Source organism: Asterias rubens, chromosome 10 (assembly GCF_902459465.1).
Source record: "Asterias rubens chromosome 10, eAstRub1.3, whole genome shotgun sequence".
Taxonomy (NCBI): domain Eukaryota; kingdom Metazoa; phylum Echinodermata; class Asteroidea; order Forcipulatida; family Asteriidae; genus Asterias; species Asterias rubens.
Genome location: NC_047071.1, coordinates 7,866,996 through 7,925,707, shown reverse-complemented (window position 1 = coordinate 7,925,707; position 58,712 = coordinate 7,866,996). Strand labels below are relative to the sequence as shown.

Sequence of the window (58,712 nt, the reverse complement as noted above, 5' to 3'; positions counted from 1 at the left end):
AATTATCACTCGCCCTCTCGGGGTGACCCACTCCACAAGCAGGGCACTTGGGGCTGACCCGGGTGAGCCCCTGGAATGACGTCAAAGCTATTTGAACATACCGGGGGCAGACCGGGGTCCACCCAGGGAAGCTAATTGAACGCACCTTTAATATACAACAGAAATGTTGCTGCATTATTGTATTTAGCTTCTTTTCATCATAGGGAATATCTAGTATAATGGGATTTCAAATCAGAATGGGTTTTTTCCCGCGTTATTGTTGGAAATCATAGAATTCAATTTATCAGCTTAATACTTGCAATGTATTCAAATGACTTATAGTTACAGTGTTGAAGAAAGAAAATTGTGTTTATTTATTATAGGTTTTTGGGGCCACTTAAACAAATATCAAACCGTTTTGTAAAAGCAAGCAGCAAGAGCTGGTCAACCATTCAATTTGATCAAGTGTAAATAGGTAGTAGAAATTCAACTTAAGAATGGTCTTAGTGTTCTCTTGAATGAAACGAAACTATATAAACCGTGGAAATAAAAATCATGTGCGCATGGAAACGAAATTGAACTTATTAATACATGTAGCTAACAAATTGAGTGAAAATGCGAGAATTTAAGCGCAGTTGATGAAATTAAATGAATATTTCAAAAAATATTCAAAATCTTTTTAAAACCAAGTTTAATTCAGATCATTCTGAATAGGCATGAAATTTAAAAAAAAACCTGAAATTGTACTTGGTTCACTTCGACCCACTCATTTACGTTGTTAGTTTGCTGGTTACTAGAAATGTGCATTACACAGTGTTTCTGGCAAGAAGACTGAAGCGCAAGAGTATTATATGAAATTGGGCTCACATATTGTGGTCTGACTGTAAATAGTTTCAAACTTAAGCCTAGTATTATAGTAGCCCATGGCTTTTTGTTTGGCAATAGAGAAAAGATGCGAGATGGTGATGACATTGGGTTGAATTTTACATCATGAATTTGTTGCGCTTTCTCCTGGTTTAAAGGATTTGGGGACTTTTTTTAACACAAAACATAATGTCCACAGATTATTATTAAACTTACTGAGTGTGAAGATAATGACAGTAGAAAGCTCCCCTTAATATTATACTTGCTGAGGTGCTGTAGTTTAAAAAAAAAAAAAAATCACCAAAATAATTTGCGTCTCACTCTCAGTGAGATGAAAAGTATTTTGCATGTAAAACTGATGTTATGTTAAAATATCGTAACTGGTTAATGTGTTTTTGCATGCTAAAACTGAGATGAAAATAATTGTTGTGACATTGTTTTACTCTCGAAAACTACAGCACCTCAGCAAGTAATATTTTAAGGAAAGCTTTCTACTATCATTATCTTCTAACTGTTTCAGCTTAATGTAAATCTGTGGACATTGTGTAAAAAGTACCCAGACACTTTAATTTACTTAAATTTATTGATATATGAAAAATCAAAGAGAGCAATAATATGAAACAGAGTGATTTATTTATTAGTATAAATATTGATATGGGGTTATGTGATTTAAAGGAACACGTTGCCTAGGATCGGATGAGTTGGTCTTTAAAAAAGCGTTTGTAAACCATTTGTTATGAAATGCATATGGATAGAAAGATGTTTTAAAAGTATAATATATTGATCCACACAAAGTATGAGTCGAAATTACAGGGTTTTCCTTTTACGTCATGAACTAACACGGGCGGTCATTTTATGGAGTCAAAATTTTGACTCCACAAAATGGCCGAAGTGACGTAAAAGGATAACCGTGCAATTTCGAGGCATGTTTGTGTGGATCATTATATTCTACTTTTAAATTATCTATCTAACCATTTGTATTTCATAACAAACGGCTTCAAACGCTTTTCAAAGACCAACTCGTACGATCCAAGGCAAAGTGTTCCTTTAATACATGCAGTTGTAGAAAGTGTTCCCGGTCATGACACTTGTATCCACGAGCAAGACGCTTTACTATAACTACTTCTCATTACCAGGAGTACATAAGTACATGCAATTGCAGGCATGGTAGTGAGGGTGATATAGTGGTTGAAAAAGCCTTCGAAGGGCCATAGTGGTTGAAAAAGCCTTCGAAGGGCAAAGCCACTAACGTAAAGCGCATTGATACATACATTATTGTAAAATGCACTTATATATTAAGAACTAATAAATTATTATTATTTTTTCACTGGTAGTAAATCTTCTAACTGCATTTTCTCTTATAGTTTCAGTTTTGTAGGACAGTGAAATAGAATATTTATCTGGCTATTCAGTTCGAATTATGCTTTAAGACTTGATTGAAAGCTACACTGTATGCAATGGACCAGCATTTGTAATATAGGTTTTCTCGGTCAAAGTTGGCAAATGAGCAATCAATTTCATTTTCATGCTGTGTGAATTAAAGCTGTTTTGCCTCTACGGTTGTTACTGCGTTTCAAATTCAGAATTCGGCCATTCAATTTCATTTTGAGTCGAGTCAAATTCCTTTAGCACTCTGTTCAATTTAGCGTATCGTCATTCTTTTTCGTGACACATACGCCTCAAAATTTGAATGCTGCTTTGATGAATCATTAAATTTAATGATTATTTTGTTAAATCGAATGATGCAACATTACATTTGACTAGTCTTAAAACGAAATCGAATGACCCTTTTTAGTAGCATTCGATTTCGCGCGAGTAGAATAGCTTGGTGGTTAAAGATGTCAGATTTTTTGCCGATTTGACCCAAAAATTTTGATTTAAAATTCAATAGGTATATTGATGGGGGGTCGAGAAAGTTACAAGCTTTCATTTGAGCCATTGCTTGAAAAAGTCCGCCAATTATTAGTAGCAGTGAAATAAAGTGCTCAAAATTAGTTTTGTCGGGATCCCGACAATATATCACATGACCAATTCTTATGTGTTTTATAAGAAACGTTTTAAATTTTTGTCATGGTTCCTGACCATTAAAACTAAAAGTTATTTTTTTTCTGTTAGAGTGGGTGATACTCTTTGAAATACCATTCACTCGAAAAAAATCTATTTTTTAATGTTTAGGGCCAAAAATCTGACATAACATCTTTAAATTTGCTGCTCATTTTCCGAAACTGACCTAGCGAGAAAACCTATACTATTCTTGGCTAGGTTGTATTTGTCATTTCCCCAAGATCCTACACAAATTTGATTTTCAAGCAAGTGTATTCTTTCCTTCACTGGACCGTATTTCAATAGACCGTTTTGCATAGAACACCATCGATTACATCAAATGGAGACATGCACAAATGCATACTGTATGTGCTATTCACAATTTCTGGCTAACAGGTCTTCCTTTGTCCTCAGTGAGGGCGCTGTTTGCACATGTGAACTCATGTCCAAAGGGTCTACTGACATTGGTGCAGGTAAAATATATTTCTGCAATAGAATATGGAAGTCAAATACAATCTAACAAGACTTGCAACGTTGATGGGGATCATTGTTGATGGTTAAAGACTAGGTACAATGTAGTTCTCCTTAAACTAAAAAAGTGTTATATTTTATTAACTTGTGTTTAGTGCATCAGGGGTATGCATAGCTTTCCGGACTTGACTAAACCTAGGCCTGGGAAACTTAAGGATTGTTGACAGAGACCTCACCTGGGGTTAATGCCAGGCTAAGCCAGAGTAAAGCCCGGTTCATACTTCCTGCGAATTGAATGTTGTGACGTCACAAATTCGCAACAAATAATTTGCAGCAGTTCAAGTCTGCTCTACTCACTTGCGAATATCGCTGCGAAAGGAGGGTTGTGACGTCAAATTCGCTTCGCATTCGCAGGAAGTATGAACCGGGCTTAATGAAAAAATGATTATGTTCAAGCAATTCTAGATTTGTAATTTGCAAATCTTTATTTTATTAACAATCGATGTTCACTTCTTTACAGCCCATTCTTTTCATATTGAATCACCGATAGAATTTTCTTTTGCTATAATGGTGTGTGCTCATTTATACCTACAATGACGTAATGTACTTTGGTTTATATTTGTACCTGAATAAATTGCACAATAGATAAATATATTGAAACCTTAAATGACCAACTGGCCTTTTATTTTTTCATCCTATCACAGTTTGTATCACCAATGTAGGGATTGATGGGTGGTAACTAAATTTCCTTATCAATTCATTGTTCTTTTGAAATGTACATGATTGGAACTGTGTAAGCAATGGACGAGTCAGGGATGAGAAATTTCAGACTTTTATCTAAAGTCAGACTTTTTTATTAAAGACACTATTGGTAATTGTCAAAGACCAGTCTTCTCACTTGGTGTATCTCAATATAAGCATAAAATAACAAACCTGTGGAAATTTGAGCTCGATTGGTCGTCTGAGTTGCGAGATAATAATGAAAGAAAAAAACACCCTTGTCACACGAAGTTGTGCTTTCAGATGCTTGACCCTCAAGTTCTAAACTTGAGGTCCCGAAATCAAATTAGTGGAAAATTACTTCTTTCTCGAAAACTACATCACTTCAGAGGGAGCCGTTTCTTACATTGTTTTATACCATCAACCTCTCCCCATTACTCGTTACCAAGTGACGTTTTATGCCGATAATTATTTTGAGTAATTACCAATAGTGTCCACTGCCTTTAAAGCCATTATACACTTTCGGAACAGAAAAAATAAAATAAAAGTTCACAGATTTATCAAAAACCTTACATGGTTTACAGAAGGTAATGGTGAAAGAGACTCTTGTAATATTATTCCATGAAATGCTTTACTTTTTGAGAAAATATTAAAACAATTATCAATTCTTGATATCGAGAATTACGGATTTATTTAAACACATGTCATGACACGGCGAAACGTGCGGAAACAAGGGTGGGTTTTCCTGTTATTTTCTCCCGACTCTGATGACCAATTGAGCCTAAATTTTCACATGTTTGTTATTTTATATACAAGTTGTGATACACGAAGTATGGGTCTTTGGACAATACTGTTTTCCGAAAGTGTCCAATGGCTTTAAGTCAGACTTGTGAAAAAAAAAATCAGCATTTTTGTCTTCCTCATATAAAGAAATCCTGCTATGTGATCTACTTCACTAGTGCTGAGGACACTAGGGTTACCAAAAGGTTGAAATGCAGTCATTTCATAACACAGACTCTTCCATTAGCAATGACCCTCACCCCAGACAAGTTGCAGGAACACGCTGCCTTGGATCGGTCGAGTTGGTCTTTGAAAAGCGTTTGTAACAGTTTGTTATAAAATGCATTTGGGTAGAAGGATGTTGTAAAAGTAGAATACAATGATCCACACAAACATGCCTCGAAATTAAACGGTTTTCCTTTTGCCTCTTCGGCTAACACAGTCGGCCATTTATGGGAGTCCTGTCCTTTTAAAGATGTTTAAAAACATCTTTCCAACCATTTGCATTTTATAAAAACAGTTACAAACGGTTTTATAGACCAACCGGTCCATTCCAAGGCAAAGTTTTCCTTTAACTGGAAAGTTTGCTGCCAATTTGCCTATCAAAGTCGCATTATACAATAGTATGGCATTGTTTGAGTGGAAATATATGACAACCCAGGGTTTCTGAATCTTTCCCATGCTCAATTGCAGAGTTAAATTTCAGAATTTCTGGAATAATATTACTGTTGACAATATCATTGTCACAATGAAACAAAGAGTAAACCAAGTAAACCAAGCAGTGAATCATGGAGTATAAACAACAGTAAGGTCTTGAAACAAGACTAGAATGAGTGGGCTTTAACCCAAGTGACCTTTAACACGGTCAATACTCCATTCCAACTCATGACCAAGAGGGTGACACCGTGATAAAGGTCTATTGACTGTGAACATGTTAAAGGGACATGTTGCCTTGGATCGGGTGAGTTGGTCTAGAAAAAGGGTGAACTAACACTGCACACCATTTTGTGGAGTAAAGTTTTTGACTCCACAAAATGGCCAATTGTGTTAGTTGGCAAAGCAAAAGAAAAACCATGCATTTTTGAGGCATATTTGTGTGGATCGTTATATTTTACTTTTTAAACGTCTTTCTATTCCCATATGCATTTCATACCAAACGGTTTCGAACGCTTTTCGTGGACCCATTTGACCCATCCGAGGCAACGTGTCCCTTTAAGCATTTGAACATTGGGACCTGTTAAAGTGCAGGTGTTTGTGGTCTTCACTTGTTAAAGCATTATATGTGGGACCGGTCTACATGTAGTATCAGGAATGTTCACATCCCTGTGTTCAAACCAGGTTCATCAGGCATCTGTTTTCTGGTTGGCTGGGAGGGTTGGCTGTACTAGTAATTAAAGCCATTGGACCCTTTCGGTACAGAAAAAAAAAAAAAAAGTTCACAGATTTACAAATAACTTACAGGGTTTACAGAAGGTAGTGGTGAAATACTTCTCTTGAAATATTATTCCATGAAATGCTTTACTTTTTGAGAAAACAGTAAAACAATATCAATTCTTGTTAACGAGAATTACGGATTTATTTTAAACACATGTCATGACACGGCGAAACGCGCGGATAGAAGGGTGGGTTTTCCCGTTATTTTCTCCCGACTCCGATGACCGATTAAGCCCAAATTTTCACAGGTTTGTTATTTGATATAGAAGTTGTGATACACGAAGTGTGGGCCTTTGACAATACTGTTTACCGAAAGGGTCCAATGGCTTTAACCCAGGGTTGCCTGTACCAGTTGACCAAAAGTTGGGTGTGCGAGTAGTTAACCCAGGGTTAGCTGTCATAGCTAACACAGGGTTGGATGTAATACTAGCTTATACCCGACACTTGATTGTGTAACCGTACTTTGCTTGTTTCAGCATTTAAATGGTATTTTTCAATACAAATAAAAGGAAACAGACATGGTCAGATACATCTGTTGTCAATTATTCACATACACGCTTCTTGCAGGTATCCATTTTATCGATGGGATGGAATTTTGTTCTGGTCTTATTCATAAGTCAAATGTGATTCACAACTCTTGTCTGATGACTTGACCACATTGGGTGTGCAAGACCACTTGCCCTAGTCATGTCATAAAGTCCATCAATTGTTTCAAACGGTCAATTCAGAGGCAAGATGTAACACAACTTTATCTAGTGCAGTGATATCATCGGCTTTTGAAAAATAACAACCTGAATATCCTTGCCTTTATACATATGTATTTAAGTAACATGTACATAAATAAAAGATAAATATTTCCTATGTGCAGCTCCAAGAGCAGGTCGAGTGCGAACATTTAGTCGACTAATGACCAGCAATGTTCATGCGCAGTGACACACTCATTTGAACGCCTCCTTTGGAAGTCCTTCCACCTTTTCACTATAGTGTCACTGGTTCCCCTCTGCAGATACATGTTAGCATGGAACAGGCTATCGAAACCATGGCTTTGAGGCTGGTTCCAAATGGTTGAACCGTAGTAGTCAAGCAATGGTCGACCAGTCTGGGTTTGAGTCAAAAAAGTAAACCTTTAGTTCACCACAGTGTGAACTCGAAGTTGCTCTGGGTTGTTGAGGTTTGCTTTCTTGTTGTTGCTATGGTAACCTTTCTCAATCACTATCACTCTCCTCTTCAGCTTCCTCCAGCCATTTGATGAATGGTTTAACCTGCCATAAAAGTACAACATGTAGAATAAGACCAGTATTGTTTTAGTGCGCTTCAATAAGCCATTTGAGAGTTAGATTTAAATAATGTCTTGTACAATGACTCGCCAAGTTACAATGCACCCTTTACATTTGAATTCCTCAGACTTTAGAGACAGTTGCTAAGCCACGTGATACGCCTAAGGGGCAAGCTTTTGTATAGTTACGTAAGAGACGGTGAATTATATAAAAGCTTGCCCCTAATCATGTGGCATAACAACTGTCTCCGTAGTCTGAGGAATTGAAGGTGTCATGTTAAGTTTACCTGAGTTCTAATTTGTTGCCTGTTTGATGTGATGATTTCACTGTCTGTTGAACACACTGAGGAAATATTGTACCAGTGCAGTATCATGTCCTCTCCCAGAATGTCTGCTTCATAAAACAGCAGTAGGATTTTAGGAAGCACCATAGCAGTAGAATTGCTTGTCAGGCAGTACTCCTGTACATGTCAATGAACCAAATGTCAATGTTAGAAATACTTCTAGGAAATCATAACTTTTCACTTCATAATTTTACGCTTGGGACTTGTTACAATTTTCAGGAGGCAACCAACAGCACTGCAAACACATGGAACATTTCAGAAAAGAACAATATATTTTTTTTAAAGATGTTAAATTTGCATCGGGGATAAAGAATAATATTCATTTTGGTTTTTACCCATACACCGATGTGTGTTAGCACTGTATACTCAGATTTGTTTTCACAGAACTTGTGTAAGTACTGAGTATACAGTGCTAACACACATCGGTGTATGGGTAAAAACCAAAATGAATATTATTCTTTATCCCCGATGCAAATTTAACATCTTTAAATCGTTTGCGATACCCGCTGCCAAAACATAGGATTGGAACTGCCTCTAGCTACCGGGAAACCTCGGTAGTCTAGTTGGTAAGACACTGCTCTAGAATTGCAAGGGTCATGGGTTCGAATCCCACCCGAGTAACATGCCTGTGATATTTGTTCACAGGACTCAGGAAAGTACTGAGTATACAGTGCTGACACACATCGGTGTATGGGTAAAAACCAAAACTAACATAGTTCTTCACTTGGTCTTCCCAGTAAATTACTTCATTTTACGCTTCGGACTTGTTACAGTTTTCAAGAGGCAACCAACAGCACTGCAAACACATGGAACATTTCAGAAAAAAACAAAATATTTTTAGCTCCCCCAAAAATGTATGTGGAGTTTCAAATGTGAATGGGTTTCCTTCTTTTTGAAGATTGCCTGGAACTAACTAGTTTATTGTTTATAGGATTTGAGGCATTACATGGTGGGGACAGGATATCAGTCTAGTGTTTACCCACCTCCAAAGCACCAAGGCAATCCAGCTGGGACTCAGCACTCTTGATGTAATTCTCAAACAGTGGAAGCATTTTATTCAGCAGCTAGTGAAGGAAAAACAAAACTTGTCAGTCAGCAACTCAAAACTGAAAACATCTTCAGATGATACACAAGAAATACAAACATTTCCTCCTTAAGCCCCTTTCACAAAAGAGCAATTTAGCAAGGGTCCCTCGCTCAAATGTAGCATGGATGTAAAATTTCACAAAACTTACCCCATGTAAGGGCTAACTATTTTTTCTACTGTCCAAGTTCTCTTGCAAAATCTTGTCAATCATTGCTACATTTTACAACCATGCTAAAATTAAGCAAGGGACCCCAGTTAAAGGATTTGGGTACCTTTTCAAAATGTCCATAGATTTACATTAATCTTACAGGGTTTGAAGATAATGATAGTGGAAAGCTTCCATTCAAAATTTACTTACTGAGGTGCTGTAGTTTTTGAGAAATGAGTAAAACAATGTCATGAAAATACGTTTGTAAATGATTAAAATAATTTTCCTCTCATGAGACGAAAATTAGTTTCATGACATTGTTTTACTCATTTCCCCAAAACTGCAGCACCTCAGCACATAATATTTTCAGGGAAGCTTTCTACTATAACTATCTTCAAACTGTGTAAGTTAAGTGTAAATCTGTGAACATTGTGTTTTTTTGTCCTACAAAAGTTACATAGACCTTTTAAATTGATGTCAAGTGAATAGCACTTTAAAGAATTATGAAGTGTTTTTTCCAACAGTCATTTCAAGAATGACAACTGAAGCTTAGTTACTTTGTTTAGTTTATGTGAGCTGTGGGAGAAAATTTCACTTTGCCGCACACATTTATTAATTCAATAGAAAGAATTTGCCCAGGATTCTGACTGGCACCCCTGAACAAACATATTGACTAACGTGGGGAGCTCAGTTGGTTGAGCACCAGTACATGAATCCAGAGGTGGTTGGTTCAAGTCCTGCTCCAGTCAATGTTTCTAGAGTTGTTCAAACTCAAATTAATTACAAGTTTCCCTTGTCATGCTTGTGGTACAGGAATTTAAATGAAGCTAAGTTTAAAGGAACACGTTGCCTTTGATCGGTCAAGTTGGTCTTTGAAAAGCGTTTGTAACCGTTTGTTATAAAATGCATATGATTAAAAAGATGTTTTAAAAGTACAACATAATGATCCACACAAGTATCACTCGAAATTGCGTTGTTTTCCTTTGACCTCGTCGACAAACACAGTCGGCCATTTATAGTGTCAAAATTTTGACTCCCATAAATGGCCGACCGTGTTAGTTCGCAAAGTAAAAGGAAAACCACACAATTTCGAGGCAAATGTGTGTAGATCATTATATTTTACTTTTAAAACATCTTTCCAATCATATGCATGTCATAACAAACGGTTACAAACGCTTTTCAAAGACCAACTCGACCAATCCAAGGCAACGCGTTCCTTTAAAGGCACTGGACACTTTTGGTGATTGCCAAAGACAATAAAAGACCAGTATTCTCACTTGGTGTATCCCTTAACGGATGCATACAAAACAAATCTGTGAACATTTGGACTCAATTGTTTATCAAAGTTGCAAGAGATTAATGAAAGAGAAAAAAAAACACCCTTGCTGCACAAATTTGTGTACTTTCAAATGCCTTTTCATATTTCAGTGAGAAATTACGTCTTTCTCAAAAAATACGTTACTATAGAGGGAGCCCTTTCTCACAACGTTGTGTACTATCAATAGCTCCCCATTGCTGGTTACCAAGAAAGTTTTATGCTAAACATTCTTTTGAGTAACAACCAATAGTGTCTGGTGCCTTTAATAACTGGGATGTTTATGCATTTGCCTACCTTTTTGAGTGCTGGTAGTAACTGAGCGGCTGTTAGAGGTTCAACTGCTCTGAGGTGGGGCATCTCCATTATTGCTTTGACTACTAGTTGGTTAAGCTCCTTCATGGATACATTATAGGCATACTTTGAAGAGTTGACTTCCAGTATTAAGTTTTCTACCTTCACATTCTCGTCTACAGTGCGTTGTAAGCTGTCTACAACTTCATTGTAGAATACTGTGGGATAGAGAGATTGTGTGTAAAAGGCAAAGTATAAAGGTATACCTTTGATTTTTTGAACTTTCCGATTGTTTAAATCCTATAACCGGTAGAAATCTCATTAAACAAAATTTTGAGCAAATCTGTCAATGCAGGGAGAGTTATCCCAAATACACAATCTGAGAAACGTTACTGACACTAACGCTTCTTGGATTCAAGGTTTGGGGCATAAAAACTGAAATCTTTTTCCATAACCACATTATTTCAAGTGAAATGGATCTCAAAACCATTTATACATGTACAATCGAAAGCCGCTTTAGGCTTGTAACCAAAAATTGTTATTGCCATTAATTTCAAGAACGATTACCCATATATACCTTCCCTTTAAAACGCATCAGTTGACATATAAATATGTAAATGATGATATATTTAATGAATAGGGTAGGTGGCCTTAGCTTTCAATCCAAACCGGACCTTCTTCAGAGGCATAAAACAAGTACAAACAAATACATATCCATTTATAGAAAAAGAGAGGGGGAAAGGGATTAAGGAAAGGATCCAGAAGGAAGCGGGAAAATACCAGCCAATCAAATTTTCTATTTCAGAAAAATGATGATGTATTTATATATTCTTTTTATAGTTACACATCCAACAGCACAATTAGCGCCAATTACAGGAGTAGGAAAAAAGAAATATAAATAGATGTACATGTACACACATCGGTGTAAATGGGTCAAAAAAAAAGAGGAAAACTCCAATGGGGGAACACCCACGCAATCAGGTAGGGACTGAAAACACAGACCACATGCAAGGCTCTGCGTCTGAGGTGGGATTCAAACTAGTGTCCACAGGTGTGTGAAAGGCAGGGAAAGAAAGCACTGAGCCAACCTGATGTAACAAACATGTATGAGTTAACCTACATTTAGTATCGTCTGGTGGGGGTGAGATTGAGGTCAGTCTGTCATCATCTTCATCTTCAGAGTCTTCCAAGCTACTTGCTCCCTCTTCCTCAACGGAGATATTTAAACCTGGCCGAGATAGAAGGCAAATAACAACACGTTATCAAAAGTGATTATGGTACCTACATGTACTGTGAAATATCAATAGGATTTGAACTTCATCTAGCAATCAGGCACCCTTGGTGGTCTAGTCGTAAGACTACTGAACCAGAATGGCAAAGGTCAGGGGTTCAAATCCAACCTACGCATTCATCAGTGGCGTAATTAGACATTTTCATTTGCAGGGGGGTGGCAAGAAGGGGCAAAGACATCATTTATTTAGGGGGCTACCTAATGGCATGTCTTTGCCGAGCGGATAAGAGCACTGAACTCAAGCTCTTGTGTTTCTGGTCAACACAGTGTGGAATCGAGTCTCGGTCGTGACACGTGGGTCCTTAAGCAAGACACTTAATCAATGCTTCATCCTTTGGATATGATGTAAAGTCGTTGTTCCCATGTGTTGTGTAACACACGTAAAAGCTAGTGCACTTATCATAAAGAAACGGGGTTTGCCCCATTACTCCAGGTTTCACTGACTGCATAGCCACAGCATCTTGTAAACCATTAGATTGGGTCTTACACTTCAAACGTAGCCCAACATACCATGCAGAAAAATACAGAATGTGCATGGAGCGTCACTTAGTGGCGGATATGAGAACTTGTGTGAAAGGCAGAGAAAGAGGTAATTTCTCAATCAAATAATAAAAGTATTCAGGTCTGACCAATTGTTATTGTATGCATATGTTGGGATACACCATGTGAGAAGACTGGTCTATGACAATTACCAAAGGAGTGCAGTACCTCTAAGAAGCAAATAGGAGGTCACTGTAATAAGATATTTTTACCTAGTAGTTGTTGTCTGAGGACTTCTTCCTCCTCATCTTCATCTTGTGTTGCATTCCATACATAGCCTTCACCCCCTTCCCCAATAACCTCTGTATCCACTGGAACATCCCCTATCGGTTGCATGGTATGGTCCATGTCACTGTGGTCCTGGTCAAATACACTGTGGCCAGGGGGGTATCTTGTTAGGAGTGTGCCTGGAGGGAGGGTGACACTAGGCCCCACTTTGACCTGGAAAAAGTAATTGAAATATTTGAATTGTTTTCACTTTTGTCATTGAATGGTTTACATGTACATTCATAAAAAGTGAGATAGACACCAACTTGTTGAGAAATAACAGAGGCAGTTACAGAACTAGACGTTTCCATTTGCGAGTCGGGGGTGGGGGCAGGCAAGGGTAACAAAATTAGTAGGATTTGAAACTTTGCATGGTGGAAATACGATATGGAAAGGTTAGCGGTAACACCATGTAATGACTATCTCTATCTCTACAATCAGAGCATACTGATCGAAACGGCGAGTTGAGAACCACCCTAACTCATTGAGAGATAGTCATTACATGGTGTTACAGCAAACCTTTCCATATGGCAACCAAATCGTTTGCAAGCAAGAAGTGCAAGACACAGTGCAACTTGTGTATAGTTTTGTTTTTACCCATATACACCGATGTGTGTTTTATAGCACTGTATAATCAGTACTCACCCTAGTTCTGGGAAAAACAATCACAGGCATATTATTAGGGTATATGGGTAACAATTAGTTATTAATAACAATAATAATAATAAAGGAAACTTGTAATGCGCCATGTCAGTCACAGGTGACACTCCTGGTGCAGGAACCCTAACAAAGCTAACAACTGAAGGAACTAATTAAACAAAATAAACAGAAGGAGAAGCAGCTGGTGTGAAGAGGTGGGTCTTGAGTTGGTTCTTGGACGTGTTGAAGAACGTTTCCTTTTTGAGTTTGATGGGGAGTGAGTTCCATAGGGAAGGACCAGACCGAGAGAAAGAGCGGTTTCCCAAGGAGTGATGAGAGAGGGGTACTCAGAAAAGGTTTGTGTCTTTATTACTGTGAACTTTATTATTTGAACTGCCTCTAGCTACCGGACATTCTCAGTGGTTTAGTTGGTAAGACACTGCTCTAGAATTGCAGTGCTCTAGAATTGCAAAGGTCATGGGTAAAATGCATGTTTGTTTTTTTCACAGAGCTCAAGAAAGTACTGAGTATACCGTTCTAACATACATCAGTATAAGCCTTATTATTAAGGGTATGGAAACCACATTGGTGTTTATGGGTAAAACCACAAATAATGTTCTTTAATTAAACTTGTATGTATTGAGCTGTCTTTGAAAACCTACCCCGAATGAGATAATACATCCAGAGTTTACAATGACGCTATCTTTGATGTGAACCCTGTCGCATAGAACAGCCATGTTAAGCTTGCAGTCAGATTCTATCGTTACGTTGTCCCATACGTATGTATTCTCAAGTTTGACATTCTCACCTAGTGGAAATGCAAAGTGGTTCTGTTAGAAAAATCATTGATTTATACAAAGGATTTGAAAGGGGAATTTATTTAGCTTATAAAGACCAAGACCATGGCCAAATTTCAAAAGGCTGATGACTGGTAAGCAAGGTTTTGCGTCTTTTCTAGCAGAAATTTCATATTAACACACAGAGTGTGTTTTATAAACATCAATGGATATTGCATTGTGCATCAAATCTGTTTTTAAGAACCACCGGCATGTCAGCTTGCGTTGTTTGTGGTGACATATGGGTGAGCGGCAGTCAGCTATGAAATGAATATTATGTTACAGGTTGCATCATACCCTAAAGGCTTTATGGATCATTGCTCCATTTCATAGTGCTGCCTAGTGGCAGACTGTTTGCTTACGGCGCAAATTTCCATTTCATAGCGCTGCTCAGCGTATCACACAAAGCAATGCTTACCTTCCAATGCTTCCAGCTGTTTGAAAATGAATGGCGTAACAATGCACATCCAGGTGGATGAGCAAGCTGGCAATTAATTTTCTTGCTAACCTGTGAAATATGCTTACGCTTATACTAAAGCAAAATTTTCTGCTAAAGCAAGCACAAAAATTTGCTTACCGTTAAGCAGTGAAATAAAATTAGCCCCTGATCCTCAGACGAAAAATCAAATCATGAAAAAAATCAAAAATAAAAAGAAGTACAAAATAATACTATCACGAGAAATTAAATAATATATTTCAGAGGCACATTGATTTACATAGTTTAAGTAGAATCAATTTGTTCCATTAAATGGCTTAGAAATACACTGAAGCCAAAGATGACCAAAGAAAACACCATGTTATCCAGAATCAAAATCCCTTAAAAGCTCTTGATACATAAAACCTACCTTGGGAAATATTACCAAATTTGTATACTCACCTATTTGACAGTTTTTACCAATAACTGAATGTGTGATAAAGGTGTTAGTGCCGATAGTAGTTCCCTGACCCACAACGACGTCTTCCTGTAGAATACTACCCCTGAAAGCAGATTCAGCATAGAATGGCAGCATGTTAACACTTTTTACTGCCAAAGTAGTACAAGTACAGCAACTCAGCATGTTATATTTCGAGGGAAGATTTCTACTATCATTACTATGCACATGTGTAAGTTTAATGTAAATCTGTGGACATTTTGAAAAAGTACTCAAACCTTTTAAGTGGGCGTGAAGAGTGGATCGGCCATGGCCCCAAGTAAAACTAAATTACAAGCGAGCAAGGCATGCACGGGGAGATGGATACCCCCCCCCCCCCCGAGAACAAGGTTCCCTGTACACACTCCTCTTCCTTTCTTCCTTCTTATCTTACCTAACACATATTACTTTAATATCACTCTAATGACCAATCACCAGAATCAAATTTTGAATCATTATTTTGAACAAAGACAAGTTTACTAGGGTGGGACTTGAACCAGTGACAATAGGTTTTAACTCGCCTATTTCGGCAATATTTTTGTTAGGGCTAAATATGTCAGTTTGTAGATAAATCAGGTTGCAGGTGTAAAGACTGGTTCATACTTCCTGCTACTGCGAATGTGATATGAATTTTGACGTCACAAATTCACAATGAATAATCCGCAGCAGTAGAACTGTGCTCAACTTTTGCGAATATTTGCAGCAAAAAGAGTTGTGACGTCAAATTCGCTTCACATTTGATTCGCAGGAAGTATGAACCAGGCCTTAGTCTTGCTCTTGTTTTTGTTCGTTCAACCCCAAATAAAATAGAACAACAATTAACATGAATGCAAATAAGTTCACTAACCTTTCTAATGTGACATTACTGGCTAAATATACATTGTGCCTGCCAAGCTTGTAACCTTCTCCTTCAGCCGTTAAGTTGTCTGGCACCATTGGGTGAGACCACCTCCTAATCACATCCTTGCTACAAGGAAAGACATGCATCTCATTAATTAAAATGTTTAATTAAGTTCAAGACATGAAATGTTCACAGGGAAAGTATAGGCCCTACCTTTGGTTTTCCAAATTGTAGATTATAAAATAAATCTGATTTCATTGCAAAAATGTGGTAGCATTTTTGAGAGGGTCCCCATACCAGATGGTTTTGTCTGTGCAATAAAAATAATCCCTCATTGGAATACTCAATCTGAGAAATGTTCACATGTTAGTTTTATTGTATACATCTACATTTATATAGGATTAAAACAATTAAACGGTTCCAAAAACCATGACTTAGATGACTTAGCTCTCACACATGTCACAACGTCAGTCTAGTGTACTAAACTGCTTGGCTGCGACTTTATTAATAATAATAATAATAATAATAATAATAATAATAATAATAATAATAATAATAATAGTGGTTTCTTATATAGCGCGCATATCCGACACTCAGTAACGCTCAAGGCGCTTTAACATTCAGTATTTTCCTGCATGGTATGTGGAGTACATGTATGTTTGAATTATGAGGTTTACTCCTTTACATAAGTAGCACCATACAATGCTTTTAAAAAGTGCTGTGGCACAATATGCTGTTGATCAAACCAGGAACAAACCTCTTCTTTTTTCAATAAGTGCACTGGGTTCTTTTACATGCATTACACAACACATGGGACCAACGGCTTTATGTCCCATCCAAAGGACGAAGCAATGGTTAAAGTGTCATGCATAATAACACAAGTGTCACGACTGGGACTCTAACCCACACTCTGCTGATCAGAAACACCAGAGTTTAAATTCCGTCCTCTTAACCGCTCTGCCTGGACACTTCCTTACTCTTTGGAAATGAATTAAACACATACCTTATAGAATCATACATTGGTAGATTCGTAACTCTAGCTGCGTATTCCTCTTCTATGACATGAACATAAAGCTTGTTGCCTTCAATCTATATTGATGAATATAAAGTTATAAATAAATGGTGAACTCAGTAAGGGTGCCAACATCAATTTCATAAACAAACCGTCCATTTTAGGTCTGACAGCATGGTGTGTGCACGGAGAACTGATTTGTATTGTATTGGCCCCATTTTGCAGTATTTATGACTATGCAAGGGCATGTGTAAACTGAATTAGCGTAATGCAAATCAAGTAAAATTAATTTTGTTTTTCCTTGTTTGATATTATTTTATTTGGCAATTATTACAAGAAAAGAATATTCAGGCCCAATAGTTGTACATTTTGGTCCAATGACCAGTTTGAGTTCCTGGGATTTTACCGAAAGTTCACGCCCTGATACCCTGCCTTTAACACACCCTTTCTTGTGTGAAATCCCTTAACCCTCAGAATCCCCCAATCTTGAGACGTTTACCTCTTCATTAAGAAGTACCCCACGGATGAAATCTGACATAGTCTGGTAGTCAAAGTTGTCGACAAACAGCTCAGTGACCCGAGGTGAGCATATACTGATGTGGCTGTGCATCAGGTCATAGCGTAGACTCATCTGACAATTCTCCTCAAATAAACTCTGCAAGGAAACCCAAAGTAATCTACATATTAACTCAATCTTCTGAATACAATCTGAGCATTAACATCAAAACAATGAGTTGGTAAACTAAAAACACATGTTAGACCTTAACTGTCAGAGCCCCCTTTTTTTTCTAGCATTTTGAACCTTAAATGCCTAGCTTTTGGAGGTTGTTCTTAAAGGGAAGGTACACGCTTGGTAATTACTCCAAACAAATATTAACTCAAAAACTTACTTGGTAACAAGCATTGGAGAGCTGTTGATTGTAGTATAAAACATTGTGGGAAACGACTCCCTCTGAAGTAACGTAATTTTTGAGAAAGAGGTTATTTCCCACTAAAATAATAAAAGACATCTAGCTAGAAGTATTTTATTCCTATCTGAAAGCACACAAATTCGTCCAACAAGGGTGTTTTTTCTTGCATAATTTTCTCGCAACTCCGATGACCAGTTGAACCCAAATTTTCGCAGGTTTGTTATTTTATGCATACAATGGGATACACCTAGTGATAATACTGGTCTTTGATAATAACCACACGTGTCTAGTGCCTTTAAACCATTTGAGATAGCTCACCAAGGGAAACCTAGCTTTTGTCTTGCCGTGCATTTTCTGGTAGTTGAGTATTCTTTGTGTGCTGTCTGTGGCAATCACAATCTCATCTTCTAAACTCCTTGTTCTGTGACCAGGGAATGCCTTCTTGAAGACTAAAGTCATCGCGGAGGATTTATCAGCCCTAAATCGCTCTCTGTAAAACAAAGGAAAATTAGTCTTTTACATATTTTCTACATAGATAGTCTTAAAGCGAAGTCGATCAGCCGGTAGGGGACACCAGCACAACTCGGCTTTGGAGCTTCGTCTGCTGGCCGCCCCCGACGATTGGCTAACCAGGTAGCCAGGGAAGGGTCTCCTACATTAAGCGCACCATTGCCTGTTTCTGCATTTGGTGATTTTTGTAAAGCAGTGTCAAAATTAATGGCCAAAAGAACTTATGTTTAGTCTATGGTAAAGTTTGAAGTTTTATCACGCAAATAAAATCTCACTATAGCACCCAGAAAACACAAGGAAAACTCTCCTTGTCTCCATAAAAACTGTGTGAACTGGGAAAGCTAAGTCTGCGCTACAATATGTACAGTAATACAACACATAACATGCTAATGTAATATGTGATCCGGACCAGATTTAAAGGTAGGATCGTACTCCAAAAATGTATGACCATAAAGACTGAAAGCGTTTCTCAGATTTCTGAGGGTTCATGACCTGTTTGCGAATGGTGCGGCCATGGATGGTTGGTAACTACTGTCACCTTGCTAAATAAGATGAATTTGACCTTCATGTGAAAGTACTGTTGACAGTTTGTTGCTGTTTTCTCAGCAAGTAGCGCTGAACTCAACCGAAACTTTCACATGTGACTTTTATGGTATCTTTCTTTATAATTTTGCCTGTAAATCTGCATTACGTTGACAACAACCAATCTTTAAAATGCATGACCCCATTTTTTTTAATGCTGGCACCATGCAAATCTAGTTAAATTTTGAACCTTGTGGGAAAAATCTAGTAGCGTTTCAACCCTTGTGGGAAAATCTAGTTAAATTTTGACCCTTGTGGGAAAATCTAGTTAAATTTCGACCCTTGTGGGGAAACTCTTGGTCCTAGGACTACTCACTTATGCTGATCAATTAGCTCTTTTAGCGGCATGTTAGACACGAGATCACCACTCACTAGAACAAAGTGAGACCTGATCCTAGATTTACGTTCAATCTCTCGTAGAGCATCCCCGATGGAGCCGCAGCCTTCCGATACTATGGTCGTGACCGTACAGTGAGAGCTCTCATGGTTCCACTTGGAAGCCCTGTATGGAGGAGGGGTGGACAAAAATTAGTTTAAGAATCACAAATGCCACATCAAAAACCTTCTCCTGGTTGGCGCCTCTTGTCTGATAATAGCACTGCACATTTAGTCAGACAAGTAACCCCACTTGTAAAAACTTTGAAAAACACTCAGAACAAGGAAACAGAGAGGCATCATAGTTACATCATGTTTTAGAACAGAATAGACCGTGAACTTCTGAGACTAAAGTTGTCATAAAATTTTTTGAATACGGGAAAATTTGCATGGTAGACTCTTCTCATTTACATTGCATTTGGTAGCACATATTATTCGTGCAGCTAGTACTTAGTAACGTAGTTCAGGCATTAAGCCTGGGCGAATAGTGAGACTACTAGTGTTGTAGTCGCAACTATTGATTGCTCAGCCGAGTTGTGACTTACTGTTTTTCAACTACTCGCTTAATCGTGCCGCCACAAAAATGTATTTTAAAAGTATAACATTATGAAAAATCACACAAATTACTGACAACCAAAAATCATATAGTGCCCCGTAGCGGCAACAGTGCACAAATCGGATCATAACCTTTTGCACAGGTGCTCCTTAATTTGTTTTAGCAGCGGCGCGGCGGCGCTGTACTGCTCAAAAACATTGGGAACAAGGATGATCCTAACTGTTGATTCCCCGTGGGCGAATAGGTCTTTTTGATCGCCGTTGCGGATGGGAGTAATAGTGAATGTCATGTGAAGTACGTTCCACCAATCAAATGACAAGGATCTGTATGTCAGTTATATAATCGCAGCTACATGACCCTGTGTTGTGAACCAATTGTGTCGCTCAAGACTATTCATGACAACATAATTTACTTAGAAACACAATCAGACATCTTTACATACTAGCTATTAGGCCTAATACAGAAAATTATACTTTGATATTTCACAATGGAGACAAACTTACCGGATGTGTTGTTTGAGTTGATCTGCATGAGCACAGCAAAAGACAAACACTTCCTGCATCCCTGCACTTGCAAGGAACTCCAAAGTGTAATCTATCAGTGGACAGTTTACCAGCGGTAACAAGGCCTGAAATAATGAAATATTGAATAACACTAATACATGTAGCAATAAACACGTGGAAAGTTTTTTTTTTTTGTACGACCATAGCTGTGTGGTGATTATGCAATAAACCAGCCAGGCGTGACGGCATGAGTGGCCAGGTCCGTTATTGTATAGATTACAGGGACCTCAATAATGTAACCATCAAGGATGCGTTTCCGCTTCCAAATATTGAAGAATGCCTAGATGTGTTAGAAGGGAAGGCATTTTTCAATACACTAGATATGAGTAGCGGGTATTATCAAATTGAAATGCCCGAAAAAGATATGCACAAAACTGCCTTTATCACCAGGTACGGGTTATGCATTGCCCCGGTTAATTTCCAGCTGGCTATAACACTAATTGTATACTAAGGGGTCTCACTTGGGAACGTGTTGTGGCATATTATTTGTCGACATTGTAATTCTAGGAAAGAGTTTTCAGGACTCAATGGAACTGGTAGAACTAGTTTATGAAATGAAAAGTAATAGTGTGGAGAAAGACCAGCCTCATGAATAATGTGCAAAAAATCTGATGAAGAGAATGCTTAGAGTTCATGCCCTGGCTAGAAAGAACATCGGGGCTGCACAAACTTAAGAAGAATTAGGATTTAAAACATATACATGTAACTACCATGACTACTGTGCATTTGAGGAGGGTGACATTGTGCACAAGCTAAACAAAGCCTCTAAGTTTAGATGTTACCTAGCAAGTCCCGCAAACTACAGCCCATACACTGCCATATGGCTGGGGCCACTGTTGGTTAAACTAACCTCTCTTCCCGGTACTTTTTAAGATTCCCGGTAGAAAGAAAAAGCAGGTCGCAGTACATCATGTACATCACCATCTGCTCAAGAAGTGTGAAGACCATGAGATCCCAATTTGGCTGAGGCGAATGCCTAATAAACTGCTTGGAACCGACAGGTCAGAGGAAGGTTGGCACTGTTGAGTGATGAGACATCAAAAATCGGTAAGAAGTACGAAGGTTTTCACCTAGCAGATGAGAAGGGAACGATGTACACCATGTACTGTAGGACTTTGCAATATTGCTTCGAAGTCTGGCCAGGACGTCCTGAATACTTTCCAACAAATTTTACGAGACATAGATGACCAAGCTCAAACCAGTGAAAGGAACACCGCGAAGAAAATACTAACCAAGATTACAAGTACCATGTCCGATAGGGCAGCAACACAAATAAAATTCAACACATTGCTGGTACAGCGCATTGGGACTCTGTGTGTAATGCGCTTTATAAGAACGGTTTATTATTATTATTATTATTAAAATATAATGTAAGAAGACAGTGTTGCCTGAGGTGCTGGATAGTTATGAGGCATTGACCATTGACAAATGATGAGCGGAAATCATTAGGGCAGCTGTGTAACTTCTTTTGTGGCCTGCATGCCTTGGTCCATATGGCAGATACTGTTTCAGCATGCCTGGTGGAGGCAGATAAGATACTGTAGTGTTTGAAGACAATCCACCCATTCTGGATCCAAGTTTCCTGAAAAAGTCAGAGCCAGGAACCACAAGATTGGTGAGAACTACATGTAAGGCCATTGCAGAAGAGGGGAGATGAAATAAGTGGTTGCCATGGGTCCTTCTTGGAATTCGTCCGGCCGACTTTGAGAGAGAAAGGTTTTCGCCACTTACCACTTGAGCGCTTTCGGGGGAACCGATTCAACATATAGGCCTACCGTATCATTTCTGAATGCAACCAGTGGATTGTTACAATAAAGTACAGATGATTCTAAAAATCATTCTACCATCGCATCGCTGGCTAGACTGCTACAACAAATTTTTGCAGATCATCTTCAAGGAGGAAAGTGGGCAGATGCTCCTGCAGGTGAGAGAGAATACCTGACTGGACTCCCTAAACACAATAAGTATTCGGAGAGTGTTTTTACAAATCTGGACAGAATTGTCAGGGGAAAACCAAGCATCACAACATTTACACCAGAAGCGTGTATCATGTTTGCGCAAAATAAGACCATGAAATAGCTAGCTGCTAAGACTCCATCAGAAAAAGCTACAATATTCAATTCTGCCCGGATGTCTATCAAAGATGTGAAGAAACGCTACCAGGAATGCCAACAAGAAATTCAAGTGACAATGCGTTCTGCTGTTCATGCCAAGTTGGCTCATGCTGAACATGCTGAAGAACTTGAATGCAAGAGAGTACGCAAGAATGACGACCATACACTGAACATAATGTACTGGGGCCTGTGGCAATCTTCAAACCAAGTTGACGATTACTTGGCATCATTGTCCAAGAAAGGTGAAAAGCTGGAGGCTGTTCTTAAAGGAGCGCCTTGTCTTGGATCGGACGAGTTGGTCTATACAAAGCATCTGTAACCGTTTGTTATAAAATGCATTATGGTTAGAAAGAGGTTTTAAAAGTAGAATACAATGATCCACACAAATATGCCTCGAAAATGTGTGGTTTTCCTTTTACCTCGTCGACAAACACGGTCGGCCATTATGGGAGTCAAATTTTTGCAGCCAAATGCATCTTCGAGGAATACAGCAAAAACGAAAATCTTTCGATAAAGCTAAAACAACTGGCTCAGTCTCTGACTGGATCCATTTTAAGGCTCTGAGAAGATCGTCAGATAGATCCATTAGGAAAGCCCGGCGTAATTACATCCATAACATTGGAGAAAACCTCACTTCTAATAACCCAAAACCCTTCTGGAGATACATCAAATCAATTAGACAGCCAGCCATGGGAATCAATACTCTCTCTACCCCAACTGGATTAGTTACAGAACCTAAACAGAAAGCCACAGTGCTGAATCAGCAATTCAACTCTGGCTTCACCAAGGAGGATCTCAGCAACATCCCAAACCACGATTTATCTGCAGCCCCTCCTGTTGAGAAAATTCAAATTAATGTAGAAGGCGTTGAGAAATTACTGAAAAAATCTTAACAGTCAGAAAGCCTCCGGCCCGGATGGTATTCAAGCAAGAGTACTGAAGGAATACTCAAACAGTATAGCACCAATTCTCCAAAAACTTTACCAGAAATCCTTGGATGATGGAACACTCCCTACCGACTGGAGAGGAGCAAACGTCCCCGAATTCAAAAAGGGTGACCGTTCAAACCCGGCAAATTACCGGTACGGCCCATATCACTAACATCTATTTGTTGTAAAACTCTTGAGCATATTATTCACTCTCATATAATGTTGCATCTTGAAGTCATCATATCCTATCAGATGAGCAACATGGTTTTCGTAAAGAAAGATCATGTGAAACCCAACTTGTTAATGTTATAGATGATATCACAAGATGCCTAGACTCCAAAAGTCAGAAGGATCTCATAATAATGGACTTCTCCTAAGCTTTCAACAAAGTACCCCACCAGCGACTCCTAATAAGAAAACTTCAGCAAGTGGGTATCCAAGGTTCCCTACTGAAATGGATTGAATGCTTCCTCACCACTCGCACACAACAAGTTGTGTTATATCCGGAGTACCACAAGGTACAGTCACGGGTCCTCTCTTATTCATTTTATACGTAAATGATCTTCCTAAGTCTTTAACTTCCCGGGTTAGAATGCTCGCAGATGACTGCGTCGTCTACCGAGAGATGACTTCACTAACTGAGAGTACAGAGCTACAGAAAGACATACACTGGGCATCTAAATGGCAAATGGAATTTAATGTCTCCAAATGCTACTGTATGCATAAAAAGACACCACTCACAACCAGCTACTCTCTCAACGGGCATGACTTGGACAACGTTATTAACTTAAATATCCCATACCAATTTAGGGGTACATAAACAGTAGTCTGACTTGGGCAAAGCACATCTGCAAGGTAGCTACAAAGGGAAACCAAATTTTAGGCCTCACACGTAGAAATCTCCACAGTTGTTCCCCACGAGTAAAGGAAGCAGCGTACAAGACCTTAGTCCTCCCACGCCTGGAGTATTGTGCTTGTATCTGGGATCCATTTCACAAAAACATAATCCAACTTGAGGCAGTCCAACGCAGAGCTGCAAGATTCGTTTCAAACAGATACACTAAGACCAATAGTGTCTCTGCAATCATCTCAACTCTGGGCTGGAAACGTCTCGAGGAGCGCAGAATGGCTGCACGCCTATCCTTACTTTACAACCATACACCATAGAGCTGCAATAAATTCTGACCATCTAAATCAAAACCCAAACAAAATGACTGGAGTACAAACTAATTCAACAAAATCAATATCTTTCATCAGAGTACCTGCAAGCAAGGATTGCTACAAACACTCGTTCCTGCCGAAAACTACAGCAGAATGGAACCTCCTCCCAGTGCCCAGCTGCTGTGAGAGAAGCTCCCTCACCTGATTGATAGTGATACATTCAAAAAAAGCCTACACAACTTAAACCTGTTAAATATCAAAAGTAGAGCGCATTATAATAATTAGAGTCCCCAGCACCACACACCTGCAACCTATACATCCCTACATTGGGAGATTGATTGCAGTATAGATCCGGTACCAGATCCACAACATCTGGATTGATGGTGGAATAACTTGGATTGAATAAGTTTGTTGAGCAAAATATTTTGTTAGTTAATTAAACAATAAAATCAGCAAAAGATCATTTGTTAGATTAAAACCAAGTGATCATCCTCACCCGTGGCCTCTCCAACGTGATTGGTGCAAACTTCACATTAAAACTATCAGCTAAGACCACAGCTTGCAGAACATCTTCTTGCTGCAAAACGTTGTCTCCTTTTCCTTTACTTTTCTTCGTATTCGCCGCCATGATGTGCGTGGTGATGCAAGTTCATGAGTTCGCGACGACTGCTGCATGTGTGTGTTGACTTTGATTGCGAATGACGGTCGTTTACGGTAAGTAATCCAAACTCGACACACACGCGTCCAACTGAGATACGCGTGTGTATCGAGTTTGGATTACTTACCGTAAACGACCGTCATTCGCAATCAAAGTCCAACTCTGCACGTTATGCCACTGTTCTGGCACTAAGGTCAAATACCGTCTATGATAGTCAGAGTGTAGCACTATGGCTCAATGCGCCCAGTGGCCTATTTTGGGAAAGTTACCTTTGGTTATTATAATCAGTTGGTTATTTCAAAAAGAACGCCCGAAGTCTGTGTTCACATCCTTTACAAACAAAATCGTACTAATTTGTTCAGATGTTATACCGATATAAAATTTTGTTTTCAAGTTTGAAACAACAGGTCTATTTATAGGACCTTTCAGACATTAGAAAACACTCAAACGGTTTGGCTTCTGGGATAGCTATGTCACAGCTATTATGCTAAATGAAATCCAGCTTCCTCACGTCAAGACAGCTGCTTCAACCAGAGACTTGTCACATTGCACAAAATCATCCACAACCATAAACAACTTGATCTGGAAGAACATCTCAACCTAAATAGACCCCACAGCTGTCGAAACTAGAAATCACAGCCCGCTCACGCTTAGAATTCCATCCTCCAAGAACCAACACCTATCATAAGTTGGAATTCACTTCCCTACACAACTAGCATCACTAGATAGCCCCACTAAGTTTTGGCATACACTCATAGATGAGCATAAATGTAACTAGGAAGTCCACCCTCCTGACCTGACCTTGAGTGTTGTTCCTAGTAAGGAGCCGTTCAACTATTCCATCAAGATCAAGATTATTTTCAAAATGCCAAGTACTAGACAGACTAGACAGTGTTTCAAATATAACAATGGGTCTGCTGATCAAAGGAATCAATAAGGGGGGGGGGGGGGGGACTCACTATGGTAAATATATCCGCTTTCCTTAGGTGATCACATTAACTGAAGACACACTAGCAATCTAGAAAGACTTTTTATATAGTTTTGTTTGTTATTTTTGTTTTATTTAATCTCAAATAATTTTCTTACTCTCTCCCTCTGCCTTTTTGCCTGCAGGTGACTTCAATTCTCCAGAATCCACTTCTCCTATGCCATTTCGCACCAAACTGTTATATCGGCCCAATTTCATGAAGCTGTTAAGCAGCAAACACTGCTTAGCAAATTTCATTGCTAAATACACAAACAAAATTAGTAAGAAACAAAAAAATTCACAGACAAAAGGTCCAAGCTCTGACTTAGCTCATCTTTAATAGTTTTTAGATTGTGGCATAGCAACTGAGCCAGCATTTCACAACAAAGTGCCTCTTGCACCAATTTGATTCCTTTTCTTAATCTAAACAATCTTGAGCCAAATGGCACAGGTGAATTAGACTTGAAACGAGCCTATCGCTTCTATTATTCTACTATTCTTACAGCTATGGCACAATATTAAAAACAACTGTGTTGACCTTGATTCTGTTGGTCGAGTCGGTCTTCGAAAAGCATTTGTAACCGTTGTTTATAAAAATGCACATGGTTGGAAAGACGTTTAAAAAGTAGAATACAATGATCCACACAAATTTGCCTCAAAATTGTGTGGTTTTCCTTTTACTGTGCAAACTAACATGGTCGACCATTTATGCGAGTCAAAAATTTGACTCCCATAAATGGCCGACCGTGTTAGTCGACGAGGTAAAGGGAAAACCGCGTAATTTCGAGGCATGTTTGTGTGGATCATTGTATTCTACTTTTACAACATCTTTCTACCCATGCATTTTATTATAACAAAGTTACAAACATTTTGCAAAGACCAACTCGACAGATCCAAGATAACGTGTTCCTTTAATCATGATTCATCATTGACTCTTCAAAGTGTTATTTTTTAAACTAAAGAAGAGTCCATAAATTTATCAAGCTCCAGGATTTAACTCAAGTTTAATCCAGAAATAATAAATGGTTTATACTTTCTTTATACTATTATAAGCCTTAGACCAATATAGAGACTGAGCCAAAAGCAAGATTTGGCAGAAAAAGGCAGCGGTATTTATACAGAATAATTTACATTTTTACAGTACTAGAGAATGACCTGTACAAACAGAAAGACTATCTAGGGAGCTTTCTAATGGACAAGTCCAAACATTGAGCTTTAAAAGTCACTGGACACTGTTGGAAATTAATCAAAAAACTTGCTTAAAAACTTACTTGAACATTAACGATCAATGGAGAGCTGTTGATAACATAAAACATTTTGAGTTGAATCTGAGAAGTGACTCAAGCATGAATCATTTCTCAAATATTTGTGGTGTGCATTCGCCAAAGCCAGAGATGCCCTTGGTTAAACCTGCCGTCACCTCACTAAACATGGATGGATCCAACGTTCTTGTTGGAAAACAGAGACAAGTTTATTGCTGTTTTCTCAGCAAGCAGGCATTGTATTCAGCGGGAACTTTCACAAGTGACTTTTATGTATTTTAATTAGTAATTTGGCTTTTCAACTCTAATTAGGTTGGCCAAACCCAATCTGTGACCCTGTTTTTTATGCTGCAATGCTGTAATAAAGAATATTCAGCTAGGAACCTTCTAATAAGCAAGGCATCAATGCTGCATCCAATTAATATGAGCTCTGATTTACATAGTGTAAGTTTATGCTTAGCTGATTTGGCTAATTATATTGTAGAACGTCAAGAAGGAAAACAGCCTTTGACTGATTTCATTTTAAGAAAACAAATCTTCAAAGTACTTATGGCAACCAACAAATTATCCCTATTCTTTGAATAACAAAATACATTACAACTATTGGTTGGTTCAAAGGCTATGGTTAAACCACAACTCCCAAGATGATCCTCAGTGCATTCTATTTTCCCAGAGGCAAAGACGAGGAAAAAAAAGAATGCCCCAGGATTACCTCATATTGTACTCATAAAAATAAAATTCTTTCTAGATACCAGGTAGTTGCTGTTGCTATGGATATAGTTCGCTGTTGCTATGGGTATAGTAAAGTGTTTAGTGCATGTGAAGCACATTGCTATAAGCCTTTTTGAGGTATGGCGGACTTGATAGGAGTGTACTGTTTGGTTTGGGTGTGTACACACAAATTTACCCAAACCTTATAGTGTTGTAGCATTGTGTCAGTCATTATCTCAAAAAGGGTTATAGCATGGCTTTCTAGTAAAACTGAGATATATCATGTGGCAGGCTCTAAACCAATCAAAAGCAAGAATCCTTGCAAGTGGAGTTATAATATACATTTATTATTTGACACTGCTTACCAATGTAGATGGTTGCTAAGTAGGAATTCAAACTAAGGTGCATGTGAAATTCATTCCTACTATTGAGCGACGGTGTAGGGTAAAACCAAATATCACATGCATTTCAATAAAACTGTTGAATTCATTTGCAATTCAGATCACGACTGGATTGCTAACCTATCAGGTGGCCCCGTTAATGTTGGCATTCTCTCAACGGCACACTTTTTCAAGTTCATATCAGTGAATTTAATTTTCCATGTGTTCTGTTTCAAAGGATCTCTGATGAGCCCAAACTGTTGTTCAAATACTCCGAGACACGTATCATGTCGATGAATAGTCCCACAAACCCTCACGACGACCAGCCCATGGGGGTCGTCCGATCCACTGGTACCACTTGGGCTGATGTTAGGATTGAACATCAGCCCTTCATCACTCACAAAACTTTTCAAGCGGTTTGCAACTAGTTCAGCCCCTTCGAGGACTTCTGTTCGTCTTTCTGATGAGGTGACGATGAGCCGAAGTCTGGAGCCCTCCCAGAAGTGTTGAGGTCCCCATTCAGAGGGTGGCATGCTCCCTTGAGCACTGGAGTTCAACTGACGGTAGAACCATGTTGTAAATTGTTGAGCGAGTTCTTGTGTGATACTTGGAACCTGTGCGGTTGAGCCTGATACATGAATGTGCTGTTGAACAAACGTGTAACTGACGCTTGAAGCTGCTGGTGGTACATTACGGCGAGGTTCTCTAGCAACCTGAAATCAATCATTGGGAAATTCTTGTTATTATTATGCTGTATTCGTCATATTATAGTATGAAAACAACCTGCTTTTGTCCGATAAGTAATAATAATAATAATGGTTTTTTTTATATAGCGCTTTATACACCATGTCTCAAAGCGCTTCCAACATTATTACCCCTGATCACTGGGCCTTTTCATTCCTAAAACCATCTCAGCTCCCTGGGGTGTATACAGCCTGTGCTGCCAAATATATAGCACACTAAGCAACCAATCACAACATCTCTGCCCTCACAGGTGCCCATATACCCCTGGGTGGAGAGAAGCAATTAAAGTTAAGTGGACAAGTGTGGACATGCTACTCAGTATTTTCATTTGGGCTAACAAGAGGGTTTTGTTCTTTTTTTTTAAAGCCTACTTGTCACTTCACTTGAGAAGCAAAAAACCACAAACAACTTTATATTATACTTTTTTTCTTTTGATGAAAGAAATTTTTGAATGATGTCTGATGGAAACCTTTGCCCGGCTTCACTTATGGTTACAACTGCCTACCTCTTCAGCTTCGTCAAATGCAGGTGCTTCCGTTCCACAATGCCAGAAAAACTGCCTCATGAGTGCTGCTTTGTCAGAAGTTAATGACACGGCTACTTTCTCTGATAATAAAAACCGGAAGATGTACTCTCTTTTGACCTTTCTTCTGCGCAGAAGCTCAAGAGCATTTTGTGAGTGAGCAATGATTGCTCTGATGGCCTCTGCAGAAAGAATGAAAATATGACTTGATTTAAAGACACTGCTGGACACCTGTGGTAATTGTCAAAGACAGTCTTCTCACCCAGTGTATCTCAACATCATGCATAAAATAACAAACCTGAGAAAATTTGAACTAAATTGGTCATCGAAGTTGCGAGATAATATTAATAAATGTAAGAAAAAACACCTTGTCACACAAAGTTGTGTGCTTTCAGATGCTTGATTTCGAGACCTCAAAATCAAATTCAAATGTTTTATAGGTGGAAAATTACTTCTTTTTCAAAAACCAAGTTACTTCAGAGAGGGAGCCGTTTCTCACAGTTTCGTCCTCCACCCCACACAAAATGCTAAAATAACTGCTTTAATTAAGTACCTGCACTACTACACTACAATTTACAAAATAATACACATGTTTATTTATGCATCGCCCTTATTTTTAGGTTTTTGTTGTGTTTGTCTGCACTGTCTGCTATTAGTAGGCCTACTGCTAGCCCTGGACCGAACGGAAGCTAGCACAGTATTGGGCCCGAAATAGCCAGCCGCGTATTCCCGGAAAAACCAGCCGCGTATTCGGGAAATAGAACACATACAGTACAGGGAGGTGACAAGATTTCGCATTTTGCTCGATTCAAAACTGTAATCCGTTAGTTTAATCGAACGAATTTTACAGTACAAGCAATACAACACAATTTTTTAATAGTTAATATTTTTATTTATTAACTATAAATTATTTTTAAGCCAAACATTATATTTAACTAATTGAAAAATAAATGAAAAAATGGGCCGCCAAAAATCGAGCCAAATCCGAGTCAGTTTGTTTGCATTATGTCTGTTTTGTACAAAATCATAGATTGAAAAGAATTTGTACCCTTCGTTATGATATAAAATTAATTTTTTAGACCAGAATCTTAAAGACTGATACCATAGGCACTCAAAATAACGAAGCGTGAAAAATTGGTCCACTAATTAGTTGTTAATTAACCACAGTAATGTATGCTATTTTCAATGAAAATGCGCACAACGGTTGACTTAAAAACTATTTGAAAAGAATTTGTACCCTTCGTTAAAATATAAAATTAATTTTTAAGACCAGAATCTTGAAGACTGATTCCAAAGGCACTCAAAATAACGAAGCGTGAAAAATTGGTTCACTAATTAGTTGTTAATTAACCACAGTAATGTATGCTATTTTCAATGAAAATGCGCACAACGGTTGACTTAAAAACTATTTGAAAAGAATTTGTACCCTTCGTTAAGATATAAAATTAATTTTTAAGACCAGAATCTTAAAGACTGATACCATAGGCACTTAAAATAACGAAGCGTCAAAAATTGGTCCACTAATTAGTTGTTAATTAACCACAGGAATATAAGCTATTTTCAATGAAAATGCGCACAATATAATGCAAAGCGGTTGACTTTAAAACTATTTGAAAAGAATTTGTACCCTTCGTTAAGATATAAAATTAATTTTTAAGACCAGAATCTTGAAGACTGATACCATAGGCACTCAAAATAACGAAGCGTGAAAAATTGGTTCACTAATTAGTTGTTAATTAACCACAGTAATAATATGCTATTTTCAATGAAAATGCGCACAATATAATGCATAGTGGTTGACTTTAAAACTATTTGAAAAGAATTTGTACCCTTCGTTAAGATATAAAATTAATTTTTAAGACCAGAATCTTAAAGACTGATACCATAGGCACTCAAAATAACGAAGCGTGAAAAATTGGTTCACTAATTAGTTGTTAATTAACCACAGTAATAATATGCTATTTTCAATGAAAATGCGCACAATATAAATGCATAGTGGTTGACTTTAAAACTATTTGAAAAGAATTTGTACCCTTCGTTAAGATATAAAATTAATTTTTAAGACCAGAATCTTAAAGACTGATACCATAGGCACTCAAAATAACGAAGCGTCAAAAATTGGTCCACTAATTAGTTGTTAATTAACCACAGGAATATATGCTATTTTCAATGAAAATGCGCACAATATAATGCAATCGGTTGACTTTAAAACTATTTGAAAAGAATTTGTACCCTTCGTTAAGATATAAAATTAATTTTTAAGACCAGAATCTTAAAGACTAATACCATAGGCACTCAAAATAACGAAGCGTCAAAAATTGGTTCACTAATTAGTTGTTAATTAACCACAGTATTATAATGTATGCTATTTTCAATGAAAATGCGCACAATATAATGCATAGCGGTTGACTTTAAAACTATTTGAAAAGAATTTGTACCCTTCGTTAAGATATAAAATTAATTTTTAAGACCAGAATCTTAAAGACTGATACCATAGGCACTCAAAATAACGAAGCGTCAAAAATTGGTCCACTAATTAGTTGTTAATTAACCACAGGAATATACGCTATTTTCAATGAAAATGCGCACAACGGTTGACTTAAAAACTATTTGAAAAGAATTTGTACCCTTCGTTATGATATAAAATTAATTTTTAAGACCAGAATCTTGAAGACGGATACCATAGGCACTCAAAATAACGAAGCGTCAAAAATTGGTGCACTAATTAGTTGTTAATTAACCACAGGAATAGACGCTATTTTCAATGAAAACACAACGGTTGACTTAAAAACTATTTGAAAAGAATTTGTACCCTTCGTTATGATATAAAATTAATTTTTAAGACCAGAATCTTAAAGACTGATACCAAAGGCACTCAAAATAACGAAGCGTCAAAAATTGGTGCACTAATTAGTTGTTAATTAACCACAGTAATGTATGCTATTTTCAATGAAAACACAACGGTTGACTTAAAAACTATTTGAAAAGAATTTGTACCCTTCGTTATGATATAAAATTAATTTTTTTAACCAGAATCTTTAAGACGGATACCAAAGGCACTCAAAATAACGAAGCGTGAAAAATTGGTCCACTAATTAGTTGTTAATTAACCACAGGAATATACGCTATTTTCAATGAAAATGCGCACAACGGTTGACTTTAAAACTATTTGAAAAGAATTTGTACCCTTCGTTATGATATAAAATTAATTTTTTAAGACCAGAATCTTAAAGACTGATACCATAGGCACTCAAAATAACGAAGCGTCAAAAATTGGTCCACTAATTAGTTGTTAATTAACCACAGTAATGTATGCTATTTTCAATGAAAACACAACGGTTGGGTTGACTTAAAAACTATTTGAAAAGAATTTGTACCCTTCGTTATGATATAAATTTAATTTTTTTAACCAGAATCTTTAAGACGGATACCAAAGGCACTCAAAATAACGAAGCGTCAAAAATTGGTCCACCAATTAGTTGTTAATTAACCACAGTAATATATTATGCTATTTTCAATGAAAATGCGCACAAATAATGCATAGCGGTTGACTTTAAAACTATTTGAAAAGAATTTGTACCCTTCGTTAAGATATAAAATTAATTTTTAAGACCAGAATCTTAAAGACTGATACCATAGGCACTCAAAATAACGAAGCGTCAAAAATTGGTCCACTAATTAGTTGTTAATTAACCACAGTAATATATGCTATTTTCAATGAAAATGCGCACAATATAATGCAATCGGTTGACTTTAAAACTATTTGAAAAGAATTTGTACCCTTCGTTAAGATATAAAATTAATTTTTAAGACCAGAATCTTAAAGACTGATACCATAGGCACTCAAAATAACGAAGCGTGAAAAATTGGTCCACTAATTAGTTGTTAATTAACCACAGTAATATATGCTATTTTCAATGAAAATGCGCACAATATAATGCATAGCGGTTGACTTAAAAACTATTTGAAAAGAATTTGTACCCTTCGTTAAGATATAAAATTAATTTTTAAGACCAGAATCTTAAAGACTGATACCATAGGCACTCAAAATAACGAAGCGTCAAAAATTGGTCCACTAATTAGTTGTTAATTAACCACAGTAATATATGCTATTTTCAATGAAAATGCGCACAATATAAATGCATAGTGGTTGACTTTAAAACTATTTGAAAATAATTTGTACCCTTCGTTAAGATCCAAAATTAATTTTTAAGACCAGAATCTTAAAGACTGATACCATAGGCACTCAAAATAACGAAGCGTCAAAAATTGGTCCACTAATTAGTTGTTAATTAACCACAGGAATATATGCTATTTTCAATGAAAATGCGCACAATATAATGCAATCGGTTGACTTTAAAACTATTTGAAAAGAATTTGTACCCTTCGTTAAGATATAAAATTAATTTTTAAGACCAGAATCTTAAAGACTAATACCATAGGCACTCAAAATAACGAAGCGTCAAAAATTGGTTCACTAATTAGTTGTTAATTAACCACAGTATTATAATGTATGCTATTTTCAATGAAAATGCGCACAATATAATGCATAGCGGTTGACTTTAAAACTATTTGAAAAGAATTTGTACCCTTCGTTAAGATATAAAATTAATTTTTAAGACCAGAATCTTAAAGACTGATACCATAGGCACTCAAAATAACGAAGCGTCAAAATTGGTCCACTAATTAGTTGTTAATTAACCACAGTAATATATGCTATTTTCAATGAAAATGCGCACAATATAAATGCATAGTGGTTGACTTTAAAACTATTTGAAAAGAATTTGTACCCTTCGTTAAGATATAAAATTAATTTTTAAGACCAGAATCTTAAAGACTGATACCAAAGGCACTCAAAATAACGAAGCGTGAAAAATTGGTCCACTAATTAGTTGTTAATTAACCACAGTAATGTATGCTTTTTTCAATGAAAATGCGCACAATATAATGCATAGCGGTTAACTTTAAAACTATTTGAAAAGAATTTGTACCCTTCGTTTAGGTATAAAATTAATTTTTAAGACCAGAATCTTGAAGACTGATACCATAGGCACTCAAAATAACGAAGCGTGAAAAATTGGTCCACTAATTGATTGTTAATTAACCACACTAGCATATGCTATTTTCAATGAAAATGTGCACAATATAATGCATAGCGATTGACTTTAAAACTATTTGAAAAGAATTTGTACCCTTCGTTATGATATAAAGTTATTTTTTAAGACCAGAATCTTAAAGACTGATACCATAGGCACTCAAAATAACGAAGCGTGAAAAATTAGTCCACTAATTAGTTGTTAATTAACCACAGTAACGCTATTTTCAGTGAAAATGCGCACAAGTGATTAGTGTTCCATAGAGGACAGCCTCCGTCGGAGTTGTGAGTTCGGGCCATCGGAGTTGTGGGTTGTCCGTCGGAGTTGTGAGTTGGGCCGTCGGAGTTGTGGGTTGTCCGTCGGAGTTGTGAGTTGGGCCGTCGGAGTTGTGGGCGTCGTGTGCCCGGCAAAAGGGCGTAAGGCCTTACGCCCTTTTGCCGGGAACATAAAGTAGTTCGTCCCAGTAACAAAAGGACGTAAGCAACAAAATGGCTCCTGACATGAAAATTTGTCATTTTTGTTTGTTCTTTTGCTAGAATTACCCTGAAGACATGTTTCCCCATTCCCCATGCAGAATTTAACCTTTCTAGAATGACTTTTGCATGGCAACAAATTTACCAAACTTTCCCGCTCATAATTCTTGAAACACAAATTTTAACATAAATTGCTTACGTCCTTCTGCCGGGAACTTTCCCTTACGTCCTTTTGCCGGGCACACGACGGGTTGTCCGTCGGAGTTGTGAGTTGGGCCGTCGGAGTTTTGGGTTGTCCGTCGGAGTTTTGGGTTGTCCGTCGGAGTTGTGAGTTGGGCCATTTGAGTCATGGATTGTCTGTCGGAGTTGTGAGTTGGGCCGTCGGAGTTGTGAGTTGGGCCGTCGGAGTTGCGGGTTTTCTGTCGGAGTTGTGAGTTGTCCGTCGTAGTAATGTGAGTTGTCTGTCGGAGTTGTGGTAAAGTTTAAGTGTAAGGGGTCCCGAAAAACCTACGCACACGCGTGCCTTCGTCTCAAATTGTCACAATACACATAGCCTGGATGATGGTTTGCCCGTATTCCTCAACAAAATGAATTTTTACATATTTTTAACACCAGGAACTTTAGGTACAACGATTTTTATTCAGACCGTTTCATTCCGATTGGTTAAACTGCGGTCAATCAGGAGAGAATGTGCAACTTAATGAGTGTTAATTTCGTGCACACACTACGAAAGTGTTAGCTGTCACTTTGTGTACAGAAGTACATAAAATTCAAGCACCAGACTGCTGTGACATTCAAATTATTGAAATTTACGTCATACAACATGAAAATGAAAAGGCTGATCCAGCCAATCACTATATATTTTTTTAACTTTTAATCGTTGAAATATTTTTTGATAAAGTAAAAGCCAACAACTCTCTATAATCCTTGGAAAATTGCAATGTTACATATTTTGGCCTTCAGATGGTCTTAAAATCTGGCAATGCATCTGTAAATTGCTGTATTATTAGGTTTCCGGGTGATACATAAGGAGTAGTTTTTGTTTTTGTTTGACAAACAACCCATCAAGGATTAATATCAATAAAACTAACTCAAGGCATCGTCAGATTTATGATAATAATTTTATTAGTTGGAAGCACAGCTTTCATACACACAGATCACAGCTCGGGTATCAGGAAAACTTGCACAGTTCCGTTGGCTTAATTCATTCATGCGTTCGTATTGTCGTTTACAACAAACATAATATAGGTTTTCTCGGTCAATTTTCATGCGTTCGAATTAAAGCTAAAAAGAAACCCTAGTTTGAGAGGATTAGGAGGAAATGCGTGAATTTGAACGCATGTTAATGAATTTGAATGATTTTTTGCTGAAATTGGCCGGGAAAACCTATATTTAAACATGAGAGTATAATTATGTTTCTGAACAATAAAATAATGTTTTTTAGTAATTGTTTTTAACGATTTTTTTATGTAAAAAAAAAACTTTGCTTTGATCGAACGTCGAACACACGTTCGTCGTGAGTTTGTACGTTTCGAAAAAGTGTTTTTCTTGCATTTTTTTCCGGCAATGTCGACCAGGTGTATTGCTGCTGGATGCAGCAAAACAACTAAAGATGGGGTCAGTTTGCAAAGTGGTCCGGTCCGACGACCTTTCCAGCGCTGTGCAGCAAACACTTCGAGCCGTCCGCTCCGAGAATCCGGAATACACTACACATTTTGACATGAAGAGAAAAGTTCTTTTCTAAAACATGACGCCATCCCAACAATTTGTCCAGCTAGTGGAGAAGTCGAAGAAGTTGGCACTGCATGCGATTCATCGCGCCTCGATTGACGTCACGAACAGCGCCCTCTCGTGTCGGGCTTATTTTCAAATTTGTAAATAACATGGAAACTAGTTTTAAAACCTTAGTTAATTTTGTATTCATATTCCACTCATCAAAACACATAATTTATTTTAGTGACAAAAGCTTTATTTTGACAATATTAATACCACTTCCAGGTGACTTTTGTGCCTACCCTTATACAAAGGTACAAATCAGAGACATTAATCGAGCAGGTAAGGATATTTTTTGATATCCTTCCATTGTCTTTAGCTATGTCATTATTGAGCACATCACAACTTCTGGAAGGTGGTAGCAGCAATCACATTTCATCATTGTTCGAGAGGTCTTCACACACGCTTGACGATGTCGTGCTGACCTGCCCTGTATGTTCAAATTCTACACTTTGCTGTTCGTGGTTTTCCCGGTCAATTTCGGGAAATGAGCAGCCAATTTAACCACCAGCCTATTCTTTTTCGCACAAAATCGAATGCTTCTGAAAAGGGTCATTCGATTTCATTTTAAGACTAGTCAAAATAATGTACTTTTACGTCATTCAATTTAACAAAATAATCATTCCATTTAACAATTTATCGAAGCTGCATTCAAATTCGCATGATTTTTTGGGGCAGTCAATTTTGGAATTTGTGCATTCTTAAAAACGCTTGGTTAACTTGTGTTTCCTTACTTATGTTAAAAGGCATGCTGTTCATTATTTTTGCACTCTTGAACATAGTTATGCCAAGATGTCTGGCACGCCAACAGATTGATGGTTGGCGAAAATTTACACCCCAAAAACATAAAAAATAAATGTAGGTTTTCTCGGTCAAATTCGGCAAATAATGAGCAGCCAATTTAATTTTCATGCGTTCGAATTAAAGCTATTTTGCCTCTCCGGTTTTTACTGCGATTCAGAATTCGGTCATTCAATTTCGTTTTGAGGCATTCAAGTTCCTAGCACATTCATTCTTTTTCATGACACACAATCATCATTCAATTTAGCAAAGCTGGTTCGACTAGAGATTTTGCTGATTTGATCATTTTCAATTTCGTAAAGAGGCAATCAATTTCGCTCACCGATAATTCAAATAAGTACGACTAAAGAAATACGAATAAACAGAAAAACTGTATAAGGCAAACCGTTTCGTACCTTCACTTTTAAATCAAGCGAACCTTATTTTCGTTGTTTTATGTTTCCAGTAGACTTTACCTTGGGCGCCATAAGGGTTGTTTTCTTCTTTATTTTTTTCGGGTGACCTTCAATGGTTAACTGTTTAATTTTTTTTTTTTTTTTTTTTTTTTTTTTTTTAAATTCCAGTTGTTGGTTTTTATAAATATTGACCAACCATCTGTTGGCGGGCCAGACATCTTGGCATAATTATGTTCAAGAGTGGCAAAAAATTAACCGCATGCCTTTAACATTCGTATAAGGAGCAACAAGTTAACCAAGCGTTTTTAAGACTGCACAAATATCAGAATTGACTGCCTCAAAATTAAATTGAATGACTAAACACATGCCTCAAAAACACTCCTGCGAATTTGAATGCAGCTTTGATGAATTGTTAAATTGAATGATTATTTTGTTAAATCGAATGACGTAAAAGTAGATTTGACTAGTCTTAAAACGAAATCGAATGACCCTTTTTTAGTAGCATTCGATTTCGTGCGAAATAGAATAGGCTGGTGGTTAAATTGGCTGTTCATTTTCCGAAATTGACCAAGAAAACCTATATTAAAAAAATCGGGTCTTGCTCAGTTAACCAATAAATCTCTCCGGAAAAAAAAATAAAGAAAGAAAAAAAAATCTTAAGGGGCCCCAGGTAAAGTCTACTGGAAACATAAAAACAAAAAATTAAGGTTCGCTTGCTTTAAAAGGGAAGTCACGAAACAGTTGCTTTTAACTTTACAGTTAATCTTATTATTCGTATTTCTTTGGTCGTACTTATTTGAATCCTCGTTTAGCGAAATTGATTGCCTCTTTACGAAATTGAAAATGATTAAATCAGCAAATCTCTAGTCGAACCAGCTTTGCTAAATTGAATAATGATTGTGCGTCATAAGAAAAGAATGGGTGTGCTATGAATTTGAATGCCTCAAAACGAAATTGGATGACCTACTTCTGAATTTGAAACGCAGTAAAAACCGGAGAGGCAAAGTAGCTTTAATTCGAACGCCTGAAAATTAAATTGGCTGCTTATTTTCCGAAATTGACCGAAAAAAACCTATAATATCAGGCCCGCATCCTACCTGCAGTTATTAAAGAATATTGTTACAATGCACGAAGAACATTTCGAATAGGGGCGTAGATAAATAATATTATAGGTTTTCTCGGTCAATAGCAGCAAATTAGCAGCCAATTTAACCACCAAGCTATTCTATTTCGCGCGAAATCGAATACTACTGAAAAGGATCACTCGATTTCGTTTTATGATTGGTCAAAATGTAATGTTGCGTCATTCGATTTAACAAAATAATGATTCAATTTAATAATTCATCAAAGCAGCATTCAAATTCGCAGACGCTTCTTGAGGCGTGTGTGCCACGAACAAGAATGTAAATACTCTAAATTGAACAGAGTGCTAAAGGAATTAGAATCAGCTCAAAACGAAATTGGATTGCCTAATTCCGAATTTGAAACGCAGTAACAACTGAGGAGACAAAACAGCTTCAACTCGAACGCACGAAAATAAAATGGCTGCTTATTTTCTGAATTCGACCGAGAAAACCTATAATATTATGAGATCTGCCATCTGACAACATAGTGCGAACAAAACATCGGCCTAATTTCCCAATAAAAGCATAAAACACATGGGTCCATCCATTTCATGTAGGCCTAAGGTAAGCAAAAACGACATCTCATTGCCTTCTCGGTGAGGAATCGAGACAGCAAGGTACAATAATCACAATCGGAACTCAATCACGGAGCCTCAATCACATGTGAAAATTGCCAAACAAGAACCCGCAAGTAGGCCTACGCCAGCAATTGGCCATTACAGTTTAGTAAAACAAATAAAAGTCAGACGGCCAACTCACAACTACGACGGCCAACCCACAACTACGACGGCCAACTCACAACTCCGATGGACAACTCACGACTCCGACGGCCAACTCACAACGCCGACGGACAACCCACAACTCTGACGGCCCAACTAACAACTCCGACGGAAAACCCACATCTCCGACGGACAACCCACAACTCCGACGGCCAACTAACAACTACGACGGCCCAACTCACAACTCCGACGGACAACCCCAAACTCCGACGTCCCAACTCAAAACTCCGACGGACAACCCACAACTCCGACGGACAACTCACAACCCCGACGGATAACCCACAACTCCGACGGCCCAACTCACAACACCGACGGATCAACTCACAACTCCGACGGACGACCCACAACTCCGACGGCCCAACTAACAACTCCGACAGACAACCCAAAACTCCGACGGCCCAACTTACAACTCCGACGGACAGCCCACAACTCCGACGGATAACCCACAACTCGGACGGCCCAACTCAAAACTCCGACGGACAACCCACAACTCCGACGGACAACTCACAACCCCGACGGATAACCCACAACTCCGACGGACAACTCACAACCCCGACGGATAACCCACAACTCCGACGGCCCAACTCACAACACCGACGGATCAACTCACAACTCCGACGGACGACCCACAACTCCGACGGCCCAACTAACAACTCCGACAGACAACCCAAAACTCCGACGGCCCAACTTACAACTCCGACGGACAGCCCACAACTCCGACGGATAACCCACAACTCCGACGGCCCAACTCACAATTCCGACGGACAACCCACAACTCCGACGGCCCAACGCACAACTCCGACGGCCCAACTCATAACTCCGACTGCCCAACTCACAACTCCAACGGAGGCTGTCCTCTATGGAACACCATAGTCCTCTATGGGACATCATAACAACTAGTTAGTGAACAAATTTTTCAAGGTTCGTTATTTGAAGTGCCTATGGTATCAGTCTTCAAGATTCTGGTCTTAAAAATTAATTTTTTATCATAACGAAGGGTACAAATTCTTTTCAAATAGTTTTAAAGTCAACCGCTATGCATTGAATTGTGCGCATTTTCATTGAATAAAATAGCATTCATTACTTAGGTTAATTAACAACTAATTAGTGGACAAATTTTTCACGCTTCGCTATTTTAAGTGCCTATGGTATCAGTCTTCAAGATTCTGGTCTAAAAAATGAATTTGTTTTCATAACGAAGGGTACAAATTCTTTTCAAATAGTTTTTAAGTCAACCGTTGTGTTTTCATTGAAAATAGCATACATTACTGTAGTTAATTAACAACTAATTAGTGGACCAATTTTTGACGCTTCGTTATTTTGAGTGCCTATGGTATCAGTCTTTAAGATTCTGGTCTTAAAAATTAATTTTATATCATAACGAAGGGTACAAATTCTTTTCAAATAGTTTTTAAGTCAACCGTTGTGCGCATTTTCATTGAAAATAGCGTATATTCCTGTGGTTAATTAACAAACTAATTAGTGAACCAATTTTTGACGCTTCGTTATTTTGAGTGCCTTTGGTATCAGTCTTAAAGATTCTGGTTAAAAAAATTAAATTTATATCATTACGAAGGGTACAAATTCTTTTCAAATAGTTTTTAAGTCAACCGTTGTGCGCATTTTCATTGAAAATAGCATATATTACTGTGGTTAATTAACAATTAATTAGTGGACCAATTTTTCACGCTTCGTTATTTTGAGTGCCTTTGGTATCCGTCTTAAAGATTCTGGTTAAAAAAATTAAATTTATATCATAACGAAGGGTACAAATTCTTTTCAAATAGTTTTTAAGTCAACCGTTGTGTTTTCATTGAAAATAGCATATATTACTGTGGTTAATTAACAACTAATTAGTGCACCAATTTTTGACGCTTCGTTATTTTGAGTGCCTTTGGTATCCGTCTTAAAGATTCTGGTTAAAAAAATTAATTTTATATCATAACGAAGGGTACAAATTCTTTTCAAATAGTTTTTAAGTCAACCGTTGTGTTTTCATTGAAAATAGCATACATTACTGTAGTTAATTAACAACTAATTAGTGGACCAATTTTTGACGCTTCGTTATTTTGAGTGCCTATGGTATCAGTCTTCAAGATTCTGGTCTTAAAAATTAATTTTATATCATAACGAAGGGTACAAATTCTTTTCAAATAGTTTTAAAGTCAACCGCTATGCGCATTTTCATTGAAAATAGCATATATTACTGTGGTTAATTAACAACTAATTAGTGCACCAATTTTTGACGCTTCGTTATTTTGAGTGCCTTTGGTATCCGTCTTAAAGATTCTGGTTAAAAAAATTAATTTTATATCATAACGAAGGGTACAAATTCTTTTCAAATAGTTTTTAAGTCAACCGTTGTGTTTTCATTGAAAATAGCATACATTACTGTGGTTAATTAACAACTAATTAGTGCACCAATTTTTGACGCTTCGTTATTTTGAGTGCCTTTGGTATCAGTCTTTAAGATTCTGGTCTTAAAAATTAATTTTATATCATTACGAAGGGTACAAATTCTTTTCAAATAGTTTTTAAGTCAACCGTTGTGCGCATTTTCATTGAAAATAGCGTATATTCCTGTGGTTAATTAACAACTAATTAGTGGACCAATTTTTGACGCTTCGTTATTTTGAGTGCCTTTGGTATCAGTCTTTAAGATTCTGGTCTTAAAAATTAATTTTATATCATAACGAAGGGTACAAATTCTTTTCAAATAGTTTTTAAGTCAACCGTTGTGTTTTCATTGAAAATAGCGTATATTCCTGTGGTTAATTAACAACTAATTAGTGCACCAATTTTTGACGCTTCGGTATTTTGAGTGCCTATGGTATCCGTCTTTAAGATTCTGGTCTTAAAAATTAATTTTATATCTTAACGAAGGGTACAAATTCTTTTCAAATAGTTTTAAAGTCAACCACTATGCATTTATATTGTGCGCATTTTCATTGAAAATAGCATATTATTACTGTGGTTAATTAACAACTAATTAGTGAACCAATTTTTCACGCTTCGTTATTTTGAGTGCCTATGGTATCAGTCTTTAAGATTCTGGTCTTAAAAATTAATTTTATATCTTAACGAAGGGTACAAATTCTTTTCAAATAGTTTTAAAGTCAACCACTATGCATTATATTGTGCGCATTTTCATTGAAAATAGCATATTATTACTGTGGTTAATTAACAACTAATTAGTGAACCAATTTTTCACGCTTCGTTATTTTGAGTGCCTATGGTATCAGTCTTCAAGATTCTGGTCTTAAAAATTAATTTTATATCTTAACGAAGGGTACAAATTCTTTTCAAATAGTTTTAAAGTCAACCGCTTTGCATTATATTGTGCGCATTTTCATTGAAAATAGCATATATTCCTGTGGTTAATTAACAACTAATTAGTGGATCAATTTTTGACGCTTCGTTATTTTGAGTGCCTATGGTATCAGTCTTTAAGATTCTGGTCTTAAAAATTAATTTTATATCTTAACGAAGGGTACAAATTCTTTTCAAATAGTTTTTAAGTCAACCGTTGTGCGCATTTTCATTGAAAATAGCATACATTACTGTGGTTAATTAACAACTAATTAGTGCACCAATTTTTGACGCTTCGTTATTTTGAGTGCCTATGGTATCCGTCTTCAAGATTCTGGTCTTAAAAATTAATTTTATATCATAACGAAGGGTACAAATTCTTTTCAAATAGTTTTTAAGTCAACCGTTGTGCGCATTTTCATTGAAAATAGCGTATATTCCTGTGGTTAATTAACAACTAATTAGTGAACCAATTTTTGACGCTTCGTTATTTTGAGTGCCTATGGTATCAGTCTTTAAGATTCTGGTCTTAAAAATTAATTTTATATCTTAACGAAGGGTACAAATTCTTTTCAAATAGTTTTAAAGTCAACCACTATGCATTTATATTGTGCGCATTTTCATTGAAAATAGCATATTATTACTGTGGTTAATTAACAACTAATTAGTGAACCAATTTTTCACGCTTCGTTATTTTGAGTGCCTATGGTATCAGTCTTTAAGATTCTGGTCTTAAAAATTAATTTTATATCTTAACGAAGGGTACAAATTCTTTTCAAATAGTTTTAAAGTCAACCACTATGCATTATATTGTGCGCATTTTCATTGAAAATAGCATATTATTACTGTGGTTAATTAACAACTAATTAGTGAACCAATTTTTCACGCTTCGTTATTTTGAGTGCCTATGGTATCAGTCTTCAAGATTCTGGTCTTAAAAATTAATTTTATATCTTAACGAAGGGTACAAATTCTTTTCAAATAGTTTTAAAGTCAACCGCTTTGCATTATATTGTGCGCATTTTCATTGAAAATAGCATATATTCCTGTGGTTAATTAACAACTAATTAGTGGATCAATTTTTGACGCTTCGTTATTTTGAGTGCCTATGGTATCAGTCTTTAAGATTCTGGTCTTAAAAATTAATTTTATATCTTAACGAAGGGTACAAATTCTTTTCAAATAGTTTTTAAGTCAACCGTTGTGCGCATTTTCATTGAAAATAGCATACATTACTGTGGTTAATTAACAACTAATTAGTGGACCAATTTTTCACGCTTCGTTATTTTGAGTGCCTATGGTATCAGTCTTTAAGATTCTGGTCTTAAAAATTAATTTTATATCTTAACGAAGGGTACAAATTCTTTTCAAATAGTTTTAAAGTCAACCGCTTTGCATTATATTGTGCGCATTTTCATTGAAAATAGCATATATTCCTGTGGTTAATTAACAACTAATTAGTGGATCAATTTTTGACGCTTCGTTATTTTGAGTGCCTATGGTATCAGTCTTTAAGATTCTGGTCTTAAAAATTAATTTTATATCTTAACGAAGGGTACAAATTCTTTTCAAATAGTTTTAAAGTCAACCGCTTTGCATTATATTGTGCGCATTTTCATTGAAAATAGCATATATTCCTGTGGTTAATTAACAACTAATTAGTGGATCAATTTTTGACGCTTCGTTATTTTGAGTGCCTATGGTATCAGTCTTTAAGATTCTGGTCTTAAAAATTAATTTTATATCTTAACGAAGGGTACAAATTCTTTTCAAATAGTTTTTAAGTCAACCGTTGTGCGCATTTTCATTGAAAATAGCATACATTACTGTGGTTAATTAACAACTAATTAGTGGACCAATTTTTCACGCTTCGTTATTTTGAATGCCTATGGTATCAGTCTTTAAGATTCTGGTCTAAAAAATTAATTTTATATCATAACGAAGGGTACAAATTCTTTTCAATCTATGATTTTGTACAAAACAGACATAATGCAAACAAACTGACTCGGATTTGGCTCGATTTTTGGCGGCCCATTTTTTCATTTATTTTTCAATTAGTTAAATATAATGTTTGGCTTAAAAATAATTTATAGTTAATAAATAAAAATATTAACTATTAAAAAATTGTGTTGTATTGCTTGTACTGCAAAATTCGTTCGATTAAACTAACGGATTACAGTTTTGAATCGAGCAAAATGCGAAATCTTGTCACCTCCCTGTACTGTATGTGTTCTATTTCCCGAATACGCGGCTGGTTTTTCCGGGAATACGCGGCTGGCTATTTCGGGCCCAATACTGTGCTAGCTTCCGTTCGGTTAGCCCTGGTACGGTAGGACGTCAGTCAGTGCCACAACGGAGGAGTCCAACCTAGGCTACACTCTCTGCTAGTTTGGGATAATTTTCTGCACAGTATACTGAAGATGACGAAGGAAGAAGAAAAATGGGAGAACTAGTACTTAAAGGCAGTGGACACTATTGGTTATTGTCAAAGACTAGCCTTCGCAGTTGGTGTATCTCTACATATGCATAAAATATCAAACCTGTGAAAATTTGAGCTCAATCGGTCAACGAACTTGTGAGATAATAATGAAAGAAAAAAACACCCTTGTCACACGAACTTGTTTGCGTTTAGATGGTTGATTTCGAGACCTCAAGTTCTAAACTTGAGGTCTCGAAATCAAACTCGTGGAAAATTAATTCTTTCTCGAAAACTATGGCACTTCAGAGGGAGCCGTTTCTCACAATGTTTTATACCATTAACCTCTCCCCATTACTCGTCACCAAGAAAGGTTTTATGCTGATAATTATTTTGAGTAATTACCAATAGTGTCCACTGCCTTTAATACATGTCACTTTACTCTTTTACTTAACAATACAATGAACACCTATGCCTACCATTTTTATTTTGAACGGTAATCTTTCGATTGGTAATGGTTTCTACCAATGACAGAAGCTCACTCATGTTAAATTCTTTCGAGAGAAATCTTCGAAAGCATTCTTTTTCTTTCACGGTGAACAACGTTGCCGCAACCTCCATGGTTGCTTAGTTCTATACAGCAAAGTATCAGCAGCATGCAGCCTCACCTCACTGCTGTGTCAGATAATTAACTAATTAAATCAGCTCAAAAACTTGACATTGGATGGGAGGGTCGAAGTCGGGGGATTTCCTTCATGATGAAACAATAGTCGCCACTTTTTGGCCTCCATAAGGGCGCCCTCTTGCGTTTGTGTGCAGCATACTACTATACGGAAGTAAATGAGTTGTTTCAATTCACAGTGTGTAGAAATAACAAAATTTAAACAAATCAAAAATGCCGAATGGTGAGTCAATGGATACTTCTGAGAACACTGGAAACAACCCGGGGGTAAGCCCACCGAATGGTGTTCCATTGGAAGTTACCGACGACATGGCAGAAGAAGAGAATGCAAGCCAAAACGAGCGTGAAATAACACAGACGGACCACCTGAACAAATCACTTCTGACGTCCTTCCTCGACCGGCTGAACGACCCAAACTTCCACATTCCACAGCCCCCCTCTCCGCCGGAGGAGGAGGGTGACTATGAGGCGGAGGGGAGTGCACCGGAGGAGTTGAACGATCAGCAACAAAGAGTGGAGGCCAACGGGGATGGCAAAGAGACGGTAGATAAATAGGAATGGGACAAAGGTTAAGAAGAAGACCTGGAATTAAAATAGACCGCATGGATGGACGGCAAGAAGTTATTTAGTGGTCAAAGATTCCAGATAACATTTTGTTCAGACATCGTCCAGAGGCAGCGGTCATCTTCACATCATAGTCTAGCTGCTGCGTGCACGCCTGAATAAACACATCACCACAACAAAAGAGCAAGTTCGAGTGAGGCACTATAGTCGACTATATAGTCGAGCATTGGTCGATTTTGCCTGGTACCAGGATGTATTCAATTCATAGGTAACCATGGCATGGAACATTGACCAGTGGTTGACAAATAGTCACCACCCGAACTTGCTCAAAATTATTCAGTGCATCCACTGTGACCTCGCCTCTACAGATGACGTCCCTTTCGGAGGAGTAGTGCTACAACTTAAGGCTTAAAAGCAGTAAAATGTGCAAATACAAGGAAAACGTGATTTACACCAGTCTGAGTTTTCGACTTGAGTTGATCGACAAAACTATGCCATGTCCTCTAATGAGGCAATTAGGATTGGTTGTGCAAGAATAAGTGAAAGAAAGGATTAGTTATTTGGTAAAAATGTAGCAAATCCGACACGACAGTGACCTGGGTGACAACTACTCCTAGAACTATGCGGTTTCATTCCGATATCGTCGTCGCCCGTTACGGGAGACGATAGCGGAACAAAACTGCATAGTTCTGCAAGCAATCGTCATATCATACATTGTACATACTGATTTTCTCAGTTGGAAACTAACAAAGTTAATTTTGTGTTCGTATTGATAGTGGTGGATAGTACACAAAAAAATATTGACTGCTTTTAGTGCTAGTGCTACATGGTGGTTAAAATGACTCTCTGATGTGATCCTAGCTAGGCATGTTTTATTTTCCTGAGGTGAAGCCGAGGGAAAAAAACCTGCACCTCCGGGAAACACAGAAGTGTAGTTTTAACCATTGCACGAGTAAAAGCAGTCAATGTTTGTTTTATAATGTGCCTAGACATCAAGGTATCAAGAAGCTGCTGTTGCTATGGGTACAGTATAATTGTTGCCATGGAAAGTACATCAGCTGTCATGGGGTAGTACATTTGGTTATTATGAGTTGTTTAATTAATAGTACCGCGCTCTAAACTAAAATCAAAAGGCAGAATCTTTGTAAGGAAGTGTTGCAATAAAGACAAAGGTTCTCACTCATTATGGGATGAAATTGAAGTACTACATCTTAGTTCAACGTACTAGTGGATATCTTCCTAGGTTTGACAGACCAGTTTGACCTCTATAAACAAAATGTGATGAATTATTTCCTTGACGACGCACAATTATCAGGAAGTAGTAATATTTCATAAACTTTTTTTTGTATTTTAATTATAAAATATCGACAGTCAAAATGTTGTCTAAGAAAGTTTGCTAAACATGCAATCTTTTTGGTTAGAGAGATAGTGAAACTGTTTAAAAAGATACCTACAATGAATTTTTATTATTCATTAATAGGTGTTTAAATCTTAGCAAACCAAAATTGACAGAAAACCAACAGGCTAGTCTGAACTCGTGCAGTGCAAAAAGTTCTCTAACTTTATTATGAAATATTACGTGCACAGTAAACCCATCCACTTCTTACAATGCACTGTATTGACACATCAGATGGCGTCATCATCACAATAATCTTGGTCATTGTCCCTGTGTCTTACTTGGTCAATACAGTGTATAATACACATATTAGGCAAATGCTGGGCTTGATTTCAAGCACTAATAAGAATCATCTAATCTCAAAAGGAGTCGTCATTAATTACCATAGTGATTTGTATTGTGACTTTGTGAAATCGCACTTTGGTAAGCTTTTAAAGGCAGTGGGCACTATTGGTTATTGTCAAAGACTAGCCTTCACAGTTGGTGTATCTCAACATAGGCATAAAATAACAAACCTGTGAAAATTTGAGCTTGATTGGTCGTCGGAGTTGCGAGATAACTATAAAAAAAAAAAGCCCTTGTCACACGAAGTTGTGTGCGTTTAGATGATTGATTTTGAGACCTCAAGTTCTAAATCCGAGGTCTCGAAATCAAATTCGTGGAAAATTACTTCTTTCTCAAAAACTATGGCACTTCAGAGGGAGCTGTTTCTCACAATGTTTTATACCATCAACCTCTCCCCATTCATGCCATTACTCGTCACCAAGAAAGGTTTTATGCTAATAATTATTTTGAGTAATTACCAATAGTGTCCACTGCCTTTAAGATCGGTTGGCATTCAAAATCATCATAGCTTTTTGTGAAATTGAGCCCAGTATTTGCACACAAAAATATTGTTTGTACACATATTATTTGCAATCAGCCTGCCAAAATAAATAGTGTTGCAAATAGTATAAAAGTTAGATGTCAGTGCAAGGTCTCATTACAAGACTAATCTCAATGTTTACTTAGGCTTGTACAAAAAAGTATAAAAGTAGTTATTACTTTTCAGTGACTAACCAGCTGGACCAGTCAGCTTTTCATTTAACTGGTCTGTCAGCTTTTTCACTAGTCCATAGCAGGCCTGATGTTTCACTGAGGCAATGAAGGCAATTGCCTCCATGCCCCCTGGTCATTGCCTTGGTGCCCTTAAAAATGTTTCAATAGAAATTTACTATTTCTTCATAGTGTGCCCTTTAACAAGGAGAAAATGCCTTGGTGCCCTTGCCCTTTCAAAAACAAAGCAAACAGGCCTGCCATAATTCATATTAAAATAAGGATGGTTTTCAACACTGTACTAGCCAGCCTGTACACCTGACCGTTTTAACTGCCATTTGGCCAGCGGGCCACTGTTAAAGACAGTGGACACTATTGGTAATATTGTCCAAGACTAGTCTTCACAGTTGGTGTACATATCTCAACATATGCATAAAATAACAAACCTGTGAAAATTTGAGCTCAATCATCGGTCGCTGAAGTTGCGAGTTAATAATGAAAGAAAAAAACGCCAAAGTTGTGTGCTTTCTGATGCTTGATTTCAAGACCTAAAATTCTAAACTTGAGGTCTCGAAATCAAATTCGTGGAAAACTACTTCTTTCTCAAAACTACATGTAGGTCACTTCAGAGGGAGCTGTTTCTCACAATGTTTTATCAACCTCTGCCAATTACTCATTACCATGTAAGGTTTTATGCTAATAATTATTTTGAGTAATTACCAATAGTGTTCACTGCCTTTAAGGGAGAATGCTGCTTCATGTAATAATGACAAAAATATGTTGGGGCTTCAATTTGACACTGGACCCCAGGCCTGAGGCCAGTGATTTTAGCTCTTGGTCAGTTAACTGCAAAGCCAGCAGTCATGTTAAACTCTGTACAAATGTCAAGTATTCTTACTAAGATTCTTGTCTTGTAATATAGTTAAACAGTTTGAGCTTCAAGCTCTTGTGTAATTTTTTGTCAAATTGAGCTGTGTATGTAAAACCAAATGAATGTTTAAGTAATCTTGAAATAAAATTAAACTTCAAAATACATGCAGTTAACAATTTGAGTGATGCATTTTATCACTGGGTATAAAAATACTCATAAAAACTGCTTTATTGTAAAAACCAACCAGCCCCACAACAGACAAAACTAAATTAACTGTACACAATATTTGATAAACTTTAAAACTAATCAAGCAAACTTAATACATGTAATCAGTCACTGTCACCATCGGTGAAGTCAACAACCTTTACAATGGTTCACTAATTAAAGAGAACCACGTCCCAATTTCATGGCGCTGTTTACCACAGAGTTCTGTGCTTTAAATGGGACCATGAGCACATAATATTCATTTGTACCATAGAGTTATATATAAGAACTAGAGGGCGCACTGGCCTATATACGCGCTCCGGCATGCGCGCAGGCGGCCATTTTCTAAGTTGACAAAACTGGCATCTCACAGCGTTTGTTTGTGCGGCCATTTTGTAAGTTGAACAAACAGCATCGCGTGAGCGTTCAATAAAAAAAACCTCAAACGTGTATTTCATATCAACGCGCGTGCAGAATGACGTGCTTGTCATCTTGCGGTCCCGTGGCGATTGTGCACGAAGCATCACTCGTGCGCCCTCTAGTTCTTATATATAACTCTATGATTTGTACCAACTCCATAAAAATAGGTCTGAATAGTGAAAGGGTTTACATTGTAGGGGCTACGTGTAGATACAAAAAACAAAACAAAACAGAGTTCAAAATAGTGACTCTTGGAAGGTGCTTCTTTGAATGCAGGCATGTGGACAATTTTGAGTGTTTTAGTGGCAAAATACAAAGTAGACCGCATTATGGTTATGGCATTAGTTGGGTGTTCATAACAAGTCAAGCACAAGCCTACTAACAATAAGCCTACAAACATTAGAGAGGTTATGCTAATAGATATTGCATTAAACGTACAACATTTTACTCCTTTAAAGTTTCTTGTTGCCGTTCCTGTAGAAGCTCAACTTTTTAGGGAAGAGGGGCACAAACATCAATTACTAAACGCTCCTTTTAGGGGTGCGTCAGAAGAAAAACTAGTTTAAAAACATTTCCATAAAAATCTTGTCAAAATAGAAACTTTGTTAACATTGTTTCTTTACCCGATTCAGAAAACAACTAGGCAGTCTTTCTAGTGTTGCCAACACATAGCTAAGCGAATAAGGTACCTTTTATGACGATGTACGCACATGTCCATGCTTTAAAGAAAAAGCGTGAAGCTTTAGGGATTGGCCGAGTTGGTCCATGAAAAGTGTTTGAAACCATTTGTTATGAAATGCATAAGGCATGTATGGTTAGAAAGATGTTTTAAAAGTAGAATATAACGATCCACACAAACATGCATCGAAATTGCGCGGTTTTCCTTATACTTAGCGAAATAACACGGTCGGCCATTTTATGGAGTCAAAAATTTGACACCACAAAATGGTGTGCCGTATTAGTTCATGGCGTACAAGGAAAACCATGCAATTTCGAAGCATATTTATGTGGATTGTTATATTCTACTTTTAAAACATCTTTCTAACCATACTGCATATTATAATAAACAGTTTCAAATGCTTTTCATAGACCAACTCGCCCGATCCAAGGCAATGGGTCCCTTCAACTTCCCAATATGCCTACAATACATGTAACTAGAAAAGAAACTTAATTGAGAATGGCATTGAGAATCAGTACAAAATAAAGGGAAAAGTGTTTAGGTGCCAGTCAGTTACATGTAGCTCCATCGATACTAATGGGAGACTTTGTAACCCTATGTAGGTGGCAGCAGACTTACCAGGTAAATTTCCATTGTTTACCTAGTTCTGAGCATGCGCACTGTATCAAGAACAATGGATTTACCTGGTCAGTCTGCTGCCACCTAGCGTCCCGAAAGTCCTCCATTGTTTCCTACATAACGGTGAAATGGCAAGTATTGTTATTTTGTTCAGTTATAAGGCTGTTTCTTTGATACAAACAAGAGCTGCTGTGCTTGAGGTATGGGATTACAGGCCTTTTCCACTACATGTAGATCCCTAGCACTGACGTCAGACCACAATCTGTTGACTCTGCTCATGGCCTGCCATTTTTGGGAGAAGGTGCGAGTGTCACCTAAAACGCAAATTGCACAGCTCAGGTACAAATGTTGAAATTGGACTTCCAAAGTGTTGAAAACCAGATTTATAACTGCCAAGTACATAATTGCCAAATAAACACAGTTCTCCCTTGTGTGTGAAGCAACATTCTTGGAACAAGCCTTCAAGTAGCCTTGCTGGCTCCTTCATTCTCGTGTGTGTCCATCACAAAACAGTGTCAGAATTTCCAAGTACCGCATGTTGTATCATGCAGATGGGGAGCAAAAGGTCACTACTCAAAACAGGACTGTGCATTCCTGACGACTTAGTTCAAACTTCCAGTAGTTGTTCCCCCAACAAGGTTCCTGATGATCGAATGGCTGGTGGGCCCTTGGCATTTTACCGGATGCTACCTCTGCCACTCAGCCCTATTTCAAAAGCCTTCATAATGGCTGTAGGGTCCAATTTAAAGCTCACAAATGCAGGCACGCTGAACTTTTGCCTTTTGTTGTATTGGTCTCCATTGGACAAGATTGCTGAATCTAAATAAGGAAACAATGACATACAATTTAATTGTAAATGTTAGTGAGAAATAAAAAGTCTGAATTTGGTGGACTACAATAGCCAAACCATCCTTACTTTATACATAAGGCCATGCATTATGTCATTGTGAATTTCAGGACTCAAACATTGGTTGTACTGTTGAGTTACTTTATAATACAGGCCTGTAAATACACAGAGACCATGGCCTCTATTGCCATGCAAAACAAACTAATACGAAATGATTTGTTTCTTCATTATAAGATCACTTTTGGGTTAAAGGCAGTGGACACTGTAGCATCTATATATCGCCCTCTATTGACTAGTTGTCATACAAGTTTATTATTCAAAGGTTAAAGTTCAGATGTGATTAAAAGAACAATGATCCATCTTGATTCCTGTTGCAACTCAAACAACTGCGTTTTAGAGTTTCCATATTTCTCCACCTTTGTTTCAAAATATTAAAGACACTATTGGTAATTGTCAAAGACTAGCCCTCACAGTTGGTGTATCTCAACATATGCATAAAATAACAAACCTGTGAAAATTTGAGCTCAATCGGTCATCGAACTTGCGAGATAATAATGAAAAAAAAAAAACACCCTAGTCACACGAAGTTGTGTGCGTTTCGATGGTTGATTTCGAGACCTCAAGTTCTAAATCTGAGGTCTTGAAATCAAATTCGTGGAAAATTACTTCTTTCTCAAAAACTATGGCACTTCAGAGGGAGCCGTTCCTCACAATGTTTTATACCATCAACCGCTCCCCATTACTCATCACCAAGAAAGGTTTCATGCAATAGTGTCCACTGCCTTTAATCAAGGGCGTTTTTCCATTTCAAAGTTGAAAAGGCATACATAGACCTTTTCGCAAATACCATTGCGCAAGCGTAAACTGTTGGACCTGGTGCATTGTAGGATAGCTGTGGGTCAAATTTGATCACCAGTAGACCACAATGCACCTAATTCCAAGCTCTGCACTTGCTTTTCTCCAAATGTCATTTTTAGAGTAAACGCCCGGTCCCACTGCAGCGATAACGAGACGATAACGATCACAACGCAAAGAGAACGCGTTCTATTGGTTGAATTGCTCCACGCAGAATACGCACACGCTCATTCAACCAATAGAATGCGTTCTCTTGGCGTCGTTATCGTTATCGTTCTCGTTATCGCTGCAGTGGGACCGGGCCTTAAGGCTGTTTGCCATGGAAGGGCCGGCAGGCTGGTCTTGGCATTAGAACGTTCTCAACCTTGTCACAAAAACTTTACAATTTTCCAATGGAAGTGCCTCTGAAAAAGGAAAATAGAATTGCCATCTCACAGAGGTAATCCCAGGTCTGAGAAAGAATTATTTTTATGGGAAGGTTTCTAGACAGATGTTAATTTCCAAAGGGTTGAAGATTAAACATTGGTGTGTTTGCTCTCACGTCTACACTTACCAGTGGTTAAGTCATTGACAGTTCTTCCTTGATTTCTGGTCTGTGAAAGTAAAAGACACAAAAACCAAAATGTTAAAAAATAGCATAAAATAAATACATTTGTTTTGAAGCATCTCAAAGAAACACTTCACACAAAATCATAGGGATACAAACTTCAAGACGACAAATTTCAGTAGCAATGTAAAGTGAACCTGTTGTGAAATAATAAGTGATGACTGAAGCTTTGCATGGTGTGAAAAAAAAAAAGTAACAGGGCTCCAATTTGAGACCCCCAAAATAGGCTTGTATCTCAAAATGTTTCCAGGGCCAGAGTTTGAGGATAAAACTATCAATGCAGTGTCAAAATATTATGGGCTGACTTTGTACATTATGTACCAGAAATATTCAGTTCATTCCTGAATTACGAGATATTCAATCAAATGTAGGGCATTGCATTTTACCTTTTTAGACTGGAATTTACAGACCATTGTTTTTTTTATGTCCTGTGACACCGTGCTTCAAATTTTGCTCTGAGTTTTAAAGGTGAGGTAAGAGACCGGTAATTCTTTTTCCACTTTCATGACAAGTTTTCTATTAAAAATTAGTGCATAAAACAAATTAATGTGAAAACTTGAAGCGTGACTCACTGCTAACAAACAAATTTTAAACTGGGATCCAGATCTAAGGGGTGCCACACCATTTGATCACCCCCTGCATTCCAAAGAGCGTTTGGGTCAAGTATCAATAGTACAAGAGAAGTAGATGAAAGGACCCAAATTATTTAATTTGGGAAAAAACACAACATATTTCATTTACCAGGCCAGGGGCAGATTTCACTAATGCGTTTTGGTCATCGCAAACGCCGAAATCGATTGCTAAATCTAAAATCCATCGCAACTTAGCGATGGATTGTTAGCCGACGATTTCACTAAAACTTAACGATGAATATACTCGTCGCAAAGTTATTATCTTGCGATAACATGTTAGTGGTCCGAAGTAAAAGTTCATCGCAAACTTATGATACATCGCGCCATTCTGTGCTTATAGTTATAGCGGTGTACGTTTTGACGTATAAATTGTCCGTGATTTAGAGTAAAATGAGTGGCGCTACATTATTTTAGTCTTGCGGTCTGTTACCTGGTAGACTCAGATTGCCGATGACAACTTTTAGCGACGCAACTGCAGCAAAGAGCCCCTTAATATCGGTAAAAAAGAAATACTATCTGGGTTTGATTATTTTAACCATCATTTTTAGAAAAAATGTGTAATGTATTGGCAAATTGACAATGTGAAGCTTAGTATTATTAGACAGATATGTCAGAATTTTCATCAATCCCACCGTAACAACAGATTTACGAAATCTTTTTATTAAAATCTAAAATTATAATAGAGGCCATAGGCCTATAAATGCTTTAACCCTTTGTAAATGAATGCCTAAACATCGTCCACAATAGTTCGTATGCACCAACATGACAACGATTTACATATAAACTGCACAATGCCATTTCATTTCAAGCGACGACCGACGATTTTGTTGCGGGACGTCAAAGGTCACTACTTTTAGCCTCGTACAAAAACTTTATTTCCCTTTTAACGTCATCGCAATTGTGATGACTTTAGTGAAACGCAGAATTAGCGACATCGCAATTGTGATGGATTTGAGGTTTGCAATCTCATCGCAAGTGTATTAGCGATGATCGCAAATATAGACGTTAGTGAAAACGGGCCCCTGGCACACTCGTAAGAAGTCTGAAATCGTAAGAAGTCTGAAATATCTCGTCCCTGTTTAATATTTCATTACCAAGTTTAGTGGATGAGCTTCAATTTAAAAAAAACAGTAATTCAGTTTTGGAAATTCCATTGAGGTGTGCATCCAGCTGTAACGATACATAAATAGATGGATTACAATAGGCGTCATCGACCGCCATCTTTTGATGTAAGTGTACATGCAGCGCATACACTTGTCCCTTGTTAATACTCCAAAGATGTTGGTCGATGACGCTTATTGCAATCCATATATAGCGTGAAATGTCTTACCAGTATATGATACTGCTTCTGTGGACTGGTGGTCCCATTAACTTGCCCCTTTCCCCGGTTCCCTTGGCCCTGTGTAACACCAGGAGAACCTTCTCGCTGGTATTCCTGCTTCCTATTTATGAACTCTTGCTGTGGATCCTTGAACCGCATGAAGAGATCCATTTGGCTCTGGTTCTGACTCGAGAACACCCTCTGTTGTTTCGTTTTGTTTTTGTTATCGGCACCATTCATGGTAGGGCTAGCTGACGCCTTCTTCTTCGTGTTTGGATTGTTCTGTGGCAGCATAATTGGCCCTGCAGTTGGCTGGTTGGGTTGGGCGTACTTCGTAAGAGCTTCAAAAGGGGATTCCATCGTTGAGATATCTTTCTGTCCTCTCCGCTTGGCAAGTTTCTTCTTCAGTGTTCTTTGAAAGAATTGATTTATAAGGGCTAAAACTAGAGGAATATAGAAACTGTGCAAGATTGCATTCTTGAACCCACTTAGAGGGTATTTTGTACTGTTGTATGATGTGGTCTAACGTGTAATAGTTAACAATTACGGGACAGAAATGCACAGTGCTAGTACAAAAAACGCTGATGTAGGCCATGTTTTAGTTTGATTTATGAATGCCTCGAGACCAAGAATCCTCCAATCAATGCGCCGTATTTTTGACCACATGAGGGCACTCTCAATAGTATTTGTATCACTTCCAAGGATATTTTCAATCAGACCCAAAACAGTTTTTAAAGACAGGAACACATCACCACCACAGACACTATATCCATAACAGACCATAAGACATTCAAGGGAGCCGTCATAATCCACCTGTAAAGCAACTTTAGAGCAACAAAAGCGACGAACTCCGATTAAAACTGTGCAGGATGAATCGTGTATACCAGTATACCCCCAGAAATGATAAAACTACTATTGAGAGCTTCCTCACGCGGTCAAAAATAAGGCGCATGCATTGACAATGGGTTTTATATAATGTGTCCCATGTAACTGATAATTTTGTACATCAACTTGGTTCTACAAGAAGTTTTTTGGCATGGAGAGTTATATTTTATAGTTTGTGAACCCTCCAATGGTCCAGGGAATGGTTTCTCTCCATGAGCTATAAAGATTTAGAAGAAATACAGTCAACTCTGGACGGTTGATACGTACCTCATGTAGGGAATGGCCATGAAGAAATTGTTAGGGTTCAAACCCAGGTTGACCTTTGGTGCATTATCTTTCTTATGGGTTGGAAGGTCATCGACATGAAACCATTTTACATCCTGAAGTATACAAAATTAAATCAATTTAATTTTTGCAGAGTTGTGCAGGCGCATAGCCAGCTTTCATGTGTGCATGGGGGGGGGGGGGGGTCCCAAGTTTGGTTCCCATTTTAAAGTTAAGATTATTTAAGTTTGTACTGATATGGTTTAATTTGCAAAAAGCAGTACTGTTGAAATATACGTTTTCACTGCCAGAGGGATTACAGATTACAATGGTATTGAAGCTGCGGATACTTGAACGAAACTCTGCCAAGCTGGCAACATCGGCATTACCACATCTTCCACAATTGTAAAAATAATGAGAAGTGGATCACATCGTGGTATGAAAAAGACCTACCAGGTGTACAACAATTGTTGTGTTTCCTGTTCCAGTTTGTCTATTTTTTTTTACCCAAAAATGTTTGCTGTCCCCATTCACACCGGCTGGTAAGTTTCTGTGCATATAATTTATCTAAACAACACAAAGGACCTACAGCTTTACATCCGGAAGGACTGAGCAATAACGGTCAAGT

The 58,712-nt window shown here is 37.6% G+C and overlaps 3 protein-coding genes across 5 annotated transcripts in view; all 3 read right to left on the bottom strand.

Annotated features, from left to right (window-relative positions):
• Positions 1–6,558: 6,558 nt before the first annotated feature.
• Positions 6,559–25,492, bottom strand: LOC117296149 (translation initiation factor eIF-2B subunit epsilon-like). The gene is made up of 15 exons (XM_033779029.1): positions 25,290–25,492; positions 20,530–20,654; positions 19,412–19,597; positions 18,322–18,493; positions 17,592–17,747; positions 17,084–17,169; positions 16,087–16,206; positions 15,206–15,306; positions 14,155–14,300; positions 12,799–13,027; positions 11,876–11,983; positions 10,759–10,973; positions 8,895–8,975; positions 7,855–8,028; positions 6,559–7,553 (listed from the first exon to the last, which is right to left on the bottom strand). Exons 1-15 carry the CDS (start codon positions 25,419–25,421, stop codon positions 7,497–7,499), a joined length of 2,088 nt encoding a protein of 695 aa, XP_033634920.1. The 5' UTR covers positions 25,422–25,492; the 3' UTR covers positions 6,559–7,496.
• A 2,593-nt stretch (positions 25,493–28,085) lies between these two features.
• LOC117295591 (uncharacterized protein C3orf38 homolog) lies at positions 28,086–46,961 on the bottom strand. The gene is made up of 3 exons (XM_033778289.1): positions 46,684–46,961; positions 30,021–30,220; positions 28,086–29,484 (listed from the first exon to the last, which is right to left on the bottom strand). The coding sequence occupies exons 1-3, from the start codon at positions 46,823–46,825 to the stop codon at positions 28,894–28,896; spliced, it is 933 nt and encodes a 310-aa protein (XP_033634180.1). The 5' UTR covers positions 46,826–46,961; the 3' UTR covers positions 28,086–28,893.
• A 5,730-nt stretch (positions 46,962–52,691) lies between these two features.
• The window catches only part of LOC117296052 (m7GpppN-mRNA hydrolase-like), a gene marked incomplete in the record, with an annotated part of 16,176 nt that continues 10,155 nt past the window's right edge, over positions 52,692–58,712 (bottom strand). For all 3 annotated transcript variants that reach the window (XM_033778915.1, XM_033778914.1, XM_033778916.1), the window contains 4 exon segments: positions 52,692–53,492; positions 54,929–54,968; positions 56,945–57,347; positions 58,088–58,200. In XM_033778915.1, the coding sequence (XP_033634806.1) occupies positions 53,350–53,492; positions 54,929–54,968; positions 56,945–57,347; positions 58,088–58,200 (699 nt within the window).

Bases quoted from the DNA above. Each gene is read 5' to 3' on its own strand.
- LOC117296149 (XM_033779029.1), bottom strand. From the start codon at position 25,421: ATGGCGGCGAATACGAAGAAAAGTAAAGGAAAAGGAGACAACGTTTTG. The intron at 17,748-18,321 runs GTGAGCTATCTC...GTTTCCTTGCAG, and splicing joins CAAAAGCTAGGTTTCCCTTG to AGTTTATTTGAGGAGAATTG. The intron at 13,028-14,154 runs GTAGGTTTTCAA...TACTTTTTCCAG, and splicing joins GATGTATTATCTCATTCGGG to GTCAAAGTGGGGCCTAGTGT.
- LOC117295591 (XM_033778289.1), bottom strand. From the start codon at position 46,825: ATGGAGGTTGCGGCAACGTTGTTCACCGTGAAAGAAAAAGAATGCTTT. The intron at 30,221-46,683 runs GTAGGCATAGGT...TTCTTTCTGCAG, and splicing joins TACCGTTCAAAATAAAAATG to AGGCCATCAGAGCAATCATT. The intron at 29,485-30,020 runs GTAGGCAGTTGT...GATTGATTTCAG, and splicing joins CATTTGACGAAGCTGAAGAG to GTTGCTAGAGAACCTCGCCG.